The sequence below is a fragment of the Myotis daubentonii genome, chromosome 10 (genome assembly GCF_963259705.1).
Source record: "Myotis daubentonii chromosome 10, mMyoDau2.1, whole genome shotgun sequence".
Taxonomy (NCBI): domain Eukaryota; kingdom Metazoa; phylum Chordata; class Mammalia; order Chiroptera; family Vespertilionidae; genus Myotis; species Myotis daubentonii.
In genome coordinates this window covers 19,450,261-19,522,349 of record NC_081849.1, presented here as the reverse complement: position 1 = coordinate 19,522,349, position 72,089 = coordinate 19,450,261, and the positions used below count along the sequence as shown (strand labels likewise).

Sequence of the window (72,089 nt, the reverse complement as noted above, 5' to 3'; positions counted from 1 at the left end):
GAGGAGGTGAAACTCACAAAGAAGATGGGAAACCACCTGGCTACCCTCTGCAGGCTGCCCAGCCCCCAGGCTGGGGCTGAGTGTCTCTTTGAAAGGTTCACCCTCAAACATAACTGGCTCCATGGAGCCCAGAGTCCTCTGTGGGGCCCCTCTGCATCCCCTGTCTGGCTTCTGCCTGAGCCTCTCCCTGAAACTACTAGACATCCTTTTAACCACCCTGAAGTGCTCTCCCATGCATTGGACCAAATGGAAACAATAAGGCTTTTTTGCAGCAATAATTAATAATAATAATAAATACTGCATGGATTCAACCCATCTGCACTCCAAACTAGTTTGACTTTAGGCAAATTGGTTAGCCTCTTGAAATTTGAAAATATTCATAGTGCGCCCCTCAGAAAACCATGAGGGGGATGCAAGGTGTATCAAATGAAATCAGATATATAAAACGCATAGAATGTGGCACATAGGAAACCCTCATAAAGGATTAGATATCATTATATTTTGATGCCAAAATAATCATTTTTAAAAATTTTGTCTTTATTGTTGAAAGTGTTACAGATGTCCCCATTTCTTCCTCCATTGACTTCCTTCACCTCATAGCCTGCCCCAGGCCTACTACACTATTGTCTGTGTCCATGGGTTATGCATATTTACTTATATAAAAACCCTGTGTGTAACATCACTGTCAGAAGCACTACCAACTGGTAGGAAGTCAGTCCTGCAGGGGTCATCTTGGAAATGGCTGCGCCCTCCCCCAGCTATTTCCTGGAGGGTGAGATTTCAGGCAGGAACCCACCCTCAGGGTGAGGTTTCAGGCAGGAACCCACACTCAGTGCTGAGCGTGGAAGTAAAATGATTCTAATGGATCTATTATTGAAGCTACCTTTGGAAATACTATATCTATAGATTAGTAGTTCTCAACCTTGGCTGCACATTAGAATCACCTGGGAATCTTTTTAAAATCCTGATTTCTGGGCCTCATCCTCCAGAAATTCTGTTTCTTTGTTACTAATGTTGTGGTCCCACCCTATAACAAAGAAACAATTTCCGGAGGATGAGGCCTAGGAATCAGGATTTTAAAAAGATTCCCAGGTGATTCTAATGTGCAGAAAAGGTTGAGAACCACAGCTATAGATAATATTAAAAATATATCTAAACATGCAATTCTTTGTCCAAAAAATAAGCATGTTCAAAAATTAAATGAAGAAAATTTGCATATGCTCGATTGAGATTTTCACACATATTTGAGTGATGATTCCATTGATTCCACAGATGATGCTGAAAAGGAAAATTTTCCCATCGAATTTCTTAATAGTATTACTCCTTTGGGAATGCCGTGTCATAAATTAAAATTGAAAGTGGGTGCAATCATCATGCTATTGAGAAATCTCAATAGTAAATGGGGTCTTTGTAATGGTACTAGATTTATTATCCAAAGATTACGACCTAACATTCTCGAAGCTGAAGTATTAACAGGATCTGCAGAGGGAGAGGTTGTTCTGATTCCAAGAATTAATTTGTCCCCATCTGACACTGGTCTCCCATTTAAATTGATTCGACGACGGTTTCCCATGATGCCAGCATTTGTGATGACTATTAATAAATCACAAGGACAAACTCTAGACAAAGTAGGCATATTCCTACCCGAACCCGTTTTTGCACATGGTCAATTATATGTTCCTTTCTCTCGAGATTGAAGGGCATGTGACTTACAGTTAAAGTTCTAAATACTTCATCACAAGGGAAATTAGTCAAGCACTCTGAAAGTGTTTTTAGTCATAAATGTGGTGTACAGGGAGATATTAGAATAAGTTAAATCACTTTATCAGTCATTGTTTGCATCACTGTTGTTTTTATATCATGCCTCTGTTGTTGTTATATCCTTTTGTTACTGTTTATTAATAAATTTATATATTATTTTCATATACATTTTACTAATTTCCTTTCATCTCTCACACTTCTATTATAGAGAAAGGGCAAATAGCAATATTAAAATATCTCTGCTAATTAATTCCCTTTTTTTAAAAAATATATTTTATTGATTTTTTAGAGAGAGGAAGGGAGAGGGATAGAGAGATAGAAACATGGATGAGAGAGAAACATCAATCAGCTGCCTCCTGCACACTCCCCACTGGGGATGTGCCCACAACCAAGGTGCATGCCCTTGACTGGAATCGGACCTGGGACCCTTGAGTCCACAGGCTGATGCTCTATCCACTGAGCCAAACCGGTTAGGGCAATTAATTCCCTTTCAATGTGCACGAATTTTGTGTGCACCAGGCTTCTAGTATTCATATAAGTCCTCTGATTAATCTCTTCCCATAGCCCCAACAAAAGCTAATTTTTATTGCTCTTCTTTAAAAGAAGATTTGAAATTAATCCTTCTGTTTAGTGTCCAAGCAAGCCCTGGTCAGTGGTGACAAGGGAAACAACCACACACTCCAGGTCATTGCAGGTCCCATCTACTGAAGCGATTGCAAAAGTGGGAATGGAATGGAGTAAAATCACTGGATCAATTGAACAAAGAATCCTCTCCTAAGAGCGTCACCTTACATAGTTTTATTATTTAAAATCCCATTTTCTCAATATTTCATTCTTATTGTGAAAAATACAGAAAGACAAACAAACTCAAGATAAACTGCAACCATGTACCAGTAGAGCTGATACTGGTTTTGAAATAGGGAATAGCTTGACTAAATGACAAGGGGAGGAGTCTGAAGGCATCACAGTGAGCAAACACTGAGAAAGAGAGAAAATATTGTCCCTGATTGAAAACAACCCTAAAGTGATGGTGGAAAAGAAGAAGTCAGGTAAATATTATGGGGAATGGTTTTTGTAATGTAGTCTGTAAAAGTCTCTTCAGTTTCTTCATTTGAGTCACGTAAAACTAAAATACAAATAAATCGGTGGATTTCCCAATGCTTTTATCACTCAAGAGTGGTTATATTTAATAAGTCATTCCCTGTCTATTTATTAGTTGTTTTTTTAAAGTCATCAAGAAAGTTTCTTAATATTTGGTAGCATCTAATTTTGGAATGAGCTATATGGCTCCATGTACCTGTCTCTTCTTGTTATACTAGAGATTTAAACAGAATAAGGACGTAATACACCACTAGTGTTCAGTCCCTGTGGTTTTAGTTAAATCTAAATGCAAATCAAAATGCATTTTTTATGCCAGGATATTTGGTGAGCTATTTTAATGCTTATTTTATGGTTCCACAGACCGTAACTGACACCTACTCGAAATCATTGAATTTCCAATATTGAATGTGCAAAATTACGTTCTACTCTAAGATCACCAAAAGGGAATGTGACACATATCATAATCTAAATGCCTCAGAAAATAAGATTTGGTTCTTATAGAAATAACACAGATGAGGTACTTAAAATTTACCTAAACCTGGCTTCCATGTCTCCTTGTCTTTATGACACAACACTTGGTTATCCTAAGACAGTGATAAAACAGATCTTTCAGAGCCAGACCACACCTGAAGGAACATGGCAGAGGAGGTTAAACTACAATCCAGTTACTTCCCTTAAAAGGGAAGCCATCCATAACAGGATTCCCCCGGATCCACTCTTAATAGATCAATGCTTTTTGAAAAGTTAATAACCACTTCAGGCTTGCCTTAATCTAATCTGGCTCTTTACCAGAAATTCCTCTCTGCCAAAAGAACACCTCATAAGAGATTGAACTTGGAAGAGCTTCCTTTGTTTGGTTCAAGGCCTTAGGCCTTCACACAATGCAAACAAGTTTGGAAGAAAAGCAATACTTTATGTTGTTATAAATATTTAAAGTTAGTATAAAATCTTAAGTGGCATTCTACTGAAGATAGAGGACTATCCAGGCCTTCCAAGTAGAAGAGTAAGAGGCCACATTGCACAACTCCAGGGATCACCTCCCACAGACTCAGTGCAAGGGCACCAGCCTCCACGAAGAAGTTTGGAAGTGGAGGTGGGTCTAGAAGATGAGGTTGCTTGGCCTGCCTCTCCTGGCTGGGAGTCAGCACACTTGAAATCCAGTTCGAGCCTTCACACACTCTGATCCCGTTCAGTACCTGTGTCCACACATTTTTTCAACAAGCACGTTTCCAGAGCACTGTGATGCAAACTGTGAATGCAGAAAAACCAAGAGAGTCCCTTCCCTCAAAATCATACTCATGCCAAATACAGGCAGAGCCAGTCTGAATGCTAACAGTTTTAGATTTTTGAACCTTGTCTACACTTTTCCAAATCCTGTGAGGATCGTGTAACAACTCATATTCAAACTAAAGCATAAACACATTTTTGTCACTTTAGTCAGTTTACTCTGCTTAGATGAGGAGAAACCCTAGCACAGCGGTTCTCAGCCTGTGGGTCGCGACCCCTTTGGGGGTCGTCTAAGACCATCGGAAAACACATATATAATTACATATTGTTTTTGTGATTAATCACTATGCTTTAATTATGTTCAATTTGTAACAATGAAAATACATCCTGCATATCAGATATTTACATGACGATTCATAACAGTAGCAAAATTACAGTTATGAAGTAGCAACGAAAAAAATTTTATGGTTGGGGGTCACCACAACATGAGGAACTGTATTGAAGGGTCTTGGCATTAGGAAGGTTGAGAACCACTGTGTTAGCAGAATAAAAGCGTCTTCCTTAAACAGCTTGAGAAAAGTAGTCTCATTACATCATAGCATTAGGATAATCTTCACAACATGTTAATCCTCTCTGGGATAAGGGGGAAATTAATAAAAAGAGCACACTACTTTTGCATATTTTCATGTTGCCACTTAGAGAGGTATTCTTTTAAAATGTAATCAAATGTCCCCAGGGCACCTACTGCATTTATGTAAAACCAAGGCTGTGTGGAAGGTGGAGAATCTTCCAGAAATTCTGGAGTCCATTGGGACCGGCAGGACATCATATGGCAAGTCATGAGACATTTGCTGTGAGCCAGTCTCTTGTGTCCCTACATGTCACCTTCCCCCGTGTTGAGAAGTTCTCACAGACACCCCTGATGCTCACCATATGGGAAGCCCAGGGATCTGATTTGGTGCTAAAACCACAGTAAGTATGACACATCGTCTAGATTCAACATGTCCTGGTGTATCATGCGCACAAAAATAGTGCCTATCTTAGCCAATTTTCCCTGCCAATCAAAACAAAGAAAATACTACTGTCAAAGAAATAGTATGCACCTCTAAATTCACCCCTTTCCTCTTCGTCTGCACCCAGAATATCCAAGAGGGCGCTAACTCCTTGCCTGATAGGCCCCATTTCAAGAATAGACCTTCCTTTAAGAAAGGTGGAGTGGACTGAGATAAAAAAGGTCATTTTGAACTTATAAAAATACAATTCAATTCACAAGAAAAATACAGATACTAGTATTTTCTTCTTAAAAGGAATGTACAAAATGTAGGACATTTTAGAAATGTCTTTTTTTTTTTCACTTCTTTCCATAAATATGTAGACTTGTTACAAGCTGTCAGAGCGGAAAGGACGTTGCAAAGCTGGGTGAAAAAGGTGAAAGGATTAAGCAAACACACACACACACACACACACACACACACAAAAAAAAAAACAACAAACAAACAAAAAAAACAACAACAACACCCAAATATCCAAAACTCATAGACACAGACAATTTGTTATGGGGTGGGGCCACAACATTAGTAACAAAGAAACAGAATTTCCGGAGGATGAGGCCCAGAAATCAGGATTTTAAAAAGATTCCCAGGTGATTCTAATGTGCAGCCAAGGTTGAGAACCACTGCACTAACCTCTGGAGATGCCATCTAGACTTCGGCTGTGTTTTAGCTCCAGGCCCAGAGAAGCAGCAAAATCAGACAGAATGAGTCATGCCTGACATCAGGACCAGCTGCAAGGAGTGATGACCCCCTGGCACTGACCAATCAGTGAAGACCAGGACCCTGATGAGGCACAAGGGGAAAGCTGGTGAGTATTCTATTGAGATCCGCCCCTGAGACCTCAGAAAAAAGCTCCCTCTATGGAGCAGGCCTGTGTGTTTCCTCACCCTCTTCTTGCCCCAGACTGAGTCTCTCTCTCTCTCTCTCTCTCTCTCTCTCTCTCTCTCTCTCTCTCTCTCTTCTCCCTCTCCCCCCCCCCCCCCCCCGGAGCATGCTCAGACTTCTCCCTCTATGGTCTCTCAAGGCAGGTATCTCTCTCCTAAGCTCCAAGGCCCTTCTTTTGTCTCTGTAACTGTTTCCTGAGCCTGTTGCTTCTACAGCTCACTTCTACCTCTGTGGCTATCTACGTAAACTTTCTCTTATAGTTTGAGTCTTGGCTCTGAATTCCTGGTTGATTTTCGTCTCCACTTTATAATTAAATTTCTTTAATGTACATTTTAAATTTGTCATTCTGCATTCCTAACACCTTTTCCATTCTCTATGCCTGGCCGTCTCACTGAAGCCCTCTTATTTGTTAACTAGAGGCCCAGTGCACAAAAATTTGTGCACTCGGGGGGGAGGGGGGCCCCTCAGCCCGGCCTGTGCCCTCTCGCAGTCTGGGACCCCTCAGGAGAAAATGACTTGCTGGCTTAGGCCTGCTCCCGGGTGGCAGAGGGCAGGCCCAATCCCTAGGTGCAGCCCCTGGTTGGACTCAGAGCAGGGCCGATTGAGGAGTTGGGGCGCCGCCCCCTGTCACGCACAGAGCAGGGCCAATCAGGGGGTTGGGGCACTGCCCCCTGTCACTCACAGAGCAGGGCCGATCAGGGGGGTTGGGGCGCTGTCCCCTGTCACGCACAGAGCAGGGCCCATCAGGGGGTTGGGGCGCCACCCTCTATCACCCACAGAACAGGGCCCATCAGGGGGTTGGGGCGCCACCACTGTCACACTCAGGGCAGGGCCGATGGGGAGGTTATGGCTCTACCCCGTCACACACAGAGCAGGGCCCGTGGGGGGGGTGTTGGGGCGCCGCACCCTGTCACACACAGAGCCGCAGGGCGATCAGGGGGTTTGGGCGCTGCCCCCTGTCACGCTGATCCCAGTGCCGGGAGGCCTTGTGGCTCCGCTGATCCCGGTGCTGGGAGGCATATTACCCTTTTACTATATAGGGTAGAGGTCTGGTGCACGGGTGGGTGCCGGCTGGTTTGCCCTGAAGGGTGTCCTGGATCAGGATGGGGTCCCCACTGGGGTGCCTGGCCAGCCTGGGTGAGGGAATGATGGCTGTTTGCAGCTGATCACACATCCTTCAGGGTGGGGGTCCCCACTGGGGTGCCTGGCCAGTCTGGGTGAGGGGCTGAGGGCTGTTTTCAGGCTCGGGGTGACTGAAGCTCCCAACTGCTCCTTTTTTTCTTTTTGTATTCTGGGCCAGCTTTAGCTTTGAGGCTTGGCTCCAGCTCTTAGGCCTCCGCTGCTGAAAGTAGGTTTCTTGCCTTTGCTTACAATGTTGCGATCCTGCTGGCTGAAGCCCGGCGGACTAAAACAGGTTTCTTGGGTTTTGTTTAGCTTCTATATTTGTTACATAGTTGCTTAGAGTTGCAGCTCAGAGGCCTGCAGTGGCAGGCGGGTAACATTGGAGTCCTCCATCACTGAAGCAAGCAAGCCTCATGTTAGTTTCAAGCTGTCTGGCTCCTGGCCGCCATCTTGGCCGGCAGTTAATTTGCATATTGCCCTGATTAGCCAATGGGAAGGGTAGCGGTCGTACACCAATTACCATGTTTCTCTTTTATTAGATAGGATTAGTCTCCGCCCAGAGCCGGCCCCGATCGGCTTATCTTCTTCACAGTTACCCTCTTCTGACATCCTGTTGTATCTCACGCCAAAAGCTAGTCTCTTTCCTTCTCGAACTGTTTCTTGGCATTACGGGTGCTATCCTGGACCTTGTAACTCCACCTTTAGTTCCACATCAAATTCATTAACCAGCAGTGTACCCAGGAAATGACAAGGAATTGTGGGAGAAAGCATTGTTGTTAGTCTATCATTTAGTCTGAGATGTACAGTGCAAGGAGTCTGGGACCAAGCCATGATTGAAAACATAGCTCTACTACTTTTTGGCAGCATGATCTGGTCAAATTATTTCATTCCTTTGGCCTAAGTTTGGTTCAATTTCCTTCAATTCCCAATTTTCCCTTCTTTAAAGAGAATAATGAATGTAATGCAATTAGCACACTGTCTAGTACAGAACTGTAGCTAACATTTGACTTGTGTTTAATCATATTTACCTGAGGATCTTCCAAATGAAAATTACTTTAATTACTTTGTGTTTCACTTTCAATCTCATACCTTTTCAAAGAAACTGCTTTTTAAAATTTTATTGATTTAGAGAGAGAGGAAGAGAAAGAATAACATTAATTAAAAGTCTCTTTCTTCCACTTATTTATGCATTCATTTGTTGATTCTTGTATGTATCCTGATGGGGGATTGAACTTGCAACCTTGATATATTGGGACTACATTCTAACTAACTGAGCTACCTGGACAGGACACAACTCCTTTCTTTTATTCAGAATCTTGTAAAGTTTCTAACAAAAGTTGAACTTTCATGATTGAGATTCAGAAACAGGAGTCCATTTTTAAATATTTATGAACAGAAATTCTACCTTAGAATGGTCATTTAAGTGTACCCATTTTAATGCTGAACACATATCTAAAAATTATATTTATTGGAATAGATATTATAACAATGTGCTGTGATGGAGGTGGCAGTGAGGTTTTGAATATGAGTGTTTTCTGACTTCCTGCATTTTGAATATTTTATTTTATAGCACTTGTTATCAACAAGTGAAAAATTATCTGGCAAATATTAATTAAAACTCTCTTGACCTTCAATATATCTACAGGTAAGGCAGATCTTTCTGTGGTTTGAGTCACTTTCATTCCAAGGCTAAAGCTTTAAATTTTAATATTTGGCATGCATACTTCTGTCAAAATTTATTTTAACTCATACATAAACATGTAATTTGCATGTTGATTAACTGCCACAATTTCCTCTGTAACAATTTCAGATTGGAAGTGTACATAAATCACAACTGAACAGATTTCTATTAATTCCAAAACCTCATATGAAATAATATTTGTTTTTCTGAAGAAAATCTGTAGCCAATGAGGAAGTTATACATTTTCTTTATACATGCACTCTATGGCTGATGTTTTAATTATACATTTATTTATACATGAAAGCTGGGTTTCCAAATGAAGGGCTATCAATACAGGGAAGATCTAGCCAGACTAACATGCACACTTCACGTGATCGAATGAAACAGATTGGATCGAATGAAACAGATTGGCTGCGGGAGGCAGTTAATGAGCCCACCCTGGCATGACCTTCTGCAAGGCAGCGAGGGAGCTCCTCACCTAACCCTCCTGGAGAAAATCAGGCGTGAGAAGCCAAGCATCTCAGAAGAAACACCCCACAAGTTCAGCAGCATCATGGCAATGCCATTATTTGGAGACCTTGAGAAATATAATGAGGCCTAACACAGCTGGGGACGGGAGGACCTTTCACAACTGTGGGGAGGTTCTCAGAGATTCTGGGTAGTTTCAGAGGAAGACGAAAGTTGCAGTGTCCACTCAGACTGAAGAAGGGAGGGCTTTCCATTCAGCTCACCCATGTGCACTCCCAGCCCACAATCTTTTTTTTTAAATATATTTTTATTTATTTCAGAAAGGGAGAGGGAGAGAGAGAGAGAGAAACATCAATAATGAGAGAGAATCATTGATTGGCTGCCTCCTGCACACCCCCTACTGGGGATTGAGCCCACAACCCAGGCATGTGCCCTTGACCGGAATCGAACCTGGGACCCTTCAGTTCGCAGGCCGGCACTCTATCCACTGAGCCAAACCAGCTAGGACCCAACCCACAATCTTGAATGCGCTGGACTCAGACTAGATGGACTGGGCAAGTGCCTCTGACTAGATTCCCCGGGTAATTAGGGCTGCTGGGTTAGGACAGTTTTACTCCTGGGTAAGGTTCTAGAAAGTGGAGGAGGCCACAAGCCTGAAAATAAAGCAGATTTTAGCCCCTGGCCGGTTTGGCTCAGTGGATAGAGCATAGGCCTGTGAACTGAAGGGTCCTGGGTTCGATTCCAGTCAAGGGCACATGCCCAGGTTGTGGGCTTGATCCCCAGTGGGGAACTTGCAGGAGGCAGCCGATCCATGATTCCCTCTCATCATTGATGTTTCTATCTCTCTCTCCCTCTCCCTTCCTCTCTGAAATCAATAAAAATATATTTAAAATAACACACACAAAAAAATAAAATAAATAAAGTAGATTTTCTCTTTGGCCTCTGGATTTTCCCCTTCACGTACGTATCCTTTACGCATTCTGAAATAACTTTGGAGGGCTGAAGCTTTGAACTGCCGCTGCTCTCTTCAAGGAAGGATTTTAGGGACATATTTTGGGAACTCAACACTTAGAATCTTCCTGCATCCCTTTTGTTCTGTTTTAATCTGCACTATGATTGTCATGAGCCTCCCTTCTTTACTTAGAGCATTATCAATAGCTGGGAAACATTTGGTTTAGTTAACAATGAGAGTGAGGATTGCACACTCCCAGGCCTTAAGACCGAATCTCTACAGTAACTATATTTATAACATCTAGGCTCCCGTCCTTCTGAGTTAGTTTTATGTGTTATACATTCTAGAGCAGCGGTTCTCAACCTGTGGGTCGCACCCCTTTTGGTGGTCGAACGACCCTTTCACAGGGGTCGCCTAAGACCATCCTGCATATCAGATATTTACATTATGATTCAGAACAGTAGCAACATTACAGTTATGAAGTAGCAATGAAAATAATTTTATGGTTGGGTCACAACATGAGGAACTGTATTTAAAGGGCCAGGAGGTTGAGAACCACTGTTCTAGAGGCTTTGAGGTACTCATCTTATCACCCCAGTCACTGTCATTAACGCCCCAAGTGGGAGCATTATGTTCTTGCTTTTAGCAAGTCAACGGACATGTAGTTTCAGCAGAGGAGTGAACATAAAAACCTGGGTGACACTGAAGTGTAACAGGATGAACTCAATAGTTCACATAAAATTTCTTCTCGGAAATAAAAAACATCTGCACACATAGATTACCGTGTGGAAAAGACATATTTCAATAGGTTTCTCACGTTCATAAAATAGTGCAAGGGGTATGTATAGGGTGTCCCCAAAATGTATACACGCACTTTGAATAATTTTAAAGGCAGTGCTTATTAAAATACATTTCACTTTCACAATTGAGCTATCAACTGTTAAAGTGTGTGTATATATTTTGGGGGCACCCTGTATATCTTCAAGAAAAATGAGGAAAATGGAAACCAAATCGCACATAATTGGAAAATTGACATCTAGCTATTCTTCAACTAAAATCTTCAGCAAGGGAGGCAATCTGGGCCCTAGACAGAAAAGCAGGACATGGGGCCCCTGGCTCTACCCCTAAGTAGCGGTCACAGTGCAATGCTTACATCCTACTGAGTCTCAGCTGTAGAGTTGAGATGGAAAAGTCATTTGAAAGAAGTCAAACTTATCCATACAGATGGTATTGATTAGGAAAAAAACAAAAGCATATACTTCATGTATATGCACCTATGTCTATACAGGCAGCTATAAAGACACTAATCTCTGTATAATACGTATGATATCTACCTAGATATCTCCTCTCTGGGTCATAGGTGCACATGTATGGAACGGGTTTCTTTTTCTCTTCATCCTGCTCACGTGACAATGTACTCACCACCAGCCTCCCTGCCCTTTTCTGACAGTTCCATCCGCAAAGGATTCCGTAGTGTTGCTCAGGGCCTCGACTCAGTTGCTTGTTCATGTGATGAGTCACTGTAACGCTCAGAAGGGCTTGGTCTTCATTTCTAGAGTGGGAGCGGCCATTTCCACCTCACAAGGCATGTGACCAGCAGAATGACGTCAGGTTCCAGTGGCAAAGGGTGAGGAACCTTGTGGAGATGGGAAAAATGGACAACAGTTCCATGAAGCCGGGGATTGATTCCCAGAGACGGGGGTGGCTCCTCACGTTCCCCCGCATCCAGTGGGATGATGCCGCTGGGCCTGTACTGCCTGAATGGAGTGAGGGCTCCTCCAGGTGGGGGAAGCTTCCTTTGCCATTTTCAATTTTTTTGAAAACATAGTCTGCTCTTGGTTCCAGGCGGGCTGTTCCGGAGACCCTGGCTACATGCCTGCCTCCCCACTAGGTGCAAATGACTAGTGCAAAACAGAATTAGCACCTTCCTGCGTGTTTACGCGGAGGTGGGATGCAGTGAGGTTCTGTGATCCGCGCTCAGGCCTCAGCAAGCCCGGGACGCAAGCTCTGTGAGGACCCTCCTGCAAGCAAAGAGTCAATCTGGAAACTTTGAAAGCACCTGACACATAACAAGTAAGAAGTCCATGAAAAACTGGAGTTCTGCAACATGTGTAATAGTGTCCATAATTCTATAGGTATATGACTGTGTTACTAAATTGATTTGAAAAGAGAATATTCTATGAGCTGGGTTCTCTTTATTGCTGAAGTCACCCATGTCAGGAAGTTATTATTATTATTATTATTATTATTATTATTATTATTATTATTAAAATGTGTTAATTTGTATATTGTCGTTCAGTGTGCTATGCTTAGAGTATATTCAGATCTTTTATATTTCCAACCTCTTGTACATGTACTCTATCTTAAATTCTCTAAAATAGGAAGACTATTCACTTTTAATGTAACCAATACTGGTGGGTATATAATATTTTATTCATTATTTTGCTCAGGAACAACGGTGTATATGCAAAGGGTGATTATTCAAGTATTTAATTGGTTTTAGTATTAACAAGCTTTCTCTTGATCCTCTTCATGTGAAAAGCAAATTGTGGTACAGGGTAGGGCAAAAGTAGGTCTACAGTTGTGAGTGCATGAAACAAGGTGTTTATTCTTGTATTATTTCTTAATTGTTGTAGTATTTTCCATCCAAACAACTGTAAAACTACTTTTGCCATACCTGAATTTTGGAATACAGACCATACATTTAAAAAAGCCATTCAGTTACATTATGTTACAAATGATGTGCAAAACTTGTGATTGATATCTTCATAAATGATGCTATATTTGTGCTTTCCACAATCTAGATATAAACTACTTTATATTCAACTCCAATTACTCCTTCCATAGGGAGAAACTGTTAACAAGGACAGTTGTTTGTTGGTAAAATTAAGAAATGATTAAGTAAAGTATAAGAATATGAAAGAAAACTGGATCAAGCCATGCCACTCAAGTAGCATGACACCCTCACTACCAGCAGACACACCCATGCGTGAACACACACACACATGCAGAAACAAGTACACACACAAGTCATACACTCCTTTGACTTTATATCTCTCTCAAGATAGAGGCAAAACCATGTATCATAGCTGTGAGGTCCTTCGTGCTCTGGCTCCTTCGTCTCTCTTTCAAACCCATGGCATGCCACAGCACCTTGGCACGCTCTGCATTAGCCAATGACCTCCTTCCAGTCTCAACGAATCAGATCCTCTCTTGTCTCCATGCTTCAGAGGGTGGATATTTCCTCTGCCTGGAGTGTCCCTTCCTCCCTTTTTGAGTGATTAACTTCTAAGAATCCCTCTGAACTTCTTATACAGGCCATCTTTGACCTTCTGGATGAGATAAAATCGTAGATTCTATGAATCGCATAGCTCGCCATCAAATTTGCATTTACTGCAGTTTCATATTTGCTTGTGTGAAGATTTAATTACTATGCCTGCTTCGCCATCCCCACCCAGTAGACTCAGGGCTTGGTGAGGGAGAGTCCTTGTTGCTTTCTGTCCACCATGACATTCTTCCAGTGCCCAGCACTGTTCCTTGGAGTAGTAGAAGCCTGATAAACATTTGTAGGAAGAGTGAACAATGAGTAGTAGCAGTGTACGAAAGCCTGTAATGTTGGCCAGGTTTCAAGCCTGTGTATTTGTGTAATTAAATATCAGAAGACATAAAAGATGGTTTGATTTACGTTTGGAATATTGAAACCAAGGGATTATAATGAATGAAGTGCTATTTGCTTCTGCCCTTGCTTTTGATTCCTTAGGGCACCTACTAATTTGTCAAATGCCTTTGATGAAATTGTTTGCATTGTGTTTGATGTTTATTTGTTTCCTTAGGGAGCAGAATGCCTGACTCACCCTGACAGATCAGCAATGGCAGGTCTGCTGCTTTAGAAAAATTTTCACCCCGAAGGCCGTAGCTCTCCTGTGGGGAAGGCTCAAGAGCAAATGCCCTCATTGGCAATGCATTGCTGAAGACAGTGAGAAAATGCCAGGCATTGATTCAGTGTACAGGTTTTAGTAGAAAACTATGATGAATTTTCAGATTAACACAACAATAACCTTTAATCTAAATCCTGAGAGCTTCCCTTGTTATTTTTATTTTCTTATTTTTCTTGCCCACTGTTTTAAATTTAATGCATTTGTCTTCATATTATTCATGGAAACATGCCTTTATCAAAGAATTATTTTAGCTATACTATTGGCTTTCACTTCACTTTTTACATAGTCTATTTCATACTTCGTATTTAAAATCATCAAAAGAAAACTTCCCCAAAGTGAGGACAATAGGCATATCAGGTTTTCTTATATAAGGTCTTTTTTTTTTCTTTTTTTAATGTACATACAAATACACTGCACTGTCTTTCACATAACAGATAGCAAATATTTGTTCAAGTAATAAGCACATAAGCCTGGCCTTGTGGCTCAGTGGTTGAGCATTGACCCATGAACCAGGAGGTCACGGTTCAATTCCAGATCTGGGCACATGCCCAGGTAGCAGGCTAGATCCCCAGTAGGGGGTGTGCAGGAGGCAGCCAATCAGTGATCCTCTGTCATCCTTGATGTTTCTATTCCTCTCTCCCTCTCCCTTCCTCTCTCTGAAATCAACTTTCTAAAAACTTAAAAAAAAAATAAGCACTTAAAATAATTATATCTGTCTATTTCTCCCCTTACAAACTATTCTGAAAAATAGTAACACTTTAATTTAGTCAAGGTAAAATTCTTTTTATTTAAATATTCAAAAATATAAACTATAGTGATAATCCTTTGCTCTATAGGAGCCAACAAAGTTGAGTGAATGGACTGATTTGACCAAGAAATGAATTCCCTAAAAATTGTAGTAATTAGAAGAATAGTCAGGATTAAAAGCCAATAGTTAATGGGTACTTCTGAGATAATTTTTGCTCAGCCTGTTTTCTTTAGATCATTATAGTTCAGGGTGTATCTAAAATTTGTTGATAGTTAAAGGATTTGAAAAGAAAGGAAGGGCTTGACGTTCAAGTGTAAGATAGATGGAGCCACAGAATAATTATTTAACATACTGGCATCTAAATCAATAGTATGATAGGAATTCTCTTATCTAATTCGAGGAAAATCTATAGTTTGTTACATAATTGAAAAGCAATGAATGTGAGGACTCATTAAACAGTGATGAACACATAACTTGAATACTTTATAGTAATATAAACCTGTAAATTTATTGTTTATTCACCAGCCTTTTGAGTGTTGTCTTCTGATGCAAGGTCCTCATCTTCTTTCTTGCATACACCACACCCATAACACATCATTCACATTTCCAGCTTAGTTTCATTAAGGAAAAAAAGGACTTATCACTCGTAAAGCAATCTAAAAGTATAAGCATTTTAAGTTTTTATCATAATATTTCACAGTTGTCTCACCATCACCTAACTTAATAGCATTTTAATCATTTCTTTATAAAATATTCAAAGATAACAACACTTTATTTTCATAATTACCTCATTAGATTTTACATAATGGTAACCTAAATAATTAGAGTGATAAGAACAACTGGGTTTCACTTTAAAGAAACAGACACAGCTGATTTTGACTCTGCAAGCCACACAGTTCAAGGAGAGGGAGGGAGCCAAGTGTCTGGGGCTGCCGGGGAGTAACTGTCAGGGACTGGGTGGGCCATGGGCAGACCGACCGTGTCTTAGAGGTGAATGAAGCGCATTAGTGAATTCAAAATGTTGGTTAATTCTAAGTGAACAACATGCTTTTAAAAATTTACTTTTTCCTCATCTTAAGAATAACGTTTTTTACAGAAATTTGAAAAAAATATATGAAAATAAAACCACACATATGATGTACCACCTGAAAAATCACTGTAAATATTTTCAATCATTTTTTCAATCATTCTCAGTTCATAAGTACACAGACCACATACAACCCAATAGTCTTAAACACAGTCCATGTTTTTAGCTAATAGTACATGTATCATATACCATATGGTAGACACAGCAACATGTAATTGTAACAAGCCACTATTTCTTTATAACTCATAAATATTAGTAGTGAAGTTGGTCACCTATATTAGAGTTTTTAAATTTTTTTTCTTTTCTACAAAGGTCTTGTATCAAAGAGATATTTTTATAAATAATATAAAAGTGTATATCACTAATATGGACACTATGTGAACATTTTAAAAAATTGCTATTTTTTGGAATATTACATTTTTTAAATGCCTTACCCATTTACAAATGAAGAGACATGACGATAGGAAGATTAGAGACTCTCCCAAGACTACCTTGCCTGGTACCTAATGAAAGAGTTGGACATCCTTAGCACTGCCATGGAGGTGGGAGAGGCTCTAGTCTAGCCACTGCCCCTGCGCTCGCCAGCCATGAGCCCGACTTAGGGCTTCTGGCTGAGCAGCGCTCCCCCTGTGGGAGCGCACTGACCACCAGGAGGCAGCTCCTGCATTGAGTGTCAGCCCCCTGGTGGTCAGTGCAGGTATAGTGACCAGTCGTTCTGTCGATTTGCATATTAGCCTTTTATTATATAGGATTTATGAGGTGCAAAAGAAGCAGGGATGCTGGAAGAAAGGAAAGGCTACTGGCAGAAAGAAGAGAGTCAAAGGGTGGATGTTGTTCAGATGGGTTCCCACCTCCACTGACTCCCGTCTCCCCCTCAGGGCATCCTTGTAGGGGGATGCTCTGGGGGAAATCACGAGCTTTTAAGTGCATTCATAATGTGTCCTTTTATCGCCTCTCTGACCTGACTCTCCCTAGTTCATTTTTAACTCTATTCCCAGTCACATTGTACTGCTGCTGCTGTTTAGTGTCTATCTTGTTGAATTTCAGCTCTGTCCTAGTTTCTTCTGGATGTCCAACTCTCCCCTCCCCTCCCCCACCCCATTCACTTGAAGGCCTCAAGGGAAGCTACTATAACCTTGTTTAGACAGTCTGCATAAGACAGCTCTTCATGTTTTCATTAGCAGCCCCACCTCCCTATTCTAGAACTAACTTTGTCATGGTACATGGTAGATTCTAATTCAGTGCCTACTTGCCTGATTGAATTTCCTATTGTAGTGTAAGTTCCTTGAGGAGATGGACCATAGCTGTTTAGTTTGCCACTATATGTTTTGCACACACAGCACAATTCCTGGCACAGAAGAAGTAAGCGATAAATATTGTTGAATAAATAAAAGATTATATTTAAATATTACCAGACTCAGGATAAGTAGATCTCCAAGTCAAATATCATGTAATTATTTTCTTTATTAAGTACTCTTCAAAAAATATAATTGACACTAACCTTTTTAAGAACAAAAATTCTACAGCCTGGCTGGTTGGCTCAGTGGTTGAGCATTGACCTATTAACAGGAGGTCGAGGTTCGATTCCTGGTCCTATTGTGGGTTCAATACACCAGTGTGTGTGTGTGGGGGGGGGGGGGGCGGGGGGGGGGCGGGTGCTGAAGGCAGCTGATCAATGATTCTCTCACATCATTGACATTTTTCTCTCTCCCTCTCCTTTCCTCTCTGAAACTAATAAAAGTATATTTTAAACATAATTCTCCTACATTATGCTAGCAACACCGAAGTGCTCCTTGCTCCATAATCTTCCTTTTTCTCTTCTCCCAGTCTTTTCCAAGGGGCAATCCCTCTGCTTGCAGCACGGATTCTTCCTCCTCCCACTTCAATAACCAACTCCTCCCTCGCTGCCCTTTTACCTCCCACCTCTTTCAGGAAGCCTTCCTGACCCACTGACTAATTGCCTCCCTTTCAGAGAACTTGGTTTTTAGTTCAAAGTCTACATGTGCTGCACTGCACGAAGGAGAGCAAACAACCTCACCCACTTTGGTCAGTGTCCTTATTTTGAAAATGAAGGATTTGTGCTAGATCATTGATCTTTAATTTCCATTTAGCAGCCAAATTCTCTTATCTTATAAATAAAATTCTTTATGAAGTCCAATATATTCATTCATAGAAGTCCATCATAGAGCAAATGCGTGTTCTCTTTTCCAGTGAGCTAAAAAGCATCTTGCAATCATGGAAGCTACCCTTCCCTATACTGCCTAACAGGGGCCAACCTTGTGTACACAATCATCAGGGTCACCTCCCCGGGAAGGTAGAGCACTGCAAGGGGCCTCAGTCATATTATCACATGCATGTCCTCTCTCTAATATACGAGGAGCTGATGGGCTACTTTGTTATCTGAGAGTGAAAATGAAAGGCTTCCCTACCCCTGAAGGTGGATGCTTAGGGAAGGATATCAAATTTATGAAGGGATGAACATGAACCTGTTGGTGGTGGCAAAAAAAAACAGCACCAGGTGTTAGAGCCGTGCAGTCAGACCGGACCTCAGTTCAGTAACCACGGTACTGGAGTTCCGGTTAAGAAAGAATTCAGAGGCAAGACTCAAACTATAAGAGAAAGTTCATTTAGAAAGTCACAGAGGTAGAATAAGTGATGCATAGCAGAAATGGGCTCAGGGAACAAGTTTCAGATGCAAAAAGAAGGTTCCTTAGAGCTTAGGAGAGAGGAAGATAAAGGCAGCTTGCCTGGAGGGAAGAAGAGGTAGAGAGGAAAGGTTCTGGCATGTCCAAGGAGGGAGAGCCATAAGGACATTCAAGGGTGAGGATTTTTTAGGGAAGGTCCCAGGGGTGAATCTCAATAGAATAGTCATCAGCTTTTCCAGCTGTACTCTTTTAGGGTCGCTGTCTCCACTGATTGATCAGAGCTAGGGTAGGGGGTCATTAGTCAATGCAGCTGGTCCTGGCATTGTCTGGAGCTGAAATACAACTGAGGTTTAGATGTCATCTCTGGGGAGGAAAGGTCAGGGGGTCTAAATGGCAGGGCCATTGGTATGCCGGGGAGAAAAGGCCACCCTGGGGGTGAGGTCTGGCACCAGTTTTGCCCGTTGCTAGGCACCCAGGGCTTTCCATCCTGGTGACCTTGTGTATGTGGCTATAAGTTAGTTGCTCACCCATTTTGTTCAGCTATCCATCTCCGTTTCCCCCTTCCACGTGCCAAGGAATTTTTCTAGCTTCTTACTGTCCTGCCTCAGCACAATTTATATTTTAACTATTAATCAAGACTGTAATTGCTCAAAGCAGTAGGACTTAAGGCTTAGATATGTCCATTGAATCAATTTATTCGCTGGAGTTAAAATTTAATAGATTGCCGAGAGAGCCAAATCAGTGATGTGTTCCTCACTTATAATCCTTCTATCTCAGCTTTTCAATTTTCATATAGAAATGTATAAATATTCTTCACTGGTTTTGTATCGAAATATTACATTCTAGTCAATTGGCTAAAAATTCAAATTAGTATTGAAAACTTTTTAAAAAGAATACTCCTGTAGTTCGGCTTTACGTGCTTTTATATTTGAGTATTATTCAGTATCAACATTACACAGAAAGCTGACGTAAAGTATAATACTGGATCAGAGACTCAGCAATAGTAGAACAGGAGGATTTGTTCTGGAGAGTCTTAGAAGGAATCTTATTGAATCAATCAATATACAGCTTGGATCCAAATAATAGAAGGAAGTAAAATATGTATCTTTATAATATCACATTTTTCTTTGGACACTGCTGAAAAGTTCTGCTTACTATGATTATTTATAGGATTTAAAGCTAAATTAATAACTAGGGGGAATATATTGCTTGAGAAGTGTGCCGAGCCAGCTCAGCCAAGGGTTTGAAAGCCTGAGTGAGGGTGGCGAAAGGATGAAGAAATGACAGAGAGAATAAGCTGGGTCTAGGTGGATCTTCCTGTCCCTGGCTGAGGCCACAGAGAGAGATCCAGAGACAAGCTGAGCCTTTATTTTATAGCCAGAGGTAAGCAAGGTAGTGGTCACCATAGTTACAATGTTCTTGTGAGTTTCACTTATTTTGGCAGCACTTGTTTTGCCTGCACCTCCCACAGCCCATTAGCTACCTAGGAAGGATCTAGGGAGCGTCATAAGGTGAAGCCTAATTATGCTAAGAAGACTGTGCCCTCTAAGCTGGGACTTGTTTGTGGCTTTGGCAACAGGTCAGTCCGAGGCTTAACCATATTAGTCGCCCTACAGAGAAGTTATAAGGGCCTAAAGCTTGAGGTCCTCTGGTCTCCAGTGTATCTTACTGGCTCAGTGCCAACTGGTATCTTTGCTTCTCAATGGATTTTCATCACAAAGTGAGGCTGCATTTCACAGAGCATTCACTTCCATAAAGAGTTGCTAAAGGTTAGAATGTATGTGTGTTAATTCATCTTTAATTTTACCCCTTTTTACATTCATATCTCTTTCTGATTAAAAAACAAGACAAAAAATACTTGGCTATGCAATATGGTGTTTTGGTCCAAACATATTTTACGTAGCCCAACAGACACATTTTTCTGTCTTAAATAAAGGATTCTTTTCATTATTGTTCTTTCATATTAAATTTTATATAATTGTATATTGGTAGGTGAATTTTGAGATAGACATAATCATATTGGCGATTTGTCCCTAACAGTACCATTTTTGTTATTGATTCTAGAGGGGTTGTTACATGTGGCAAAGGGGAAGGATAGTCAATGAACGGCTTTCAAACTAACAATTAGTAATTTAGGGACAGAGAAAGCAGCCACGATCTTTTAAAAAGACATATTTTGAATCTCAGAAAATAATAACCTACTGGTTGCATGTTAGAATTTCTCTTCGAGAAATGGTCCGTTTGTATTCTCTGGAGCCAAAAGGAAAGAATAATTATCTGAGAAGTAAACTGAGAGCTGAGTAACACTTTTCCTGTTCAATGATGTATCTTAAAACTTAAAATAGTCACTTCTCTTATTTTGTAATATGTCTTTTTTCACACACCAAACACTAAATGAAGTTAATAGATTGTATAGAAATGCCAGGACAGGTAATAATTTACATGTTCTCTTTTGTATATAAAAAATCAATATTATGTATTAGAAACCTGGGGCATGCTGACACAGAAAAATCCATGTTCAAGTCAGTTTTTGTGCAGACAAATGACCTCTGATGTGAACCAGACAATGATTAGCCAACATATTTTCCGATTATATTTCTAAACTAGAACCTACAGAAATAGATGAGCTGCGACAATTTTCATTTAAAAAAATATAATTACAGATGAGATAAGCTTTGGGAAAAGATTTGAAAGACATTTATTTTTTCTTTTTGCAGTGAATGCTTTCTAAATTTTCTTATAAAATAAACTCATTACTTTAGATTAATTTATTAAGCATGATCTCTTTCAAGACTTATATGTTCTTGATGGCATTTAAATTTTGCTAATAGCAAGAAATAGTTGAACTACTAAGAGGAAACAAATATTGTACACTTATAAAGTCTTTTCCTATGTGCCTAATTATTATAACAACTTGCATGGGCAGAGCTGAGACCAGGAATGCGTATCCCTGTTTTACTGATAAGAAAATTGTATTTCCCAAAAGATAGGTGGTTGGCATTGTGCAAGCTCCAATAGAGCGGCTGGAGTTCTCTGTGATTTTATTCATGGTCACCAAGTCTTATTTAAGGTGCCAGAGCATGGCAGTCATCCAAGTAGGAAGGCATCATTGCTCAGGTTAAGGAGCGGACTTCTGAGGCATCCCCACCTCCAGGATTTCCTAAACCACTCTCCAAGTTGGAGACCTCAGCTGCAGCTGACCACTTTGAGAATGATGCTGTAATCTTGAGGTTCTTTACCACCATTTTACCATTTTCTATCAAATAAACCGCATTCCACACAGATCTTTGCTGTGTTTTTTAGTTAACATCCTATCTAATAATAGAGAAACATGGTAACTAACTGTAACTTTGCTACCCTTCCCATTGGCTAATCAGTGAGATATGCAAATTAACTGCCAGCCAAGATGGCGGCCGGCAGCCACGCAGCTAAAGCGAATGTGAGGCTTGCTTGCTCCAGTGACGGAGGAAGCCAAGGTTCCCCGCCTGCTGCAGCCCAGCTCTGAGCTCTGGATGCAACAATGTTGCAATTATAGAAGCTAAACAAACCTGCTTTCAGCCAGCAGCGGGCTCAGAGCTTAGAGCACCAATGATGGTAACAGAGTTTCAATTATAGAAGCTAAATAAACCCAGATACGTGCTTTCAGCCAGCCACAGCCTCAGAGCTGGAGCCAGCTCTCAGCTCCAGTGACAGCCATAGAAGGTAAATAAATCCCAGAATAAAAAAAAAAGAAGAAGAAAAAGGCTTGGAGCTTCAGTCACCCTCCAGCTTGAAACGGCCCTCAGTCCCTCACCCAGAATGGCCAGGCACCCCAGTGGGGACCCCCACCCTGAAGGGGGTGTGACCAGCTGCAAACAGCCATCATCCCCTCACCCAGGCTGGCCAGGCACCCCAGTGGGGACCCCCCACCCTGAAGGGGGTGTGACCAGCTACAAACAGCCATCATCCCATCATCCAGGCTGGCCAGGCACCCCAGTGTGGACCCCCAACCTGAAGGGAGTGTGATCAGCTGCAAACAGCCATCAGCCCCTCACCCAGGCTGGCCAGGCACCTCAGTGGGACCCCTGCCCTGATCTGGGACACCCTTCAGAGCAAACCAGCCGGCCCCCTCCCATGCACCAGGCCTCTATCCTATATAGTAAAAGGGTAATATGCAAACTGACCCTAACAGCAGAAAGACTGGGAATGATTGGTCACTATGACACACACTGACCACCAGGGGGCAGATGCTCAATGTAGGAGCTGCCCTCTGGTGGTCAGTGCACTCTCACTGGGGGGAGCTCTGCTCAGCCACAAGCCAGGCTGATGGATGCCAGTACAGTGGTGGTGGTGGGAGCCTCTCCTGCCTCCTCAGTAGCCCTAAGAATGTCCGACTGCAGCTTAGTCCTGCTCCCCGCTGGCAAGTGGACATCCCCTGAGGACTGCCAGGCTGCCAGAGGGATGTCTGATTGCCCTCTTAGGCCCAATCCCCGGGGAGCAGGCCTAAGCCAGCAAGTGGTCACTCCCGAGGGGTCCCAGACTGCAAAAGGGCACAGGCCAGGCTGAGGGACCTCCTACCCCCGAGTGCACAAATTTTTGTGCACCGGGCCTCTAGTTTATTATATTAAGGAAACTTCTCTACTTATAGTTTGCTAACAGATTTAATAATGATGATTGAATTTAACCAAATGTTTTTTCCTGCATCTGTTGAGATGAATGTATCTTTGTCCTTCAATATCTCAATTTCATTATTTTTAAAATGTTGTAAATGTTAAGGTATCTTGGCATTCTGGGGACAAGCCTTATTAAATGCCATATTCAACAACAACAACAACAAACAGGTGGTGTTGAAATCAACTTGTCAGGATTTTCTTTGGTATTTTTGGATATGCGTGTGTAAATACTAAAACATCACTTTATTAAAGAGGCTTTCACTACCATCTTTATAAAGGGGGAGCCATTACCCATTAATTGCTGTATTCCATTACTTTATTACTTTATTCCATTATTTTTTTCTCCATAGTACTTATCATCTGACGTTACATATTTATTTGTTTATTGCTTATCTCCTCCAAGAGAATATAAATTCAGTGAGAGCAGACCTTTATTTTTTTCACTAATCTACCTACATAACTTGGGGAAAATATTTGTTTACTAAAATAATTCATATGATATAATTAATTACTGTATATATATGAATAACTAACTGTACACTGAGTGGCCAGATTATTATGACCACCTGACGTTTGCAGGCAAATTAGCTATAATTTCCCGCTGAAGTTGCTAGAGGGCCAGACCATTATAAACAGGAAAGCAGGTTGTTTACCACGACAGTAGAAGTGATTTTTTTCTGAAGATATGGGTAAACAACACGATTTAACAGCCTTTGAACATGGGATGATTGTTGGCGCTCAGAGCCATGGAGTGAGTATCAGCAAAACAGCCGAAGACCTGTTTGAACACCTTTGTTGTCTGCAGTTACCAAGATAAAACATCTCCAATTCACACAGGAATACAAGGATTGGACAGTCGAACATTGGAAAAAAGTCATGTGGTCCGATGTATCACGTTTCCAGTTGCAGCATGCAGATGGCAGACTGAGAATTTGGTGGAAACAGCAGAAAGCATGCACCCCACATTCATGAGTACAACCCTTCAAGCTGGTGGGGGCAGTGTTATGGTTTGGGGCATGTTTTCCTGGCATGATTTGGGCCCTTTAATTCATGTGAAACAATGTCTGAATAGCACAACATACCTAAGTATTGTTGCTGATCAAGTTCATCCTATCATGTTGATGGCATATCCCAATGGAAATGGCTTCTTCCAATAAGACAATGCACCATGCCATGGTGCTCGTATTGTGCAGGAGTGGTTTCAAGAACATGAGGGAGACTTCACCTTGCTTAAGTGGCCCCCACAATCACCAGATCTCAGTCCAATTGAGCATTTGTGGGACAAAGTTAAAAGAGCCATCAGGCAGCTGGTTCCACAACCATCAAATCTCACAGAACTGGACAATGCTATTCATCAGGCACGTTGTCAGATTCCTCGCATCACCTTTCAACATCACGTGGAGTCAATGCCAAGAAGAACTGCTGCAGTATTGAAGGCAAAAGGTGGCCCAACGAAGTACTGGTTCGTCATAATAATATGGGGTGGTCATAATAATCTGGCCACTCATGTTCAAATATATCCCATATTCAAAGGCTGTTAAATCGTGTTGTTTACCATATCTTCAGAAAAAAATCACTTCTACTGTCGTGGTAAACAACCTGCTTCCCTATTTATAATATAATGGTCTGGCCCTCTAGCAACTTCAGTGGGAAATTATAGCTAATTTGCCTACAAACGTCATGTGGTCATAATAATCTGGCCACTCAGTGTATAAGTAAACTAGAGGCCTGATGCATGAAAATTCGTGTAAGAGTAGGCTTTCCTTCCCCTAGCTGCCAGCACTGGCTTCCCTCTAGTACCCGGGACTCAGGTTGGCTTCCCTCCAGCCCTGGCTTTGTCAGGAAGGATGTCCGGAATGACTTCTGGAAGACATTCGGTCTAATTATCATATTACCCTGTTATTATTATAGATAAGTCTATAATTTTTTCTCTTTTTCTGTCATTGTCTGATTTTGATAGTAAGGTTATTCTGGCTTCATAAAAGGAATTGTGTAACTGTCAAACATTTTGTATAATGCATATTTTATTCCAAACACTTTGTATATATGTATATTTATTTCTTTGGATTTGCTATGGTCTAGTGTTTCCTTGTGAGTATAACATGATGATTTGATTTATTTAATGTTATAGTTCTACTTGTTTCTAAAACATTTCTTCTTATTTTTGTTTGTATTTTTCTATAAAATTTTTCTTGTTAATCTACATTTTCAGGTTAATTGGTATATTAGTTTACTTTTACTATTGCTGATGCAACAAATTACCACAAACTTAGTGGGTTCAAACAACACCAATTGTCTTACAGTTCTGGAGGTTAGAAGTCTAAAATGGGCAAGTAGGGGCCTTTTCCAGGTTCAATAGGTTCCCAGCATTACTTGGCTCATGGCCCCACTTCAGTCTAACCCTCCTGCCTTCCCCTGTGACCTCAAGGGCCCACCTGGATAGTCCATGATACTCTCCCCATCCCGAACTCTTTATAACTGAACCACAACTGCAAAGACCTTTTGCCATGCTCACAGATATTAGGAATTAGGATGTGGACATCTTCTGGAGGGCCATTATTCTATCGACTACAGTTGGCATAGTTTTCACTGCACTTTAGCCTGAGTCTAGCTAGATGCTGCCTTTTTTTCATTTCAAAATGTGTTTATCTCTCCCACTGTCACTTTCTCTCAAACAATTTGCATATTCGCCCACTTTAATAACTACACCCTGACAGCTGTGGTGGGAGTGGTTGAAAAGGCAAGGTCAGCCTTGGTGACACATTTGTGCAAGTGAATTTCCCCCATCTCCCATCTCGCGCTACTTCATCAAGCAAAACTACTTGCATTATGTTCTGGATGGTGCGTAGAGCGCCTGGTAGACTGCTTCCTAACCGCCTTCGAGGTCAGGGTGGATACTGAGCATTCGCAGTCTGCATCCCACCCTGGAAACTGTCCATTCTCTCGGAATGAAACCTCGGAGCTTCCTTTCTCTCCCGGAAAACCCGAGGAGGTGCGCGCCTCATTGTACTACCCGCTGGGGCCCGAGGCCTGGGCATGCGCACGGGCCGCAGCGGATTGGCAGCGCTCGCTCGGGCCTCCCCGCCCCCCCCCCCCCCCAGCTCCCTTCCCTCCGGCCTCCCGGACCGGTCGGGCTGGTTCCCACACCTGGGGAATGAGCACGTCCCACCCGTCCCTGGCCCAGAGCTGCTCAGGATCCGCGCCTCCGCCCTCCTTCCCGCCCGGCTTCCAGCTCCTAGGAGTGGGAGCCGCTACAAAGGGCTTGAATGAAGCGTGTGTAGGATTAGTGAGTCGTAAACCACCAGGGGATCCCGTCTCCCCACAAACCAGCATCTTTCCGCGGAGGCCGCCGTGGGGGAGGAGGCAGAACACTGGGCGCTGGGGGTCGCAGGCGCGCGCAGCGGCTGGAGCCGCCGGGAGAAGCCAGGCCGCCTCCCCCTTCCCGGCCGGCACCGCCTCGCCTGCGGCGGTTCCAGGCACCGCGCTCCCCGCCCGGGCTGCACCGGCTGGCGCAGCAACAAGCTCCCGTGGCCGCCGGCACCGTCCCCGGAGGAGCAGCGCCCGCCCTCCCCCTCCACCGAGTCCCTTCTCTGCGGGGACTCGCCGCCCAGCGGCCCGCGCCTCCTCCTGGTCAACTTTGAACAGGAGGAGAAGCAACTTTGACAGTGGCTGCGGGGTTCGAGTCCCGATTCTCCCCGGCAGCTGGGGCCTCGCCAGTCGCCTGGGTTGGGGGGGCGAGAGTTTCCTGGGCGCAGCTGGGCAGCGTCTGGCTGTTTTTGCAACCTGTTTCCAGCGAGCGGGGAGCGCGCCTCGCCGGCTCCCGGAGCGGCAGCATCGCCAGGATGTGAATAGGCAGAGCGACCGTTACCCAGAAGGCAGCCACCCAAAGGCAGGGAGGAGCGTGGGGCTTCGTCCGGGCTTCTCTCCGTCGCAACATTTAATCCACAGTCCGGTGTCGGTTGCAACTTTTCAAGGTCAGCCACCGGGAGCGGAGAGTCCCTCTCAGAACCTTGGGGACGCGCAGCGCTCGGCTTGGATTTGGCTGAGAAATGCACCGGGCGCCGGACGGGGCAGGATCGTAGCGCCGGAGGGTTGTGACCCCCCCAAATCCCACCCCCCAAGCTCCCGGTCAGCTCCTGTCCCCCGCTCCCCGGGCGGGGGTGTGTGACATGTGTCTAACTCTCAGCAGCAACTTCGGCAGCAGGTGTCGGTCCTGAGCGGGAGCCGCGGCTGCCGGGCGCACCCTCGCCGAGCCATGCCGGGCAGGAGCGCGCCTCTCGCCCGCACCTCGCGGTGGCTGCTCCCGCTCCAGCTCCCGCTCCCGCTCCTGCTCCTGCTCCTGCTCCTGCTCCAGGTGTCTGCCTCTGCTGCTCGCGGGCCCGCCCCTGCGCCCAGGAACGGAACTTGTCTGGGGGAAAGCTGCTCCCCTGCATGGAACCAGCGTCGCAGCCGGGACGCCTGGGGACCGGGTCCTTCTGCAGGAGACCTGCCCCGCCGCGCGCCCGGGGAGGGGGAGCGGGAAGCAGCGGCGCGCGGGTGGCCCTCGTGGGACCTGCCGGCGGCCCCGGGTGGTGACCCAGGTGCGGGCAGAGGGGCGGAGGCGTCGGCGGCGGAGCCCCCGGGACCTCCAGCCAGACCACCTGGCGCCTGGAGGTGGAGAGGAGCCGGGGATCCGGAGCCCCCTGGACCTGTGGGGAGAGGGAACCCCGCGGGTCTCCAGCTCTTCCCGCAGACCTCGGAGGAAAAGGAGGAGGGTCCTAGAGGCGCTGGCATTTTCGGGCGCAGCCAGGAGCCCGGTGTGAGGACGGAGCCCGGAGCCGGCGACCTTTATTACTGGCCGAGGAGAGCCGGGAGACACCAGGGTTCCCACCGCGATTCCCCCTCCAAGACGGGCAATGGACCACTGGGGCACGAAGGGCGGATGATTGCACCCCCCGGAAGGGCGCTGGCTCAGAATGGGTCCGCGGGGGAAGGGGTCCACGAAGGCGAGGATCCCCGCCCGCGAAACAGCACAAACCGGCGCTTGCGACTGAAGAACCCTTTCTACCCGCTGACCCAGGAGTCGTATGGAGCCTACGCGGTCATGTGTTTGTCGGTGGTGATCTTCGGGACCGGCATCATTGGCAACCTGGCGGTGATGTGCATCGTGTGTCATAACTACTACATGCGGAGCATCTCCAACTCCCTCTTGGCCAACCTGGCCTTCTGGGACTTCCTCATCATCTTCTTCTGCCTCCCACTCGTCATCTTTCACGAGCTGACGAAGAAGTGGCTGCTGGAAGATTTCTCCTGTAAGATTGTGCCCTACATCGAGGTAATGCCTTCCAGAGGGTCTGAAACTATTGGCTTTACCCATTTCCGGGTTTTATAGTATCAGGACTGCTGCTCCAGGTACCTACCTGACTGCTGAACCCCTTCACTTTTTCTGTGGGTCCCTCCTTCATTTCTCTTGCCACTTATCTATCTATCTATCATCTATCTATCATCTATCTATCTATCTATCATCATCTATCAAGAGGGGTAGCTTTGTTCACTCACCTCAAACTCATCTGCTCCCAGATTGTGCAATAATTATAATCTCATAATGTGTAGAATTGTTTTGATTTTAAATTTATTTCCCTGAATAGAGTGTCACATATATTTCTGATTTGGCACCAAGCAGAGATTCTAGAGTTAATAAGTGGCCAGTGCATGGTTGTCATGATCAGAATCCAGCAAGAAAAAACTTGTATAATTCATCTTCTAGATTTCCAGGCTCCAAGATGATTTTTCCCCTCAAGAGATTATTGCATTTTTTTTCTTAAATATCAAAATAGGAGTAATATTTTATTCAACAAAGGAAATCTGCCTTTCTTTGTTTGTCAGTTGGCCTCATGATATATTAATAACCTCCTAAATTAGTTTAAGTGTCTTTGGCTGTCTGCCATGCTGTCCCATCTAAACTCTCATATCATTTCTTGTTTCTTTCTGTTTCTTTCTCAATTTTTCAATACTTTCATTTATTTTGTATGAATGAGCGTAAGCAAAAATAACACTTTGGCCATCTGGGGACAGAATTTATTTAACATTCTCAAAGTATATATGCTTGCCATTTGCCATTGGCTATTTTAAGGGATTGACTCTAAAACTAGAAGATTTTTTAAAGAAGAGGGGCATATAATAGGTTCTAAACTTTGGAAACAAAAATTTTTCTGCGTAAAATTTGACTGTTTCACCCTACAGCTAGTGTCCTGCACTGTTATTATGGCAGTTGGAATGTGCTCTTTAAATGGCCTCTCTTTAAACACCAGCTCTTGGAAGGAGCCCAAGTGCTTTGCTGCCAGTTGTGTCTTTAGCCAGCTGGCCCTTGATTTCCTCCATTCATACTGCTTGTTTCATTTATGGAAGCAGAAGAAGGGAAACTGTAAATATTCCGGAGCCCCTGATCCCGTCTGGCACCAGGGCCAGTGACACTATGTTCAACATTGTCCCAGGGCCTAAGGCTAGGGGATAAGTACACAGAAACAGTACCTACTTAGAAGGACCAAGACAAGAGACAGTAAATAAGACCCTGTGTTATCCTGGCAGGGATCAGATGCAGAATCAGGCCGTGCTTGCTAAATCAGCTGTTCCTACTTTACCAGGATCCAGGATTTCTCTTGTTGCCAAGCTCCAAGGAACTCTGAACTATCCAGTTTATTTGGTAGACCATTCAATGTTGAATTGCAGAGAGGTAGTTGAATTTATGTTGGTGAATATGTGTCTACCAATTGCCTTTTCAAGGTCAATTTCAACTTAAAATTTCTTTTGTTTAAGAATGTAGAAGAAATTAAAATATGTAAAGAAGAGGCAACAGTAAACTATAAAATAAACAGGAGAGTTACTCCAATAAAAGGCATATGTATTGGACATGGAGAAACCTTTATCATTAGAGGAAAAAGTAATAAAGAAGACAGAAAAAAAGAAACTGGGGAAAGAAACATTTTTACCAAAGTTCTTGGGGAAAAAAAACTTTAAAAGTAAAGAATTCCATCCGAATTCACACAAAAATTGGTTAAATTAATGAGACCTATAAATTGTGAGCGATGGTATTTATTATGTATGGGTTTTCATTTTTCTAATTCTAAGAAGTTTTAAAAAATATCTCCTGTGATTTCATCTTCCAATTTAATTCTCTGCTCCTTAAGAATACTTGTTTTTACCTCTTATTATTAACACTAGTGGCCCGGTGCATGGATTCGTGCACGTGGAAATTAATTAGAAGAAATATTTGCCCTTGATCTGTAATAGAAATGTCAACAAAAACAACCAAATTCACGATCAAAACACACACGTGCAGTTGGGGCCAGTGAGAGCTTTATATGTATTGCTCATGTGCGAGTCAACATTAATTTCTAAATTGCCAGTGCTGGTCATATGTACTGGCCAGTTGGTTGGTCTGACAGATGCAGGGTCAGAAACTTAGCCTTTTATATATAAAGACTAGAGGTCTGATGCACGAAGATTCGTCTAAGAATAGGCCTTCCTTCCCCTGGCTGCCGGCACTGGCTTCCCTCTGGCACTCAAGACATGGGCTGCTTTGCTCCTGCCACTGCCAGGCATCTGGGACCGGGGCTGCTGGTGTGTGTCCGCTGGGGTGGGGGCATGCTCTGAGCTGCGCCGTGGCTGCTCAGAGCATACCCCGACCCCTGGTGTGTGTCCTCTGGGGGTGGGGGTGGCACCCAGTCCCCTCCCGCCCATCTGCGTGCACAGCTCCTCCTGAGCGGTCGTGATGCCTGGCTAATTTGCATATTACCTGATTTTATATATATATATAGATGGTTATTTTTTTGGTCTCTGTATTTTTTCTTCTTTATAGACCTACTTAAAAAAAGTTATTGGTACCAGGCTTTATTTTGCCAAGAGAAGCAAAGGTTTTGGGGGAAAAAGATTTACTAATTTTTTAATTGAAAAATCAGACTACAATATATATTTTTACTGTTAAACTATGAGTGAAAATCTCAGTCTTTAATCTAAAATGTAAAATGTGTTCTCTACATTCCTACCTAATCTTATTTCTCTGAAATAATTTTATAATGTTTTATCATGCTTAGTGAAAATGATTACAGACAGTCCTCTCGACATACGTCGTTTCATGGTTATGTCGCCATCTCCCATTTATTTATTAAAAAAAAAAGTTCCGTCATTTCAATGTATGTACATAGGTGCTTTATGTTTTTTATTATTTATTTACCACAAGTAAAGGTCAGGAATTGTTATCTTTCTTTTAAGTTTTTTACTGTTTCACTTCATTACTGCTGTGTATGTGCTCCATGTGAGTGACGTAGGTGCTTATGTAGGTGGGTTCCGACTTACGGTGAAAATCATGCTATGTCGCACCGTAGGAACAGATCTCCGACCTAACCCAAGGACCTATTGTATTGGACTACTAACAGCTTCATAATTCCTGATTATGACAATAAGTACAGTCCAAAACCCAAAATAAAGCATTTCTGCCTCTAGGAGGCACTGTTATTTTCACAGAAGTCACAGAGATTTATTTAGAGCCTGTTCCATGTCAGGTTTCCCCCAAAACAGACCCTAATGTGGGAATTTGTTTGCAGGAAGTATGTTGGGCACACACTCAAGTTCAGCACCTAGTAGGGAATGAAGCATGCAGGACTGGGCAGAAGGAGAAGCTGAACTGTGATGCAGATGCCACCACGACCACAGGGAGCTGTAGGTCTGAGGTGGCCCTGCCAAGCTATCCTGAACTGAGGCCTGGGGGCCCACACTTTATGTCCCCTAATGGACCAGTCATTGGATACAAGTGGCTCCCAGAAAGGGGGCACAACCTTGAGCTGAGTGGATCTCTTTGGTCAAGGGCAATTTGTAAAGAGGGATGCATTTAAAAGCCATCAACCACCAGTAGCACTAGTGGTTGGGTGAATCAGCACTTCATTAGGGCGGCAATCTGGGTGGGGAACCACAGCCTTCACCACAGTAGCTTTTGAATTATCATGTTAAATTATAATCAGATGGCATTTTGATCCAACTCCTTGATCTTAAAGATGAAACATGAGGTTCAGAGAAAAGAAATGACCGCCCTAAGTATATATACCTAGTCAGTGGCAATCAGACTCTTTGTCTCAACACTTGATGTTGATGTTTGCTATTAGACTAACATCTTTGAGGCAGAAGGGTTCCTGGAGTACATTAATTTTTATTTCTGTTCTTTGGCATCTTTAAAAAGTATTTCTATATACAATAGATGATAATAAAATTATAGGCATCAATTGGTATATGATGGCGTTTATAGCTTCTTATATTGTTACCAGAGGCCCGATGCACAAAAATTGTGCAAGAGTAGGCCATCTTTCCCCCGGCTGCTGGCACCAGCTTCCCTCTGGCACCCAGGACCCAGGCTTCCCTCGCAGTCCCTGCTTCATCTGGAAGGTCGACCAGAAGGACATCGGTCTAATTAGCATATTATGCTTTTATTATTATAGAAGTTTCATCTTGTTTCTCATAAATTGACAGTAAGGTTCTACAGTTGTTAGCTCATTAATTTTTTTAAAAATTGCAATAACCCTAGACAACTGCACTTTAAAAACATAATCATTTTCGTGATCAAATAAAGTTCTATAAGTTATATTTTATGTTCTTAAAATCACAAAGTGTTTTAGGTTAGTGAAGAACATTGCAACTTTAAACAATTGAAGGTTTAAAGAAATCAAACATTTGTTTAAACTTTCTCCAAAACCCGTCTCTTCCCAATCATTTTCCTCTTGACCACAAGACTTCTAAACATTATTTGAGATTGTATCTCCTTTTATTATCTAGCTTTTGCCTTTTCTTCATTTGTATTTATTTCTTTTCTATTTTCCTTCCTTTCTTTTTTTATCACATACCCTCTTATTGATTTACAATGTATGCTTTACCATTTTTTTCTGTTCTCATGTTATTTTCAATATTTCTCATTTAAAAACTTTGCCCATAATTTATTTTTATTGAGGTATTATTGACTATAACATTATATTAGTTTCAGGTATACAACATAATGATTTGATATTCATATACATTGTAAAATAATCGTCACAACAGGTCTAGTTAATACTTCTCACCTTACAGTTACCAATCTTGTGATGAGAGCTTTTAATATTTACTTTCTTAGCATCTTTCAAATATGTGATACAGTACTATTACCTATTACAATCATGCTGTGCATTACATCCATAATTCATTTATTTTATAACTGGAACTTTGAACCTTTGACCCCCTTTAATCATCTCTTCCACCCTGCACCTTACTCCTGCCTCTGGCACCCATCAATCAGTTTATGACTTGGTTTTTTTAATTTTGGGGTTTTTGTTTTGTTTTGTTTTGTTTTGATTCCATATATAATAAGTTTAGTCATGCAGTATTTGTCTTTCTGTGTGACTTATTTCACTTAGCATAATGCCCTTGAGACCCATCCATGCTGTTGCATATAAAAAGATTCTATTCTTTTTTATGCCTGAATAATATTCCATTGTGTATGTGTGTATATGTATGTATGTGTGTAGGGATTGAATCTACAACCCAGGTATTTTTCCTTGACCAGATATTAAACCTAAGACCCTTCGGAACTCAGACCAATGCTCTAACCATTGTCAATGCTGGCCAGGACTGCTTCCTTTTTATTCCAGGATTATGATGCTTTGTGGCTTAGTGATAAGTCCCATAAGGACCAAGGGCAGATGGAGTGGTATGAAAGGAAAATAGGAGAGAAGGCATCCTAACATATGCATTATTTTAAACTGGTTTATGAGATAGTCACCAGACAAAAACTATACTCAAATCAAGATTTATATGTGGAGAGAGAAAGGGGGAAAGATAGCACTAGAGTTAGGGATTGAGATAGAGACAGAGATGATAGAGATAGAGATATAGAAAGAGAGAGAGACAGAGAGACAGAGAGAGAGATGCAATAGAGGTTTGGATTACAGTAGAAGAATGGCAGAGGAGTTTCCTATCACACCATCTAACAAATGGTTAAAGCCAATATTCAGGCATTGAATGTGGCAAGTGAAATATCTCTTTGCTCGTTACTTGATGGAAGCCAACCAGAGTCCATGTATCCTCTGATACAGATCCACTGCTAAATATTTATTTCTTTGGACCTTAATGGGAGGTTTTGAATTATATAGATTCTTTAGTTTAAAGAAGTCACACCTTCATGGTGTGTGGTAGGGCAGAAGACATCAAATAGTTCTAAGATAATTCCAGCTCTAACTGTATTTTTTACATTTACTTGGATATAGATTCCTGCATGAGGATGGAAAATGAATAAAGGGAATGCATTTCACTAGGGTCTCTGGACTAGAAATGATTTGTGAAAGGTCTAGAATCTCTTGTGATGAAAAGAGCCAGTTTCTCCCAGTGGCTTTAGAAATACTGGTTTTAAAGTGAATGAAACAAATGGCCCTTTCGTTGCTTTAAAGATTGTAGTTAGCACCAATGGGTAAGAAAGGAAGGTACTGAAAGCAGAAGATGATGGTACAACACAGGTAGGCAATTCTTCACAGGTTTCCCTTGAGTCCCTACATTCATGTAATAGCACATTGCTCTTGGCAGATGGTAAATTTGATTGAGTGTTGGATTAGCCATTAGGTATTCTAATGGACTTTTAAGTGGAAACATACAGTTTTATGAGCAATTTGAAAGTTACTAATATTCTCAGGGAAAGTAGACTCAGTGTGTGAGAGTGGTGCTTAAAAAATATTTAATGCTTCCCATTAATCCCTTTATAATTATTTTCTGCATTCCTATGCAAATGAAAATACTTAGCTGATAACTCCTGCAGAAAGGAAAAAAAATGCTATAGAGTATGCTCTTATTTATAATTCCATTCATGAACAGTGTATGGTGAAGTTTACTGAATTTGGGTTCCATGTAAGAAATAAAAGCTTTATGATATTCAAATGTGAAAGTCAAATAATTTTTTTTCAACTGTTGATTGTAAGAAGAATGTCATACTTTTATACAGCTTGTCAATTAGGTATAAACAGGAAAATGATTTTTCTTTATCTCCCTTCTAGAAATATTAGTTGGCATTCAGTTTTTAAGGATTATATATAGAACAGCAGCACCCAATAACTGACTAAAGAACAGTTTGAATAATTCATTTTCTATCATCCCTTTCTATATATGTCACCATTCATTCATTTATTCACTATACATTCGTTCATCAAATATTTATTGGGCTTCTTTTTTCTATGATAGACACTATGTTAGGAGGGGACTGGAGTGGAAGGGGGAGGGGAAGAGCTGAAAAAGTGTCCAGCGATGACTAACATAGATGAGTCACTGCTACTAATGTTATGGGAAAGTAAAATAATGTCTTCCCACGTGATGAAAACTATAATAAAGGTTTAAACAAGGTGTTATGGAAGTTCACGAAAGGCTATGGAATAGGTTAGCTCACAATTGTACCTGGTTATGATCAAAGACAAATTAAAGTGAAAACTGTGCTCCCTCTAATTCTTTTTGAATAATTTATTTTTACAGTTAGTCTTCATAAATGCCATACATCCTAGATCTGTGGTGAAAAGTTACATCAATGAAAATATTTTAACTCTTGCACTCTTATTTTCTCAACCTTTCCTGGCATAAGAGAGCTATAAGAATAATTGGCAAAATTATTTAATCGATATGACAGTCTTAGAAATTTTGTTTATAAAACAGTTATTCTAAATATTCTTAAATATTTAATTATTATTTAGAATATAATTTCTGAGATAACCATCCTTATTAACCATACTAGAGGTCCGGTGCACAAAAATTTGTGCACTTGGGGGTGGGGGGGTTCCTCAGCCCAGCCTGTTCCCTCTCGCAGTCTGGGACCCCTTGGGGGATGGCCACCTGCTGGTTTAGGCCTGCTCCCTGGGGGGATTGGGCCTAAGCTGGCAATCAGACATCCCTCTGGCAGCCCGGCAGCCCTCTGGGGATATTCACTTGCCAGCGGGGAGCAGACCTAAGCTGCAGTCGGACATCCTTAGTGCTGCTGAGGAGGCAGGAGAGGCTCCCACCACCACCGCTGTACTGGCAGCCATCAGCCTGGCTTGTGGCTGAGCAGAGCTCCCCCATGTGGGAGCGCACGGACCACCAGAGGGCAGCACTTGCATTGAGCGTCTGCCCCCTGGTGGTTAGTGTGTGTCATAGTGACCAGTCATTCCCAGTCTTTCTGCTGTTAAGGTCAGTTTGCATATTACCCTTTTACTATATAGGATAGAGGCCTGGTGCACGGGTGGGGGCTGGCTGGTTTGCCCTGAAGGGTGTTCCGGATCAGGGTGGGGGTCCTGCTGGGGTACCTGGCCAGCCTGGGTGAGGGGCTGATGGCTGTTTTCAGGCTGGCCACACTCCCTTTAGGGTGGGGGAGCCCACTGGAGTGGCTGGCCAGTCTGGGTGAGGAACTGAGGGCCGTTTTCAGGCTGGCCGGTGACTGAAACTCCCAGCCTCTCCTTTTTTTCTTTTTTTTTCTTTTTTATTCTGGGATTTATTTACCTTCTATAATTGAAACTTTGTTGTCATCACTGGAGCTGAGAGCTGGGCTCCTGCTCACTCCAGCTCTGAGGCCACGGCCTGCTGAAAGCAGGTATCTGGGGTTTGTTTAGCTTCTATAATTGAAACTTTGTTGCTTTCGGAGCTCAGAGCCAGGCCGCTGTAAGCGGGGAACCTTGGCTTCCTCCATCACTGGAGCAAGCAAGCCTCCTGCTCGCTTCAGCTGTGTGGCTGCCGGCCGCCATCTTGGTTGGGTTACTTTGCACATCTTGCTGATTAGCCAATGGGAGGTATAGCAAAGGTACAGTCAATTACCATGTTTGTCTACTATTAGACAGGATAAGACATTAATTAAATCAAATTTTAAAAATTATGCTTATGTAGCAATGTAATAATAGTACATTAAATTGAGTCCCTTCCTTCTGAAAATCTTAATGGTATACCTATTATTTAATTTGACCTTAGAGAACCTAGGAAGAAAGGCTGACTCGTGAGATATTTTAGACCCTGTCATTGAGTGGTGGGAAGGAGAACATGAACAATGCTTTTCCAAGAATTGGATTAATCTCTCAAGCACACAGTCAGAGTGAGGACTTATCCTGAGCTCCTGAGGGCTGTCAAGTGTCAAGGTATCTGTCTACAAAGCATCCTTCAAGAGAAAAGACGAATCGAATATGTCTGCAGAAGCAAAATAGATCTGAGCTTATATGTCTACCCAAGGTGGAGTAGGCGTGGGTCTACCTTGTCCTTGGCCCTTAGGCTGCCTGGTTCTTGATAGAATGTTTCCACCTCTAATAGCTCTTCCTGTGTGCTGCACCTCTATTCAACGGCATCATGTTGGCCACACAAGGATCTGTGTTTGGGATGTGGACTGTGGGGAGACAGATGGACGGGCTGCTGTGCAGTGAGGTTTGTCTCTCACTGCACTTCTCCTCTCATCCCCAGGGTTCCTCCTGTCCTTTTACTTCCTAAGAATTGACCTGTCAATGTCCCATAATTAATTCAACTTTATTGCCAAGACTAACTCTTAAGTATCCTAATTAGAATGGTAGTCTTTGTGCCAGAAGAGATGATCTCATCTAAAATTTCAAGGTGGAGAGGAGAAAGGGATCGCGGCAACCTCAACTATGGGGTCTTTCCATTGGCAAAGTAAGTATACTTTCCATTAAGCCCAGAATAGAATCACAGTACCAGGCTTATTCTTGAGACAGAATATTTTTAGTTTGTGAATTTACAGTAGTTTTCAGTGTTACTTGTCAGGACATTTGAGTGGTTCATACCATTAATGATGCTAAGGTCATTGATTTGACCTCTGCCTGGAGTGATTTGTTTTTATTACATCTATGACTGTGCTTAGGGCCACCCTTTTACTCCCTGCTCATCATTTTCTACTTTCTGCCTTTCCTCCTACTTTTACTATCTTCTCCTTGGGGCAAATCACTCCCATATAGGAAAAACATCCTGTTAATCAATTCACAACAAGTTGTGAGATTAAGAGATTCTTGTCTTTTGTAAGAGGTTTGAATGAGCATGAGTACTACTTCTGAATAGACTACCAAGAAAATTTACAGAGAAATTTTGTCTTCAAATGTGGTTTATCAATGTCTTCAAATCATAATTACACAAGCACAAATGGAGGAGGCCAGCTCTAATTTTGTTTTCAGTGTAGACTCACCATCATGCAAATCAATGTCATTAGACAGAGGGAAAACATTTGTTACTTATTCTTTAGAAACTCATCAGAATCCCAAGGTAAAAAAATAACCTGAAATTCTAGGTAACTTGATGATTGATTAGAAATATCATAATAATACCAAGCATTGAAAACTGGACTGTGGGTTGAGGTAAATATTATGTTTTGAAATGAATATGGAATATATAACTCCCTTAAGACCTGTTGTTTTCAATAGATGGCTTTTTCATCTTAGGACACATGATATTAACCTTGCTTCATTTGCATTTTTATACTAATGAGCATTTGATTATACTTATAATTAAATCACAACATTGTAGATGAGTTCTAGTAAATATCTTTTTTTTTTTTACTACAAAGAAATATACTGTTACAAAAACCAGAAGTGACAATTGGTAAGAAACCTTATGTCAAGGTGCGACTATAATGGTAAAGAAAGATTTGCAGAATCAAGACAAGTTTGGGGGTAATATATTGGCTTTTAAATAGTCTCAATTATTTTTAAAATAAGCAAGAGCATTTTACCAGGCATAAGCAAGACAGAGGAAGGTGGAGAATGAGGCAGTAATGACAGTTAATGCCTTCAAAATATTTTTCCTCTTGACATCGAGATCATGTGTAGGTGAAATGGATTGGGCACCATTGAGATAAATGGACATTTAGGATATGTGGGTGTGTTAGATGGAATCTCAGTGCTGCTGGTAAAAGGAGAGTGGCCATGAAGAGCTCTATTTCATTTCAGAGATGTGTGCTGCTGGGAGGGGTGAGGCACATCACGCCCACTCACTCTGTGTGCTTCGGAAACACTCGTGGAAGTGTGTCACTGCCATAGGATCATGATTTGCACGCGCTCGGAAATAAAGACCTTTAGAGAAAGGCCACCTCATTCAAAGCTGTCTGATAAACAGTGGCTCTGAAAAACACGCTGTCCCCACTGGTGCTCAAAGAAGTGTCTCTTCCTGGGGCAGTTGCCCTAAAGTGCCGAAAGGAACAGGATTATGGAACATGCAGGAGGAAGCCAAAGGCATATAAGCTGCAGCCATTTAGAGTTTTCAAAGGAAAAACCCTACCCTGTGCTCCTCCTGCTTCTTTTCCTGACTGATTGTTAGGCCTGTAACTACGGACTCATAATAGATAATCATTCATGGCCCAAATGAATGGGTTTCCTTAACAATAATGCCCTTGTTTGCAGAGTTACTTGTAAACAAAGGATAGCACAGAAATAGATGCACTTAAACATCTTTTTGAGGTAAAATATGTTAGGCTAGAGTACAGTTGTCATGAGTTTGGTTAGAAATTTCCCTATTTTATAAAAATCAGTGTATTCCGGTGGCTTTGCTGTACTTAAAGCATGTAGATTTAATTTCATATAAAAGAAATTTTGCTTAGAAGTACATTGGTCTAGCCTTGCTGGTGTGATTCAGTTGTTGAGCGTCGTCCTATGAACCAGGAGGTCATGGTTCGATTCCCGGTCAGGGCACATGCCTAGGGTGCAGGCTCGATCCCCAGTAGGGGTCATGTAGGAGGCAGCCTATCAATGATTCTCTCTCACCATTGATGTTCATATCTCTCTCTCCCTCTCCCTGCTTCTCTGAAATCAATAAAAAATATGTATTTTTTAAAGTAACTACATTGGTCTATTTTATCCCATTAGAGTTATCACTAATTTCTGTGAAAAGGTTTAGTAAAAGATACTCTTTATGTGATTAAGAATGGGACCTCATGTGATCTGTGTTTCTGTTTCACAGCTTCCTCTCGTTCATAATACTTTCTTCTTTTTAAAATATTTTTAATCCTCACATGAAGACATGCTTTTATTGATTTTAGAGAGATAGTAAGGGAGAGGGGGAGGGAGGGAGAGAGGGAGAGAGAGAGAGAGAGAGAAAAAAACATTGATGTGAGAGAGACATCAATCTGTTGCCTCCAGCATGCACCCCGACTTGGGATTTAACCTACCCTGGGTATGTGCCCTGACCAGGAATTGAACCCATGACCCTTTGTACACTGGACGATACTCCAGCCAACTGAACCACACCAGCCAGAGCCACAGTGCTTTCTTATGTGTCTGCAGTGAGCTTCTGAGAAATGGAGCAACAGCTAACACAGGATCTTCATAGGTGAATGTCTTTCATAGAATGTGTGCTCTTTGTTCATATCTTTTTGAATGAACAGGGATTTAATGTAGCACCAAGTGAATATGGTGGACCAGGTTATCCACCATGATGGGGAGTTTGTCTGGCATTAGAAACCTCACCAATTGGGAAGGCCATTTGACACAGGAGCTGCCGCTGTCCCACCGGAGAGCTCAGCTCAACTTTCCCTGCACCTGTGGGTGCCTTGAAGTCCCCAAGCCTCCCTGCTCCGATGCTGACCTGGCAGGGGTGGGGAGGAACATTACTGTTGTGACTCTGGGATAGAACACCTGTGTTTGAAGGAAAGATTGTAGAGTTGTTTATTTTGATTCTTCTTGTTTCTGTGTTTTGGTGCCAATCCCCTGAAAATGCTCAATATCTTACTTTCTCCTGTAGTTAAACATTTCTACTTCTAGTTTTCCTCTGACGTTGAGGCTCAAAATTAATAGCCTTATCTATTCAAAGTGTTTACAGTTCTGCTTTTGTGGATGTTAATTATTCCTCCCATTGCAGTTTAATTAATAAGAGATTGCATCTTACTCATTTCATCTCTCAGGATGTTGCTTCAAAGAACTAACCATCTAAGCTAGTGCTTAACAGCTTCACTCCCAAGAGCATATCTCATGGTGATATTGAATTTTAGCAATCAGATATGGTCATTAAATGCAGAAGATCCGGTATCCATGATACAGTTTTATAATTATATATAATTGCACCATTCATCTTGGTAGAATTTCTAATGAGCTGTATGTGAACAAATATATTTAAAAATTGTGATAGAAATATTTTCATGTTACCCCAACATTTAGCAGTTTTAATTACGTGGATACATTTCATATCTGAGTAAGCAGAAATTAGCCCATTATCCATTATCCAAGTGATTTTTATCAATTAATATCTGAGGAATGCAGTTTATTCTTTACAGATGTTTAAAGCTTTCTGTGAATGTTTTGGGAAAGTACTGAGCAGGGACTTTGTACCTTTATGGTTCTCTCACATCATAAAATTGAGTGCATACGTGAATTTATGGGAAAAAATATGTGAAGTAAAAACACTGCAGGCAGTGATAGCAGGAGGGAGCGGATAGACATCTAGCACTGGCATTGGGCTGAGGTTGCTGTGGCAACTGCTTTGTGAGCGCTGTCTGCATTTGGGGCAGCATTTTCCTTAGAGCAGCGGTTCTCAACCTGTGGGTCGCAATCCCTTTGGCGGTCGAACGACCCTTTCACAGGGGTCGCCTAAGACCATCCTGCATATCAGATATTTACATTATGATTCATAACAGTAACAACATTACAGTTATGAAGTAGCAACGAAAAAAATGTTATGGTTGGGCCACAACATGAGGAACTGTATTTAAAGGGCCAGAAGGTTGAGAACCACTGCCTTACAAGCTCCTTTAACAACCTCTCTGGAGCTCTTGTGACCTTCCTGGACAGCTCACCCTCTTTCCGCTGGATCTTGATGACAGAGAATACAATCAGAGAAGTCCAGTTTGAAAATAGGAAGCTGGAAGCAGGAGCTTCCTGAAATTAGTCTATGAAAACTGGGGAAATTGGGGAAATCGAGGTTCCCTCAACCAATGAAGCATCAAGAGTATTACACATCAGACATGTCGGGTTCTGACTCGGGACTACAGCTTTTGGGAACGTGGCTGTAGAACTGAACATCTTCAGATGGAAACAGTGGAGACGAGTTGCTGGACAAAACGTTGGAGCTCATGTAAATCTTGCTTAAAATGTGTCCTGGCTTTTGTTGTCATGTGAGATGAAATACACAGGACCCAAGGAAGCCCTGTTTCGCTTTTGGAAGCAGTGAACATCTTCTAAGTAAGAGTGAATGTGTAGCCCAGCTAATGATATCTAGGAGTGGCCATCAAACACACCGGTCTTAATGTACGTCCACCCACATTCATTTGTCATTACTTCTCAAGAAATGCTTTGCCACTGATGTGTGGTTAGGTATGCAAATGCTAGCTAGCTCTTGTGATAACTGATCCAGATTTTAAATCTCTAGATTTAAAATGAGGGAGAGTAATTGGGAAGAAGAGGCTATCCCGGGTGTGTTCTTTGTAAGTAATGACAGAAAACCACCAAGAAAATAGGCGTTTTGAGCCGCTGAGAGCTTGCCTCTCTTTAGAGTCGCCGGTATTTTTATGTCACCAAGCTATTCTTTTCAGAGAAATGTTATTCCAAATTTAGAAAGAGTGCACAGCAGCTTTGTAGCTTTGTCTTTGTGGACTGAGTTGAGATATGGAGTGACAGGGAAACGTGCAGACACATCTGCGTTAGTGAAGACCCACAGAAAGCCATGCTGAGGATTTGTGCATATTTGATAACTTGGGAATTTTTGTTTTGTTCTACATTTTTATAGGAAAATGAATCAAAATATTTCAAAAGCTAAAATGTAAATGAAAAATTTCAAAAAACTCTAAAATAGAATTTCTGCAATTTCTACATAATATTGTTTGAGGTAGACTTTCAGAAAATGCCAAGTCCTTCTCAGATTTCCATTCAAATGTGACAATTGCTTATGTTAAAAATATATAATCTGATCATAGACAGTGGCACAGTGTAGACCTCAATTTTGTTGTTGTTGTTAATTCTCACTTGAGGATATTTTCCCACTGATTTTTAGGGAGAGTGGGAGAGAGAGGGAAAGACAGAGAGGAAGATCGATGTGAGAGAAACACATGGGGTGCTTTGGTTGCCTCCTGCACGCACCCTGATCAGGGCCGGGGCCAGGGAGGAGCCTGAACCAAGGTACTAGTATGTGCCCTTGACTGAAATCGAACCTGGGACCCTTTGATCTGCAGGCCGATACTCTATCCACTGAGCCAAACTGGGTAGGGCTAGACGACAATTTTAAAAATCGTTTTGAGCTTTTGGCATCGATGCTAAAAGCTCAAAATAAATTTCCATCAAGGTGAACTTATTAATTTGAGGGTTAATTTTTAAAACATGAATATAAAGATGACTTCATTAGTCATATTAGATTGCTTTTTCTTATATTGGTTATGGAATACTTCCTGAAGATTTTGTTAAATAGGAATTGTGGTTATAAACTCCGTCAAGACCTCTTGTTCTGCACTGACCTAGACCGTTGTTAGTCATATTATTTCTTCATTTATGCTTTCACAGAGTTAAACCCCTCATTATATCTCATTTCCAGACTGTCTTCATCATTAGGAGAACGGTCAGGGCATGGGTACAATGTCCTTATTCTCCATATTAGAAGTGGTGGACACTGACTAATGTGTAGAGTGTAAGAAGAGAAGAGCCAACTTGATGTTGGAACTCTCAGAATCCAGATGGCTTGCTGGATGCTGGAGCTGCAGGAGGAGACCATGACTTCTGCCCAACATCGTGTATGAGACTGAAAGCCGGGCTCTCTCTCCGAGCAAGGACGTCCACCACCCGGTGGTCACCAAAACTGAGGTCCTCTGGAAGTCATGGATGGTTTCTCTCCTTCTGGAACAAGAGAGATTGAGGAAACACCACAAAGATTTTCTGCTGAGCATGTGACTGCATGGGCAGATGCAGAACGTGTTTGGGAAAGAACTGAATTATTCTTCGAATCTGTGTCAGGGGAAATTTGATTTTTTAGTTCGCAGGCCTGCCAACATACTCCTGCAGATCTTCTCTTTTCTTAATTTGAATGACATTGGGCAGCTATCAAAAACCTGCAAATAATTCCCAAAGATGTGTAACAGTGAAGAATTCTGGGGGAACTTTAGAACTTTACAGAAGAAAAATGTGCTTTTGCCACAAAGATGATCGGTATAATCATTTATAAGAAGCTGATGGATTCACCAAAATGTAGCCCAACAGAAGATCACACAGAGAAGACAGGTGACATTTTTCTAAACTTTACTGAAGTTACTGGAAAAAAAAAAAAAAGGATTTAACTGAACTTTCATGTAACAGTTACTACCATTAAGACTTTGCCTGTAGCTGAGACCACAGGCAAGCAATTATCTGGTGGGGATTTGTTGGTAATTTGTTTAAGAAAAATCCTCTTGACTCTGAATATTGTTCTGAAAATAAACTTATTTTCTGTCAAAAAAAAAAAAAATCCACAAGGCAAGTTGCCACTGTTCTGGGGAGAGTGGCAGCTTGAATTCAGTACGTAAACAACTCATGTTTTGAGTGCTAAAATTGTTATCACAAATGGCTTTCCTTTTGTCAACATGATCCCTTTGAGTTCTAAAAAATTAGATATTTACATCATCTATATGTAGTCCTTGCCAAGGCATGACCTTATCGCTGTGCTGCTTACACATTTCCACTAGCGGAGGGCAAAGTGAATGCATATGCCCAGGTGCCAAAGCATCCCATCTATGTAGGGAGTTTTCTTTTAGTCTCCTGTTTTCTCTTAATCCTCTTAATCCTTATGAATAGTTTACCTTCTATTTATTGTCCTTGATTAAATATATAAATAATGACCACATTTATTTATTTCTTTTAAAATAATCCTTTATTGTTGAAAGGATTGCATATGTCCCCCATTGACCCCCACTAGCCTGTCCTCATCCCCCCACCCTTGCCCTCACCGTCCCATTGTCTGTGGCCATGGGCCATGCATATATGCATACAAGGTTCTTGGTTGATTACCTCCCACCCACCCGCCCTCCCACACCTTCCCTCCAAGATTCCGTACTCTGTTCCCTGCTTCCATGTCTGTGGACCCACTCTGTTGATCAGTTTATTTTGTTAGATTCCACTTATGAGTGAGATCATATGATACTTGTTTTTCTCTGACTGACGTATTTCACTTAGCATGATACTCTCCAGGATTAATGACCACATTTATTAAACACTAGAGACCCAGTGCACGACATTCATGTACTTGGGGTTGAGGGGATCCCTCAGCCTGGCCTGCACCCTCTTGCAGTCTGGGAACCCTCAGGGGATGTCCAACTGACCGCTTAGGCCTACTTTTGCAGGGAGCGGGCCTAAGCCGTCAGTCGGACATCCTTAGCACTGCTGCGGAGGCGGGAGAGGCTGCACTCACTAGCCATGAGTGCCAGCCATGAGTGGAGCACACTGACCACCAGGGGGCAGCTCCTGTGTTGAGTGTCTGCCCCCTGGTGGTCAGTGCGTGTCATGGCGACTGATCATTCCGCAGTTCAGTCAATCTTCATTTAGCCTTTTATTATATAGGATTAAATCACTTCCATTTTCCCCAAACTGGTTGAATAAATTTGATGCCCCCAGATGGTCACTGTGAGAACCGGCTTCCCCCTTCTTGGTTGACTATTGCCTACTTGAGTGAAAAAACTGCTTCTTATTCGTTTCTATATTCCCCAATATCTGGCAGAGCGCTGGGCATAGAGTCACTATTAATGAGTGTGAGCTTGTGTTTAATGTATGCCTATGGCCCCTATTAGAGTATATGTATGATGCTCAATAAATATTTCATATAGAATATTGGATGATAGTAGGTTTACACTAGAAACATGTATTTTTAATCTTGTAAAAACCTCTGTGTGAAAAAAAATATGTACATGTTTTTGGTTCTTAACTTTCAACTTGACTTACTGAGATGTCTAGACCATATGGGTGTAAGAGCAGTTCCTCTTTGAATACAGTGCTCTATGTAGTCAGCATCAGAGTTTTCGGATCTGAAGTTTTCCTGTGGCTGCGTATTTAGACATTCTATCTGGTTTCTTTTTTTATTTTTTCATGGTTATTTTTTATATCTCCTGTTTTCTTTGACATCCCCTCATTATTCATATTTCTTTAAATTTGATGAGCATATTTATTTCATGATAATTGTACTTATGTCTGATTCCCTAATTTTTTCCCTTTGGCACATGAGCTCAGAGTGGTGGACTGTTTCTTGCATATTGTGATTTTTATTATTTATTTATTTTAAAATATGGATTTATTGATTTTAGAGAGAGAAGGGAGAGGGGGAGAGGAGAAAAAGAAAACATCCATTGGTTGCCTCCCATACACACCCCAACCAGGGACCAAACCACAACCTGGATCTGTGCCCTGACCGGAATTGAACCAGTGACCTTTCAGTGCGTGGGACTAGTGCAACCAACTGAGCCGCACCAACCAGGGCCATATTGCGATTTTTAATTGTGCGTTCACGTTCCCTGAAATTTTACCTGTGTGATTTCTTTGAGGCCTGGTTTTAAAGTGACTCCGTGCTCACTTTTCCAGTGCCTGGGGCCGTTTTAAACTGCATTGTGGGTTTCTCTGAGCTGGTGTGATTTCTGGCTCTGGTCCAGCATCAATTCAGGCTTCTGGTTGGAATTTGCCCTTCCCCTTCAACTCCCCAATTCACCCAGAACCAAACCCTAAAACCCAGACAAGTTCCTCCACTATCTCCCTTGTTGTTTTTTTCTCTTTATAATCATGAAAATGTCACTACTCGGGGCTTTACAAATTCACAAGGAATCTTTGACCTAATCTCCATCACAGTGGCCACAGTTTTGTTTACTACCTATGCACTTAGGCTTAAATGACTTGCAAATCTCGTCAGGATTAGCAGATGCGTCTAGGGCAAATGTGCAGCATGGGGTGGGGGTAGGGGTTGGAGCCCGTTGGGGGAGGGGGATCGGCGGGGGGAGTTTACTGACCTGTTTGAAGTTTGTTTTCTCTTTGATGATGACCTCTAGAGAATTTCCCTTTTTTGTTTCCCATAGATATATGCAAAAAAATAATTTTAAAATACTTTCATTTATATTTAGGAGAAATTGGAAGAGATCTCTACTCTTATCTAGTTTATTGGAAACAATAGCTCTTGAATATCTGCTGTGTGTAAGGCATGCTAATGACCCTCACACTGGAAAACATGGCCATCCTCTTCGCTAATGACAATGGGAAACACTCAGTGATCCTTACTCCTTCTCCAGCCCATCTGGTGGCAGGCATTTTCATGATGACTGAAAATCTTGGGGTCACTGTGTTCTTATCCTACGTAATAAAAGCCTAATAAGCTGTGTCCGACAGTTCATTTGACCGGTTGCTATGACACTCACTGACCACCAGGGGCAGACATTCTGATTGGTAGGTTAGCTTGCTCCTGGGGTCCAGCAGATCAGGAGTGGGTGAGACAAACCAGACACACCCTGGAGCCCTCCCACAGTCCCTCCCCGGCCCCAATCATGCACCCATGGGGTCCCTGGCCCCAGCCTGCTCCCTCTCCTGTCCAGCCGGCCAGTAGCTATGATGTGCACTGACTACCAGTAGCAGATGTTCAACGCAGGAGCGGCAGCTCTTGGGTGACACAACCCGGAACCAGAGAGGAGGGAGGCCGATTCCTCACAATTCCTCTCATACTCTGGGACCCCTCAGGGGGGATGTTGGAGAGCCAGTTTCAGCCCCATTCCCGCAGGCCAGGGTGAGGGACCCTACCTGCCAGAGGGCCCCTGCTCACTCTGCAGATGCCCTTTGAGCCTGCTCAGGTGTGGCAGACCAGGGAGAGACTGGGGGAGGTTGGCTCCAGGGCATGTCCAGCCCATCTCGCTTGGTCCTACTCCGCTGGCCACCACCTGGGACCTGCACCGGAAGGACTAATTAATTTCCTTTCCATGTGCATGAATCCATGCACCAGGACACTAGTCTATAATAAAATGGTGTTGCACTAAATGATCTTTACAGATCCTTCTAGATCTAAATTTTTTTTGACCCTATGGCCCTGAACCACTACATTTTCCCCCCCTCATTTTCATTTTTCCTTCTTACAGTGATATCACCCCTATTCTGTGTTCCTCCCACAGGTTGCTTCGCTGGGAGTCACGACCTTCACCTTATGTGCTCTGTGTATAGACCGCTTCCGGGCGGCCACCAACGTGCAGATGTACTATGAGATGATCGAGAACTGTTCTTCCACCACTGCCAAGCTGGCTGTCATATGGGTGGGCGCGCTCCTGTTAGCGCTGCCCGAGGTCGTCCTTCGCCAGCTGAGCAAGGAGGACGCGGGCTCCGGCGGCCGCGCCCCCGCCGAACGCTGCGTCATCAAGATCTCCCCGGACCTGCCCGACACCATCTACGTCTTAGCCCTCACCTACGACGGCGCGAGGCTCTGGTGGTACTTCGGCTGCTACTTCTGCTTGCCCACGCTGTTCACCATCACCTGCTCCTTGGTGACGGCGCGGAAAATCCGCCAGGCGGAGAAAGCCTGCACGCGCGGGAACAAGCGGCAGATCCAGCTCGAGAGCCAGATGAACTGCACGGTGGTGGCGCTGACCATCTTGTACGGCTTCTGCATCATCCCCGAGAATATCTACAACATCGTGACGGCCTACATGGCCACCGGGGTTTCCCAGCAGACCATGGACCTGCTGCACATCATCAGCCAGTTCCTGCTGTTCTTCAAGTCCTGCGTCACCCCGGTCATCCTCTTCTGCCTGTGCAGACCGTTCAGCCGGGCCTTCCTGGAGTGCTGCTGCTGCTGCTGCGAGGAGTGCGCGCACAAGTCCTCGGCGGCCGCCAGCGACGACAACGACAACGAGTACACCACCGAGCTGGAGCTGTCCCCGTTCAGCACCATCCGCCGGGAGATGTCCACCTTCGCGTCTGTCGGAACTCATTGCTGAAGGACGCCGGGTTTGCTTCGGTTTTTTATTTTTTATTATTTTTTATTTTCCTACCCTGGGAAAGTTTTTACTTCCTATTTTTTTTCCTGACCGGGAAAGAAATGCAGACAAAAAGAGAGAGAACTATTAACTACTGTAGAACTGATTTTGCAAATTAATATTTGTGCTTGGAAAAGAAAAAGGTTTATATTTAGTTATTGAAGAAGTCCGAGGAGGCCGGTAGTTTTAGATCATTTTATCTGGTATGGTGCTAATATTTTCTTTGGGGGAAAAAAAAAAAGTTCTCGCACCCTAATGAATTGCTAATTTTCTTTCTTTTCAAAATATAATCGCTGTATGTTGATGATAGCCATGTGATTTTGTAGGTTATGTTATGTTTGAGTTGTAATTGAAAGTATATTGTACATATATCATGAGATGATTTGTAGATCAGAGACATTCACAAAGTAGCACCAAATAAATGACACTTTATTCTTTAATACCATTGTCAATCTACTTTTAACCAATTTTCAATAAATCTTTTAATTGCCTTAATTACTGGTTCTATGCACAAGTTAAAAATGGCCTTATTGTTTTATAATTTTATTTTCCTTTAAGGCAGGTCATCACTGTGTTATAAAGTCTTCTTAATACAGTAGTACTATTTTATATGCATGGCTCAGAAAACTATATCCTGTTAAAACAAATTGTATTTTAATATTTAGATACAGATGTAAAATTACTTCCAAATATTTAAAAAATACAAATAAACAGACAGCAGAGTAGGAAGAAACTATCTTTTTTATTATTATTTTTTTAATTTACCTTTCAACTAGCATGTAGACCTGTAGGGTTTCCTATAAGGAATAATGAGCTGAATTAAGGACTAAAATACAATGCACTCGTCACCCACTTCCCTCTGAACACTGACCTTGCAGCGCTGTGACTCTCATGGGAAGCACTCTGAATGCTAATTTTCCTCCTTTTAAACAATGAACTTGATTAAATCTGTGTGATCTCATGTCTTTAAGTAGACTGAAAGTACAGTAGTGGAGTAATAAAATATTTATATATCTTGATTAGAACACTTGAATATTCAAATGCTACCTTTGAATTGGCATTCCGCAAACTTCCAACAAAAAAACAAACCCTCTCCATCTGAAGACTTCGAATTCCTTAAGGAGTTCAAGTTGCAGCAGCTGTGTAGGATGCCTGCCAGGTGGGGCACATGTCTAAATCAGATGGCAGAGGCGGTGACCTGGTGACACAGTGTGGCAGTGTGGCACAGTGTCTGTGTGTTCAGAACAGTTCTATAGGGGAATCCAGTGTCTGGCTGGAAACTGCCCTCTGTGCTTTCGGCAGTTTGGCACAGCTGAGTAGCACCGTCTTTCTTCCAGGTTATAACGTGATTTTTTTTTAATCATTACACTTTAGTGCTAGAAAAATAAAGTACTTAATCCAGACTATTCATCTTCCACATGAAACACAGGTTCTGACGGTGCCCAGGATACCTCCTCCTTCTCAGTCAGTACTGTTCAAAGGGATTTCCCCCCACTTTCTGTGTGTATTCTGAGGGATTTGAAGGAGAATAAGAACAAGGCATCATTGTTTTACAGATCCCTGTAACAGGTCTTTGGAAAACTTCTCAAGGACGCTTGAGCTAGGTTTTGGCCGCTGAGCCGATCAACAATTGTGATGCCCCAGTGTCTCTCATAATATTTACTCAACTTTATAAATAAAGAAACATTGGCTGAGCACATGGTGTAGAAAAGGTTCGATGCTATTACCTGCTGTAGATAAAAGTATACAGAGCTCAGGGTCAGACTTTACAAAACCAGGCAAGGGTGGGATGGGAATGAAGGCATACGACAAGTAAATCAACAACTCTGATATCAGGTGGGACTTGTTAGGAAGGTGTGAAGTTCTAGGATGGTTCACAGCTCAGGGTGGAGGACATCATGAAAGGCTTTAGAAGGTAACTGGGTGGATAGGCTTCAGCAGGAGTTGATGAAAGGTAGTATGAGAAATGGACATCTCAGGATGAGAGAGTTAAAAGAGTAGAGGAAGGAATCATGAGGTGTGGTTGAAGAATAAGTGAATAGTCCAGTTTGGTTCCTTTGTTATATGTGTGTAGAAACCTCATGGAAAATACCGATGAAAATAGGCATTGAGACCATATCATAAAAACGTATGGCCTTATGTCTTTGGTATTCTATATCTGTGTTCACATGAGAGGCCCTGCCCTTCCTCTGCCCCATACTCTCATACTGTGCCAGGTGTGGTGAAAATAGACATTGAGACTATATCATAAAATATTTAAGATGCTTCTGTTCAAGAACATTTTTTTCTCCAACCCTGCTCCCTCATTTAAAAAATAGATGGACTTTTTTCAGTCTTCAAGAACTCTCCAAGGTAACACGTGATGGTTTCGTCCCAATGTTTTGAATTCATCTTGCACTTGAAAGTACAGTGGGGCCTTGACTTACGAGTGTCCCGACTAATGAGTTTTTTGAGATACCAGCTGTCTCTCGGCCTATTTTTTGCATTGAGTTGATAGAGTAATTTGAGTTAACGAGCTCCTTAACAAGCTCCTTAACGAGCTCGGTCTCTGAACGAATTAAACTCGTAAGTCAAGGCCCCACTGTATTCTTCAATTACTTTCTGTTGGTTTTGGCTTCCTATGTTCTTTTTCTAGGCAGCATATTCCAGTATATCTGATTACAGCTACCTTTTTCATAAAGAAAGAAGGAACAACATATTAAAAATTTCTGCAATTTTACAGTCATGTTTTATGAATGTCCCTTCTCTCTGGTAAGCAGAAAGTGTTTTAGTGAATGCAACTGAAGAACATTTACTGAGCTCCACTTTTGCTCTGCTACTTACATTGTCAGTCTTTGAATTTGAAATCACTCAACATAGGGCCTGTATAATAGACGAGAGGCCCAATGCACGAATTCGTGCACAGGTGGGGTCCCTTGGCCTGGCCTGCGGGAATCGGGCAGAAACTGGCTCTCTGACAGCCCATGAGGGGTTCTGGGTTGCAAGAGGGCATAGGCGAGGCAGTGGGACCCCATTGGTGCATGATCAGGGTGGGGAGGGATGCAGGAGTTTGGCTAGTGGGGAGGGACTATGGGAGGGCCTCAGGGCATGTCAGGCCTGTCTAGTTCAGTCTTGATCAGCCAGACCCCAGCAGCAAGCCAACCTGCCAGTTGCAGCGTCTGCCCCCCAGTGGTCAGTGCACGCCATAGCAAGCTGTTGAGCAGCCTTAGCATATCATTAGTATATTATGCTTTGATTGGTTGAATAGATGACCAGACACTTAGCATATTAGGCTTTTATTATATAGGATGGGAATTACTTTATTTTAGATCCCCAAGTGATCTCAAAGTCTTCCCATATTACCCAGATCTTTATATGTACAGAGCTGATCCTCTGAGAAGTTTACTGACTTACACAAAGTCACATAATTTGACCCTGTTGAATATTGATTTAGAATAAGAATTCTAAGAATTGCCCTGGCCAGGTGGCTCAGTTGGTTGGAGTATTGCCCCTCATACCAAAGGGTTGCAGGTTCGATTCCTGGTAGGGGTGTATACTGGAGGCAACAGAGCCATGTTTCTCTCTTGCATAGATGTTTCTCTCTCTCTCTCTCTCTTTCAAAATAAATGGAACATATTATTCTCACGCAAGGATAAAAAAAATTCTAAGAATAGAATATCTCCTTTCAGGGATTATAAATAATAATTCTTGCTACTTGACCAGTACACTAGCAGCAATCTTTAAAACACTATATTCATTTGGATAAAATATACTACGTGTTCATTATATGTTTGCTCAATGAAAGTATAAGCAAATATTTAAACTGAAAGAAGATGCAGAAGCATTGTTTAGCAAAGTACAGTTGGAAAACCAGGACTTTGAGTTAAGAAGTCATGACATGCCAAACCTGTTTGGCTCAGTGGATAGAGCGTTGGCCTGCAGACTGAAAGGTCCCAGGTTCGATTCCGGTCAAGGGCATGTACCTTGGTTGTGGGCACATCCCTTGTGGGAGGTGTGCAGGAGGCAGCTGATCGATGTTTCTCTCTCATCGATGTTTCTAACTCTCTATCCCTCTCCCTTCCTCTCTGTAAAAAATCAATAAAATATATTTTAAAAAAAAGAAGCCATGACAAAAGAAAAAGTAAGAAAGTATAGTTTTCTTGTAACAGTGTTCAGACTGTAAAATGAGTAGTCCAGCATTAATCATATGATGTACATATCTATGGCCATATATGTAGTATGTTTTTTCAACAAAATATAACTTCTGGCTGCTACAATTAAATCTTCAAACTTCTCAATCTCAAAGTTACTAAGTCCAGGTAGCCCAAAAGCCACTTCAGTACTTGGCTCATTTTCTTCTTTCCCTCATTCACTCCATTCACGCAGCTAACCCTCTATGCCAGCGCTGTGCTAAATCTCAGGGACATGACAGTGTATGAATTAGATATAATTCAGTCCTTTTTCCAGTTAACAGTTTATAGCTGTTGAGCGTTATTTCCTCTGTTGACTCTTTATCAAAAACGTGAGTAGTGCTGAGAAAGAAACGTGCTCTGGGAGTATGGGATAGGGGAACCTGACCTAGTGGTAAAATCAGAAAAAGTTTCCTTGAGGAAGTGCTAGGAAAGGGTGAGAGGTGGCAAGGGGATGAGTCCAATAGAGGAGAGTACTGTATTAAGGCTCTGTGTGAAGACAGAGCAAGTTCAGCCAACAGGGAAGGCTGTCATGCAAAAAGCCAAGGCAAGCATAGAGTAGTAAGTAGCATGAAACCAGAGTTTGAATGAAAAAAATGTCTGTTCATCTTCAATAGATTTCTGTTATGTGTAGGTAGAATAAATTCAATTTATCAATGTTATAATGACCTTCTGTGGTTCATGGGAGACCAGTCATCATTGTTATGTTATGTTAGAAAACTGACTTCTTATGTAATTAAATCTGTCTCAATTTTTAGTATTGATTTTTCATTATAATTCACTAAATGTACTTCCACACTTGTTCTTCAGATACTGCAATCTGAAATGCAACAATTTGTTGATTGAAGAAATTGTATTGATATTAGAAGAGAATTATTTACTGTCATAGTAATGAGTATTCCTGATCCCTAGAACTTGGGTGCTAAATCAATTTTCATTGCATTCTATAAATTTGTAAGAGGATTATAAGTCTTTTGGCTCAAGTACTCAGAATTTGAAGAATGATTTTTAAAATAGTATGGTTTAATCGATCTTGACATGATCATTCTCTTGTACTAGTAATACTTTAATCAATCACATGGCTGTTAAATGATATTTACATTTCCTATTAGTTGATTGTTGTCAATTCTAAAAACTGGATTTAATATTTTTCTTGTATTTTTAAGACATATAAGTAATTCATATGCAATACATTCTTTGAAATCCACAAAAATCTCCTGAGTTGAATGAATGCTTTGCTATATGGGCAGGCATGTGATTGATTTGTCTTACACATTTTATATATGCTGAATTTACATATAATCATAGACATTTAGAATTTTTCTATTTAATCATAATTTATTTTCCCAAGTTTTAAGAGAAATGGTCTCCTGTAATTTTATTACTCATATTTGTATCAATATTATATTTAGAAATTTAGGTTGACTAGGGTTTTTTATCCCTAATCAAATATTTTAAACTTGATAAAATCTGAAAACTTGTCTCAGACAGAATTTGAAAATTTAAGGGGTAGTGTCATTGAGAGAGAGAGAGAGAGAGAGAGAGAGAGAGAGAGAGAACATCTGGAATGTCTAGAAGAGATCATAATGATTGTGAGGGAGGCTTTCAAAAGAGTTCATAAAATGACAATCATATTTTTCTTATACCCTTAAGTGACTTTCCATCCTGAATATCTTATTGGGCCTAATTCCATTTATAATAAAAAGAGGGCTCTGATCACCAGTGCTTTCAATGCAATGGAACTGTGACCTAATATGAAGCATTTTGGTAACGGGGAAGTTACGTTGGAATGCACAATTATGTGTTTTAGTCCTTCTAAAAATGCATCCATGCTTTTGTTTAAAAACATGAAGAAGGTGCCCTCACCAGTTTGGCTCAGTGGATAGAGCATCGGCCTGCGGACTGAGGGTCCCAGGTTTGATTCCAGCCAAGGGCATGTACCTTGGTTGCGGGCACATCCCCAGTGGGGAGTGTGCAGGAGGCAGTTGATTCATGTTTGTCTCTCATCGATGTTTCTAACTCTCTATCCCTCTCCTCTCCTCTCTGTAAAAAATCAATAAAATATATTTAAAAAAAAACATGAAGAAGGTGAACAGATTAGCCAAAGAACATATATGCATAACCCATAGCCTCACATATAACACATATAACAGTGTGGTGAAGCCAGAGGGCAGGGGGGCAGGGGCTAGGTTGAGGTGGGCAAAGGGGCGGGGGGAAATGGAGATATCTGTAATAGTCAACAATAAAAATAAAGTTAAAAAATAAATAGAAACATGTTTAAACATGTAGACATTTAAAAACTCTCTATAGCTTGTTTCTATCACATTAATATTTCAAGTTAAAAATATAAAGAACTTGAGAAAAGTTTGTAAAGATGAATATGTCCTTTTGTGAGTTGTCAGTCTGTGGGCAGGAGGGACATCACGAATCACATTTAAGTCCCTGAAAGTCATGTGGATCAAGCTTTCTTTCATTTTGAAACGATGCCTTTGTACCATAGAATTAGGCTAATGTGTGCAGCATTTCGCTCCCCTGTGTTTTAATCTTGCTTTCACTGGCTGCTCCGGCAAAGAAGACTTTTTGTGAGTGAGTGAGTTTGTTTCTCCGTGTGTGATTAGCCCTAGTGACTTGGTGCTTGGGCAGCATTCTATCCTGATATATTCTGATTTGAATTCAGATTGATGTAACAAGGCCCACATTAACAGGTTTGCATTCTTCTACGGGCATAATGCAGTGATTGTTGGAGAAGTGTGGCTTCAAAGTCCACCCAGGGTGTCAGATGGTAAATGGGTCTTTTGTTGCCTTTGGGGGCTGGGTTGTTTGTCTTTGTCTTGCTGATTTTGAGATTGTTGGGCAGAAATTTAACTTTTCCTTTTTTTCATTTGGCAAGAGATTAAAAAATCGCAATAATGTTTCTTGAAAAGGCTTCATTGATTTCCATAGAACTTGGCTTCTGAATTAACTTTTATCTCCCGAAAACCTCGGGGCAGGACAAGCCAGGCATTTACACGGTGTTTGCAACAATTAGAAAGTTCACTGCTTGGGACTGATCTTTGGTCACCGAGTTGAAAAAGACTGAATGCTGTAATGCCAACCGATGGTGTGACTGTTTAGACCTGACTCATAAAGGATTTTCGCTGAAGAGTCTTTGTCTAGCGCAGGCCTGTGAGACCCAGCTGCGCCAGTCCCTGCAATGGACGCCTTTGTGTAAAGGGTCAGCCCCACTCTGGTATTTGATCCGCCCCTATTTGTATCTCAACCTATTTCTCCATCAGCAAAGTGTGCATATAGTGCTGGGCTTTGTAACTGGGTGAGAAGATGCATGGGTGTTCAGAGGTCCCCTCGATACTGTCACCTTTTGGATGATGAAGGCTAGTGGAAAGAAACATTATGTGAATAATTAAAAACACAATGATCAGTGCTAAGCTAAGTTAGGACAGTGACTCTGTTTCCAGTGTTGCAGTTCCCTGTTGCCAAGGTGAATGATCTGATTTGGCTGTTTTGATTGATCAGATTAACTAGAATGAACTTCGTTTCCTACAGACCCAAGGACTATGTCATCAGGCTTCAGCCACTGAAAAAGGAGAGAAAATATTTTTATGGCTAGAGCCTGTTGAAGATAAAGAAACTCACACAAAGCCAGCTACACACACACACACACACACACACACACACACACACACACACACACGATGTTCCATACAATGATATGGAAGTGGTCAGTGAAACTGGTAATGCCTTTGACATGCAGTTATACCTGCAGCGTCTTCCTGCTTAGAATCATAATCTCAGAAAGTCACATCAGCAGGGACTAGGAACAATGTCTCTCAACAGAAACACACTTGGCCTTTAGGACAAGACAGTTCTTTGTTGCTCTTTGCTGTGGGTGACTTTTCCTGATGTTGCAGCATGTTTGCTGTGCCTGCCCCCAGGACCCAGATACCGGTACCATCTCCTAGTGCTGGTGATAAACTCCTTCCTTTCCATCCCCACCTCCCATATTTCAAAGGCCCCTGGGGAGCAGTGGGGGGGGGGGTGCCAGATCAAGCCGATTGAGAGCCACAGTAAGAAATTACGGACACCGAAATAGTTTGAAAAATACATTGGCATAGCCGCTATTCAGAGCTTATCATGTTTTATAAAAATTAGAATATGAAATAAGAATATTCAGCTAGAAAATTATAGCATACATGTAGACAACTCCTGAGTTTTAAAATATTATTATAAGAGGGTTTTTAATTTTTAATTAGTTATTTGTAACTTTATAAACACTTTCCCATAGAAACTGTTAGGCTATACCTCCAAGATTTATTTAACAAATTGTAGACTTTTTTGAATGGAAAGGCCAAGGGTTTGGTGAGGTGTGAGGATGCTGTCAGGCGAGAGACCCTCCTGAATTGCATTTGCCAAAGTCCAAAATCTTAGCTGGTGGTTGGCAAACTGTGCCTCAGCAAACCGCGGCTCATGAGCCACATGTGGCTCTTTGGCCCCTTCAGTGTGACTCTTCCACAAAATACTGGCTCTTGCACAAAATACTGACTTCTGTGCATGGGCCACGAAGTTTCAATCACACTGTACGTGTGCACCTGCACGTGGTATTTTGTGGAAGAGCCACACTGAAGGGGCCAAAGAGCCGCATGTGGCTCTCGAGCCGCGGTTTGCCAACCACAGCCTTAGCCAATCAGCTCATGGCATTTCTCTTGCCACTGTGACATGTTCATGTGAAACCCAATGTGTCAGTATTCCATGACTATTGTAACAAATTGCCACCAATCTAGTGGCTTAATCAATATGAATTTAATCTCTTACAGGTCTGTAGGACAGAACTCTGATGCCACCATGCCATGATTTGCCCTTCTTAAGAATGGCAAGATTTTTTTAAATCTTATTTATCTCATAATAGCACAATGGATTACAACAATGGAAGCTTTCTTCAACTAATTTAAGTGACAAAATAAATGTATTGATAGGATAGGGGTAACTCACATCTGAAAATATAGGAATCATGGTAGCTATGAGATCCAGACTAGGAACTAATGTAAGCACCACGGAGATGAATCTGACCAATCCCTTATTTGTGCTAGCACCGCTCTGCTCAAGATTCAGATATTCATTAGAGTTTGATTGGCCATAGTTGGGTCATACGTCCACCCTATGACTTATGGTAGAATACTATGATTGACAGCCCTGCAAAGATTACCATTATGAGATTTGGGAGGCGGTGGGTAATTCCGTCAAGAGAAGTGGGGATATTATTAACAAGAGGAGACCGAAAGGATGCTGGTCAGCTAAAACAGGTGTTTGCTATCCTACATTCTAGGGTTGTTGGGGAAATGAAATGCAGTAAGAAATATGAGATGGTTGGGACATAGTATTCTAAATGTAGTGTTACTATAAAACTTCCACTTAAAACCAAGAGTCACTGCTTCAAACATCCAACATGCAATTTGAGAAAAATCCGTGACATTAATCAGGTTTTCTATCTGGGAGAAAGATTTACCCCCTGGGGGGTAATGCACACACTCCTGCACGTTTAGAGCTGTTAGGCAGGCAGCCATCCAGATAAGCACTCAGCATGCAGGAACACCAGTGATTGGCTCTTCTTCCTTCCCAAGTCTAGACCTAGACTAGGACAAGCTCCCTGTTGAGGAAGCTGGCGTTGACTTTAGCTTCAGAGCCAGTGTTCCTCTGGAGAAGGACAGTACGTGGCTCACTGGATGATGCTCCAAGGCACATAAGGGTCTAGTGGGGAGACAATCTCAAACCCCAGCAGGTGCTAGAAAAATGGTGCATGGTCATGGGGACAATAAGCGTGATGGTTGGCAGCAGTTTGGAGAGGACATGCTGTAAGAGGGCACCTGCTGCTCTGCTCCAGCCAATGAAGTGAGGAGGGGGAATGCAGGCCCCATGTTGACAGATTGCTTGATTTTCAAAGAACTAGGAATTCTGATTTTTAGGTGAAGTTAGTAGGGAATGGATTTAAAAACTTGGAAAAATACTTTGTCATCTAACATTGTGCAGGCCAAAGCATCCTATTTCGCAGTTGAATTTGTCCATTGGCTGGTCTGTTTGCCATTCCTGTTCCCAAAAAGTACATCAGCCCATAACACTTCATTCGTAGTTGCTGCATTTTCTACTTTATTTCCATACTCATGCTGCCACTCATCGCGATTTATTTCAGCATGAATTTAGTTACAGATGAGAAGTGTTGGGGACAAGATGTGAGAAGCATTGGGGATGATTTTTCTCAGACAATGACTCACACGGCTGTACTCAGGACTTAGACTATCAAGACAGTATGTCCAGAAAGGCAGGCTGGACAGGGTGGCCGCACAAGGTGCTTGGAAAAGGCAGAAAACAGAACCGTCTCACCTCCCTCCCAAACCTCTTCACATGCTTATTCCCTAAAATGCTTGTGGAGTCAGGAGTTGGGGTAAAAGACACATTATTATGCCTGGGTTTATCTTTAGTGACATTCCCTTTCGTCCTTCTTTGTTGGGCATCTCTATGCAAAGCTATCCTGGGGAACGTCTGCCCTCCGAATGCTATCTCCACTGGATTTGCATACAGTGATTACCCCCAAAGACTCCCATGGTACTGTGGTTAGGTTTTTACAAGCTGCATGCTTTGTCCCCTGGGCAATTTCCTTTCAGCAGCTGGGCACTCCCAAAGGACACTGGGGTATCTGGAAGGCTCAAAGAAATGTAGATATTATTCAGCAGAGCTTTGTCTTATGCAGTAACGCTCCACAACACCTGACTTAATACAGGGACGGAATAAATGCTTCTTGATTGATTTATAACAGTGACCTTGCATATGGCAGAAATAAAGGACCATGGCAATAGGATGCATTGGACATTCCTCAAAAATATCTACCAGTAAACATTTTTTTTCATTAAGATACTTAACATTTATATCATTCATCACTCGTTTGGATTTTCTTCTGAAGATAACATGTAATTATTACCAAGAACAGGATGCATTATTCAGTTAATTACCATTATTGTAAACTATAAAATAATATGTAAAATTAAAAAGAGATACTGATGCAACCCGTTCTGGACAATGGCTGCTTAAGTCATGAGAAGGACCTTAGAATTTGCCTGATGAGAAATTATATCAGTGAACATTTTGTCTTCTCTTAAAATTTGATCAAGATTTTTGATCTCAGCATAGTTTCCAGTGGATCTCAAAGCTTCAGAAAATTCACCAAGATTCAGGTTATATCCCCAGTTATTTCCAAGAGAACAGTCCGAAACCTGTGGAGCAGGTAAGAATGAAAAAGTCATAAAATATTTAGCATCCTCTAGTTTCCACCCAGTGTATGATTGAAACTTGAGGTTTATGGCCTCTCGCACTCTTATTATCCAGACACGTGGAAGACGAAGGGTGACTTTAAATGGTTTTCTTGAGTGTCTTTAATTTAATAGAGTATCTGAAGAACATGCTGAGAAATTTGAGTAGGAAATGTATTGCCACAATCCAATGGGAGCTGACTGCCTTAAGCGGTTTAATTGTAATTATAAACATCAGCAAGTATGTTACATCTCATTATTAATTATGGATTATGCTTTGTTTCTTCAGTTCTAAAACTACCCATTGCGGGTTCCTTAATGACCCTAGAGAATCAGTGAACATTTTATGCTGTCATGCTTCTATCCTCTTCCCATACAAACATGCAACTCTCATTGGAATCGAACCTGGGACCTTTCAGTCCACAGGCCGACCCTCTATCCACTGAGCCAAACTGGTTTCGGCATGTTTTTTAATCAAGAATTCTTCTCAGAGGAACTAAAATAAATGATAAATGCACTTATACTCTACCTACAAATTTACAGAAACATTTCATTTAATCACAGGCACTGAATGATGTAGACATAGACGATGAATTATGAAACTGCTAATTTTATAGATTAAAAACCAACAAATATTAGCAATTTCACGTAGGTTACCCTAAAAGTTGAGAAAGCCAAACAGTTGAATGACTATGTAATTTGAACAAGCTCAGAGAGTTTGTAGGGGCAGAGCCAGCTTTGTGTCAATGTCTGCCTGTGTACAAGCCTCTTGGCTCCTCTGCTTTCAGTGCTCAGTCCTGCTCGGCGTCTCCATGGCCTCTCCAGCTGTGGCAGTTACCCTGCAGTCAAAGCAACGGGAACACAGCAGCACTGCCACATTTTGCCGGGACACTGGGACACATTACGGGCTACTTCTTTCCTGAATCATCCCGTCTGCATCAGTCTATGTTCCTGCCTTTGAACCAAGGTCTTGTCCTTGGTTATGCCCTAAGTGAGCAATGAAGCAGCCAAGAGAACTTAGGCCAGTTTCCTTAGAAACCAACTAATCAGTGCACTCAGGAATATATATGGAGACAAACTAGCCAAGTGCATTGAAACACAAAGCTCTTACATAGATCTTTTATAAGCCAATAAAATTGATTTTAATTAGTGTTCTAGATGTGTTTCCCAAGACATTGCACTATGGTGGGATACATATATCTTTTCCCCCATATACATGTAATCTGAGGCATGAAACAAAAATATGGTTGTGTCTTATTGAAATTTATTTCTTTATATAAGTATGTGTTTGAATTTATTTGCCGTAACTGGCTTAGTTATTTGCTTCATTGTCCTGGTAATTCAAAATACAGGAGTTGGTAAAAGTATGTTTATAGTTGTGAACACGGGAGAGTTAATTCTTATATTCTTATTTATTTATTAATTATTGTATTATTTATTACCATTATTATTAACCTACTTTTCCCTACTCCTGTATATTGCATTAAAAGAAATCAATTTGAGATTTAAATTAAATAGTAACTTTTTTTGTTTTTCTTCTAGGAGATTAAAGTATATATGTGTGTATTTTTTTCCTTTCTCCCTTTCCTCCCCAACAGTCTCCTATATATGTGGCTATTTCAGAGTCATTTTATTTTGAACTAACAAACATAGACCTAATATGGCATGGGCTAGTGTTTTCCTGATAGAGCGATGTTAGATCATTTCAGTTATGATTTAATTTTCTGGAAAAAAAAAGTTTCAGATCCAGTTCTGTTTTGCAGTGGCTACTGTTATGTCTTTCTTTCATTTATCCCACTAAGATTTTTATCTCTTTGTGTTTGTATGGAACAAAATAAATATGTTTACTTAAAAATTCTATTTAAAATATGATAACAGGAGTAATAGGCTTTCCAATATTCTACAACTATATCATATTTAGTTTAGTTTCTTCTTTTTTTTATGTCTAGTTTTACAGAACCAGTATTGTAGAAATTGTTTTTTATAAAAGGAAAATAAGCATAAATAGGGTATGTATTTTATTCCGTGGTTAGGGAGAGTATCAGACAAGTTGTCCAGATGTAATGCTGACTTAATTAATATAGTCCCGAATATATGCTATAATGATAGCTGGTAATATGGAATTATGTGTATGTGACTTAAACTGGAAATAATATCTAGAGCAAGATTTGGCACACTTGGGCCCAAGGGCTAAAATCAGCCTGCTACTTATTTTAATATTTTGCACAAATAGTCTTTAAAAAATCTTTATTGTTGAAAGAGGCCCTCTTTCCCCCCCATTGCCCCCCTCCACCTGGTTCCTGCCCCACCCCAGGCCTTTACCACCATATTGCCTGTGTTCACAGGTAATGCATATAAGCATATACGATCTTTGCATAATCTCTTCCCACCCCTCATCCCCCATTCCCTTTGAGATTTGTCAGTCTGTTCCATGTTTCCATGCCTCTGGCTCTATTTTATTAATCAGTTAATATTGTTTATTAGATTCCTTGTTCATTTAAGATATGTATTTATTGACATTTTATTGTTCATATTTTTTATCTCTTCTTCTTCTTCTTCTTCTTCTTCTTCTTCTTCTTCTTCTTCTTCTTCTTCTTCTTCCTTCCTTCCTTCCTTCCTTCCTTCTTTCCTTCCTTCCTTCCTTCCTTCCTCTTCTTCTTAAAGAATACCCTTCAACATTTCATGTAACACTAGTTTGGTGGTGATGAACTCCTTTAGATTATTTTTCTCAGTGAAGCTCTTTTTCTGACCTCCAGTTCTAAATGACAGCTTTGCTGGATAGTGTAATTTTGGTTCTAGGTCCTTGCTATTAACTGCTTTGAATATTTCTTGCCACTCTCTTCTGGCCTGCAAAGTTTCTGTTGACAGTATTATGGGTGCTCCCTTGTAGGTAAGTAACTGTTTTTTTCTTGCTGCTTTTAAGATTCTCTCTTTGTTTTTAATCCTTGGCATTTTGTGTCTCTATATGGGCCTCTTTGGGTTCATCTTGTTTGGGCCACTGAGATTTGGGGGTTGTTTATTACTGAACCACAACCTAGCCCATCCTGACTAAGACAAGCTCCAACTTCCCCAAAGACTCAGAATTAACTAAAGAAATACCTTAATTATTTTGTGTCAAAACTGGTAGACCATTATGTTGGCAGGAAGTTTTATTACTGAATCTTACAACTTTATCATCCAAGCATAAGGCTAACTACCTTTTAACACTTTTTTATTAAGCATAGCACTCAGTTTAATTATTCACTGAAAATTGTGTGTCCACTAAAGTTAGTTACAAAGCAATTTGGTTTCTTCTTTACTGCTCCAGTTGTAGGACTTCCATTCAGCCAGATTTCAGGCAGTTCTGAATAATGGTTTTTCTGTATTTTAGTTGTAATCTTGAAGTGGTTGTGGGAAGCGGTGAGTACCAGCATTTACCTATGCCACCATCCTAGTTCTCCCCCTATGTATGGATTATGGAAACTTTCTTGCTACAATGACACACTTGAGAAGCTGCAACAGAGATCATATGTCCTGCAAAGCTGAAAATATTTACTATCTTTTCCATGTATCTTTCAGAAAATCACAAGAGTATTTAGAAAAAAAATCCCATGAAATGGATATAGGCAGAAGATGAAGGTACATTCTATTTACATCTAAATTAGAAGGTAGGGAAAAGAATCTTCTCAGGCTAAACTGGGTGTATTTTTAAAGGATTCAAAGAAAGCTTGGTATGTAGGGACAAGTGGGTATATGAACTGATGGAGTCAATTGAGTGGTGCTCTTAGCACGTACATATTCTAAAACAGTTCTGATTCTTTCACATTACATTTATTTTTGTAAAAATGGCAAATGAAAACACTTTAGACAAAATTAGAGTCACATGAACTAAAGATTAATCCTGGAAACTTCGTAGTATGTGTAGTTTCCAATGATATAAGTTGAGATTCCTCACAAAGAAGTCACCTGAATTCTGTTGTCATTGGGGTCCTCAAAAGTTAATAAATACTTCTGTGCTTGCTTTACATTTCTCACTTCAGGGATTAGACTTACACCTTGAAATATAGCCAAAACTCATTGGATCCCTGTTCCGCTGTTTAGTTTTTAGCACTTGAGTATCAACTTAGGTTCCTCATTAATCTTATACATCCCTTCCCCAGCATCCCATTTGGAAAGGACTGAGTCATATGAAACTAAAAATAGCTAGAGTTTGATTAATATCTTGCAGGTGCCTGAAGGGGCAGCATGTAGAGGCCTGCTTCAAAATGGTGTCCAGAATTCATAAGTCTTCGTCTTGCTATAAAAGCAGATCAATGGCCATCACTGGTGAGCAATTGAGCATGGGCTTGACGGTTTTCTATTAACACTGGGTATTATAGATGATGCCCTCTCACATCCAAATATTCGTGCAACTCACAGTTGGCATCTTGCTGAAGATTAATGGCTCAATTTGAAATGATGGGTTTGTGATAGATTTCACTTATGATTGTTTTTGTTTTTTTTTTACTATTTCACTTAACATTCTTCTCTTGCTAGTCATTTACCAATTGGAGTCATCAAAATCAGTCAATGCAATATTTTAAGTTTGTACACAGTCACTAGCCACAGCTTTTTAAAACTTTTATGTATAACTGAGTCAAAGAAATAAAATTGGTATATTTTTTATTTTCTTGCCAATGGAAATTGTCCTTTTCTAGGTATAAATCGCTGGATGACTAGTTTAGATGTCAAGTTTGGGTGTGTGTATAATTTTTAAAATTCACATAACATACTAGTCACAGGCTATTCATAAATTACCATTCTTAACTCTTTAAAGAAAGATTAAAGAAAACAAAGCCATCATTGGAAAAAGATAAAACATTTTCAAAATTGTGATTAAGTGTTCAATAAAAATGTTTTATTGAGGTTTAAACTCAAACCCCACAGTTTAGTAAAATGTGCAGATTTTAGCTCTGGATTCCTCTTGCATTGTTCTTCCTGTTATGATACTTGTTGACTGATTTCAGTTTATCCACACATGATGTTCTGGCCTCTGATCTCCTTGACTTCCTGTCCAACCATCAATCAATAGTGTCCTTCACACAACCTCAGCCATTTACTCCCACACTTATACTTGGATATTGAGTATTGAGTTCTCTCTCTCTCTCTCTCTCTCTCTCTCTCTCTCTCTCTCTCTCTCTCCCTCTCTTCCTTCCTGCCACTCTTGATGATTACTTATTACCCTCAGCTGTTTCCTCACGTATCCAACTCTGCTTCTGTCATCCCCACTTTCCACAAAAAACCTTGATTCCAATTTCATGAGTTAATAGGAACAAAAAGAAACAACATTCCTAAACTACATGACCCCCTCTACTCACCCACATCATCACAGCCTGTACCCTCTGTCTTCCCTTACTCACTATGGACTCATTGTCCATGCTCCTAATGGAACAGCTGTTTTTATTGCAGTAGCTCCCATCCTCAGTTGCTTTGGCTTTCTGTCCTCTCTCCCCCATCAGCTTACCTCTCTGCTATATCATTCCTATCAATGTAAAAAAAAAAAGTGTTATTTCTTCTTGCTAAGAACAACCTTCTATTGACCCCACTTCCTCTCCATCCCTGGTCTCTTTAAAGCAAAACTTTTCAAAACTGTTGTCTATAATCTGTGACTAATTCCCTTCCTGCTCACCTCTGTCATAAACCCACTGAACAGTGATTTGCCCCTTCAGTGCCATTAAAGTTCTTCTTATTAAGGTCACCAATAACCTCCCCACCCACTTAATCAGCAAATCATGTTGGATCTCGATTTCTAGTATATCTCAAATCTCATCACTGTATATCACTTCTGTTGGTATCACCCTGGTCAAAGTCACCTGAATCATAACCCATGTGAATCATTGCATGTTGGACTTCTGGGCAGGTATCTCTGCCAACCCTCTTCAGGCCCCCTCCGCACACACCTATTTTCAGCACAACAATGTGATCTGGTACAAAGTAAGCATTTCATTGGACTCATTCTTTACAAATGTTCCAGTGCTTCCCAACTCCTTCAAAGTAAAAGTCAGTGTCCATATAGCCTGTGGGATTGAGTTCCCTTCCTTCATTTCTTCCTTACTAATCTCCACTGTGCTCATTTCCCACCAGTCACCTGGGCCTCCTTGATGGGCTTTTAACATGCCAGAATACTCCCACCTCAGGGGTTGGCCCTTGTTTTCTGTCTCTGCCTGGGATGCTATTTCCCCAATTTAGAAAATGGGCAAAGGCTTAAATAGATGCTTTTCCAAAGAGAACATATAGGTGGCCAAGAGAAATATGAAAAAAAAATTGCTCAACTTCATTAATCATCAGAGTTGCAAATTAAAATTACAATGAAGTATCACCTCACACCTGTCAGAATGGCTACCATCAACAAATCAACAAATGACAAGTGCTGGCGAGGATGTGGCAAAAAGGGAGCCCTAGTTCACTGCTGGTAGAAATGCAGACTGGTACAGTCATTATGGAAAGCAGTATGGAGTTTCCTCAAAAAATTAAAAATGGAACTTCCGTTTGACCCAGTGATCCCACTACTAGGAATATATCCTAAAAATCCCGAAACACCAGTTAAAAAGAATATATGCACCCTTATGTACATAGAAGCATTATTTACAATAGCTAAGATCTGGAAACAGCCCAAATGCCCATCAGTAGATGAATGGATAAAAAGCTGTGGTACATTTACACAGCGCAATACTATAGACTTTGAAAAAGAAGAATCTCTTGCCCTTTGAGAGAGCATGGAGGGACCTGGAGAGTATTACGCTAAGCAAAATAAGCCAGTCAGAGAAAGACAAATATCACGTCATCTCACTTATAAGTGGACTCTAATGACCAAAATAAACTGACAAACAAAATGGGTTCAGAGACATGGATGCCTGGAACAGACTGATAAATCTCAGAGGGAGGTGAGAAGAGATTAGCCAAAGAATGTATATGCATATCTGTACAGCCTGTGAATGCAGACAATAGTCTGGTGAAGGCCTGGGGTGGGGTGTGGATTGGGTGGATGGGGATAAAGTGGTCGAAATATGGGACATCTGTCAACAATACAAAGTTAATTAAAACGTTTTTTAAATTATAACTTTAGTGAGATATAATTCCCATGCTATGAAACTTATTCTTTTAACTATACAATTCGGTATATTTAATGTAATCACAGAGTTGTGCAAAAGTCACTGTAATTTGAGAATATTTTTGACATCCTCCAAAAGAAACTCCAGTACCCACCGGCAGTCACTCCCCAGTCCCTACTCCCCTTCTCCTGACAACCATTGATCTACTTTGCGCTTTTATGGATTTTTCTACTCTGGACATTTCATGTAAATGGAGCCTTGCCTCTGTGACTGGCTTTTCTCACTTAGTATAATGTTTTCTAGGTTCGCTTATGTTATGGGATGTATCAGTACGTTACTCCTTTGTGTTGCTCAATAATGTTGCATTGTGTGAGCGTACCACATTGTGATTATCCATTCATTAACTGATATGCATTTGTGTTGTTAACCTTTTTAGCTATTATGAGTAAAGCTGCAATGAACAATCTTGTACAGGTTTTTGCAGGTACATATATTTTCATTTCTCTTGTGTATACTGGTATACCTAGGAGTGAAATTTCTGGATCATACTGTAACACTACGTTTAACATTTTTAAAAACTGCCCAATTATTTTCCAAAGTGGCTACACAGTTTTTAATTCCACCAATAATATATGAAGGTTCCATTTTCTCTACAGTCTTGCTGACACTGGTTATTATCTGCCTTTTTTACGTTAACACCCCCAGTTGGTATACAGTGCTGTCTAATTGTGCTTTTGGTTTGCATTTCCCTGATGACTAATAATATTGAACCTCTTTTCATGTGCTGATTGGCCATTAAGAAGGGCATAGTCTGATATAATTTCATTTTCAAGGAAGGCCTTTTTGAGGACAACCTATTTTAGTAAATATAAATAGAGGTGGGATTTAGTTGGGATGAGCGGGAAGGAAAAATCTCGCCATGCTGAGAGAACAGCTATAGCACTTGATTTGGGAGGAACTGAGAGAAGGTCCGTGTGGCTGGGCAGGAGTGAGGGAGATGGGAGGTACAGTGACAGGCTCTGGGAAGTCAGCAGGCACAGAAGCATACAAACCTTTCGAAGACATAACGCGGCAAGTTCATTGTATTCGCAGAGTATAGGGAAGACAGATGTTTTAAGCACAGAAGGTAAATAATCTGATGTATGTCCATAATAGCTGATGATACATAGTACATCACATTCTAGGCACCATTCTAAGTGCTTCATATATATTTACTACGGCCATAACCCCACCGGGTAGTATATCATTTTCCTATTGCTGCTGCAACAAATTACTGTAAACTTAGTGATTGAAAACAGCGCTCTATTATTTTACAATTCTGGAGGTCAGAAATCAGCTCCACTAGGCTGAAATTAGGGTGTCGACAGGGCTGTGTTCCTTCGACAAGTTCTAGGGGATAATCCATTTCCTTGTCTTTTTTTTTTTTTTTTGCTTTTGCTCTTTTTGGCTTGTTTTTTGTTTTGTTTTGTCTCATGAGCCTATCCCTTGGTTCTGTGTCCCTTTTCACATCTTCTCAGACACTCCTGCCCCCTTATTCTAAGGCAGTGGTTCTCAACCTTCCTAATGCCGTGACCCTTTAATACAGTTCCTCAGGTTGGGTGACCTGCAACCATAAAATTATTTTTGTTGCTACTTCATAACTGTAATTTTGCTACTGTTATGAATTGTCATGTAAATATCTGATATGCAGGATGTATTTTCATTGTTACAAATTGAATGTAATTAAAGCATAGTGATTAATCACAAAAACAGTATGTCATTATATGTGTTTTCTGATGGTCTTAGGCGACCCCTGTGAAAGGATCGTTCGACCTCTAAAGGGGTCGCGACCCACAGGTTGAGAACCGCTGTTCTACGGGTTCTTGTGATGGCACAATCTAGGCTCATCTTTCCATCTCAAGCTCCTTCGTGTAATCACATCTGTAAAGTCCCTTTTGTCACGCAGGAAGCTAGGAAGCGCAGTCACAGCTGTAAGGGATTAGGGATGGGACCTCTTTTCCGGAGGACAGCAGTCTGCCACTAAAGGATGTACGATCATTTCCTGCGCAGGAGCTGTTCCCGGTCACAAGGATGGTGACGGCCCTGGATTTAAACCAGAGGTCTGCGTCCAGAGAGCACACCTTTACCCCCAAGGCTACCCTGCACCTCATAGTTGCTCTGTTTTTATGAATGTGTAATCCCTTCTTTTCCGATGGCATTGACCTATTGAACTCTACATCAGAATACGGTTACTACAATGGATAAGTGATTCTCCTGTGTGCTTTTGGGCGAAGCTCAATAAGTCTGTTCCTTCTGAAGTGGTGGTTTATTATCACCTACATTTTTATAAATGCTCTCCTAGATGTTAACAGTAGTGTCTTTCTTTTACCTTTCCAAAAAAAGTTGGCCATTGCATGGGGAAAGAAATCTCAGTGGTAAATTTGTACCTTTTAGTACAGGAAAGAAAATTTGATATTTGTGTAAATTGTTCTTATTATACAAACTAAATATTCTGTTATGTTTATCAGTTTTCACAAATGAGTATAGTGAGGAAGCACCCAGAATACTTGTCACTTAGGCCACTTTAACTCTCTGAGGCTAAATGTCAATTAATAATTTCTGCCTTATAGTGTTCGATTGTCCAGAAGATTTAATGGAGAAAAAAGTATATGAAATCATTATATAAAAACAAGAGGTACACATAGTCCCTATATGGAGAGAAATCCTGACTGGAACTGAACTGTTAAACCCTGAATGTGGTAAACAATAACAGTTCTATACTTTGCAGTTTCTTAAACCTAGTCAGATATAAGTACAATAAAAATGCAGTCCACTATGTACTTTGAATTTTAAGCCGAAATCATATGGCTTCAATTAATTATTATTGGTGGAATAATTATTTTTGTCTTTTGAGAAAAAAATTTGCCTCAATTCTACCGCATCTGTAATTTAGCCTTTCTCTTACAATTATGCTCAAAATAAGTACAGCTTTTTATAGTTTCGGGAAGCAAATACTAGAACCAACAAATGTGTCCCCCAGTAAAACCCATTGTCTTGCAGCATGTGAAACTAGGCTTCTCTTTTTGAATTGTTGATTAGAACTCTCATAAACTGTACATAAATTAAAATGTATTCTGAAAATAAGAATGCTCTGTGAAAGGAAACACATACCTTTACTCTTAAAAAAATGTTGATAATATTGTTAAAGAAGTCTTTGTATGTAAGGGAAAATTTTATCCTTAATAATAGCAAAGATGTTTACACGTATAAATCCACATTGAACTCTTGAAAATATGTAATAGAGTTTAAATACTGGGTGAGATTTTGGTGGAAAAGAGGATGCCAGAAAATGATAGAAGCTCGTCTTAATTGTTGTAATTTTAGTTCTTTAATTCCAGTTTTCTTGTAAGCACAGCAGGCCACACTACAATGACATGCCAGGCCGGGCCATTTGGGGGTCCATTTCTAAGAAACAGTGTGCATGTGTGTGTTGTGTTTATGCTGTGTGTGTGTGAGGAAGGGGGATGCTGAGGGAATTCCTACAAATGTGCTTCCCTCTTCTTCATCCTCCCTCGGCCTTTGTCTTGTGCTTAATTGGAGCATAATCCAGGGGTTTGGATGTTGTGGCACCAGTGGGGACGGAATCTGGAGAACTGGGTTTCAGAATCAGCTCCACCTTAAGTATGACTTGGATGGCACAGCTTTTGGGGAAGAACACTACATTACAACTGGAAGAACTGGACGTGGTGGTTCCAAATTGCTCTTCCCAGGCCAGGTGATATGATTTACCAGGAGTTAATTACTAATTATGCAATGCACACTGTCCAGGGTTGACACGGTCCAGGGATGGCCAGCTCAGGGTCATTCCTACTTGGCATTCTCACAGCTGGGAAGCCTCTGCTCATTCGCTGAAGTCTTGCCTCTCCCCAGCTGAGGCCCCCTCTTTTGGTTTTGTTTTCTTGGATATAGGTCTTTTCAGATACTCTCTGTTTCACTTCAAAACCTAATTTAAGCTCTGCCCCTGAACTCTCCTGGTCACTGAAGAAAACAGTCCCCTCCCTGCCCCCTTCATTTTTTTATTTCTCCAAGATGGAGGAAGAGAAGTAAATTCTTTTTATTAAAAAATATATTTTATTGATTTTTTACAGACAGGAAGGGAGAGGGATAGAGAGTTAGAAACATCGATGAGAGAGAAACACTGATCAGCTGCCTCCTGCACACTCCCTACTGAGGATGTGCCCGCAACCAAGGTACATGCCCTTGACCGGAATCGAACCCGGGACCCTTCAGTCCGCAGGCCGACGCTCTATCCACCGAGCCAAACTGGCTTTGGCGAGAA

General features: G+C 41.5%; 1 protein-coding gene across 1 annotated transcript; it reads left to right on the top strand.

Moving 5' to 3' along the window:
- Window positions 1-27,574: 27,574 nt before the first annotated feature.
- GPR37 (G protein-coupled receptor 37) lies at window positions 27,575-49,732 on the top strand. The gene is made up of 2 exons (XM_059711696.1): window positions 27,575-28,633; window positions 48,380-49,732. The coding sequence occupies exons 1-2, from the start codon at window positions 27,575-27,577 to the stop codon at window positions 49,196-49,198; spliced, it is 1,878 nt and encodes a 625-aa protein (XP_059567679.1). The 3' UTR covers window positions 49,199-49,732.
- Window positions 49,733-72,089: the final 22,357 nt, after the last annotated feature.

What these genes read in the sequence shown, in the direction of transcription:
- GPR37 (XM_059711696.1), top strand. Translation starts at nt 27,575, where the DNA reads ATGCCGGGCAGGAGCGCGCCTCTCGCCCGCACCTCGCGGTGGCTGCTC. An exon ending in AGATTGTGCCCTACATCGAG is followed by an intron (nt 28,634 to 48,379) that starts GTAATGCCTTCC and finishes TTCCTCCCACAG; the next exon opens with GTTGCTTCGCTGGGAGTCAC.